Source organism: Mycetomoellerius zeteki, unplaced genomic scaffold (assembly GCF_001594055.1).
Source record: "Mycetomoellerius zeteki isolate Tzet28-1 unplaced genomic scaffold, Tzet1.0 scaffold592, whole genome shotgun sequence".
Lineage (NCBI taxonomy): Eukaryota > Metazoa > Arthropoda > Insecta > Hymenoptera > Formicidae > Mycetomoellerius > Mycetomoellerius zeteki.
This window is the reverse complement of record NW_017257602.1, coordinates 31,901-103,989: the sequence shown is the minus strand read 5'-3', so window position 1 is coordinate 103,989 and position 72,089 is coordinate 31,901. Positions and strand designations below refer to the sequence as shown.

At 35.0% G+C, this 72,089-nt stretch overlaps 6 protein-coding genes across 9 annotated transcripts in view; 3 read left to right on the top strand and 3 right to left on the bottom strand.

Annotated features, from left to right (window-relative positions):
- The window catches only part of LOC108728233 (transcription factor Sox-14), an 11,810-nt gene extending 8,594 nt beyond the window's left edge, over positions 1-3,216 (top strand). Inside the window, exon 2 of the mRNA XM_018456699.1 lies at positions 1,186-3,216. Coding sequence (XP_018312201.1) covers positions 1,186-1,987 — 802 coding nt within the window. The 3' untranslated portion in view covers positions 1,988-3,216. The remainder of the gene's footprint in view (positions 1-1,185) is intronic.
- Positions 3,217-23,782: 20,566 nt separating this feature from the next.
- On the bottom strand, positions 23,783-36,950 carry Pex1 (peroxisomal biogenesis factor 1). 2 transcript variants are annotated; one of them, XM_018456709.1, is made up of 17 exons: positions 36,756-36,950; positions 34,850-35,065; positions 34,655-34,769; positions 33,611-33,997; positions 32,401-32,986; positions 31,844-32,058; positions 31,258-31,414; positions 30,803-30,965; positions 30,130-30,289; positions 29,395-29,717; positions 28,933-28,997; positions 28,368-28,427; positions 27,851-28,037; positions 27,585-27,758; positions 24,612-24,724; positions 24,398-24,490; positions 23,783-24,320 (listed from the first exon to the last, which is right to left on the bottom strand). In XM_018456709.1, exons 1-16 carry the CDS (start codon positions 36,846-36,848, stop codon positions 24,418-24,420), a joined length of 3,087 nt encoding a protein of 1,028 aa, XP_018312211.1. In that variant the 5' UTR covers positions 36,849-36,950; the 3' UTR covers positions 23,783-24,320; positions 24,398-24,417. The 2 variants fall into 2 exon arrangements, with proteins under 2 accessions (XP_018312211.1, XP_018312210.1); XM_018456708.1 differs by lacking the exon at positions 23,783-24,320 and having other exon boundaries at positions 24,394-24,490.
- A 1,907-nt stretch (positions 36,951-38,857) lies between these two features.
- On the bottom strand, positions 38,858-39,558 carry LOC108728230 (putative nuclease HARBI1). Its single transcript, XM_018456693.1, has 2 exons — positions 39,226-39,558; positions 38,858-39,131 (listed from the first exon to the last, which is right to left on the bottom strand). Exons 1-2 carry the CDS (start codon positions 39,432-39,434, stop codon positions 38,858-38,860), a joined length of 483 nt encoding a protein of 160 aa, XP_018312195.1. The 5' UTR covers positions 39,435-39,558.
- Positions 39,559-40,449: 891 nt separating this feature from the next.
- On the top strand, positions 40,450-49,459 carry CycB3 (cyclin B3). The gene is made up of 7 exons (XM_018456710.1): positions 40,450-40,581; positions 44,428-44,682; positions 45,088-45,387; positions 45,887-46,342; positions 46,446-46,601; positions 47,488-47,768; positions 49,349-49,459. The coding sequence occupies exons 2-7, from the start codon at positions 44,467-44,469 to the stop codon at positions 49,398-49,400; spliced, it is 1,461 nt and encodes a 486-aa protein (XP_018312212.1). The 5' UTR covers positions 40,450-40,581; positions 44,428-44,466; the 3' UTR covers positions 49,401-49,459.
- Positions 49,460-57,352: 7,893 nt separating this feature from the next.
- Rubicon (run domain Beclin-1-interacting and cysteine-rich domain-containing protein rubicon) lies at positions 57,353-64,385 on the bottom strand. Of its 3 annotated transcripts, XM_018456697.1 has the most exons (10): positions 64,246-64,385; positions 63,912-64,010; positions 63,663-63,844; positions 62,165-62,316; positions 61,874-62,057; positions 59,075-60,660; positions 58,572-58,754; positions 58,309-58,491; positions 58,061-58,214; positions 57,353-57,750 (listed from the first exon to the last, which is right to left on the bottom strand). In XM_018456697.1, the coding sequence occupies exons 3-10, from the start codon at positions 63,840-63,842 to the stop codon at positions 57,550-57,552; spliced, it is 2,823 nt and encodes a 940-aa protein (XP_018312199.1). In that variant the 5' UTR covers positions 63,843-63,844; positions 63,912-64,010; positions 64,246-64,385; the 3' UTR covers positions 57,353-57,549. The 3 variants fall into 3 exon arrangements, with proteins under 3 accessions (XP_018312199.1, XP_018312198.1, XP_018312200.1); XM_018456696.1 differs by lacking the exons at positions 63,912-64,010; positions 64,246-64,385 and having other exon boundaries at positions 63,663-63,863; XM_018456698.1 differs by lacking the exons at positions 63,663-63,844; positions 63,912-64,010; positions 64,246-64,385 and adding an exon at positions 62,380-62,453.
- Positions 64,386-66,243: 1,858 nt separating this feature from the next.
- Positions 66,244-72,089, top strand: part of Mtpalpha (monolysocardiolipin acyltransferase Mtpalpha) — a 7,548-nt gene continuing 1,702 nt past the window's right edge. Inside the window, exons 1-8 of the mRNA XM_018456711.1 lie at positions 66,244-66,319; positions 69,643-69,752; positions 69,885-70,157; positions 70,271-70,521; positions 70,901-71,284; positions 71,363-71,533; positions 71,606-71,828; positions 72,046-72,089. The exon at positions 72,046-72,089 is cut by the window's right edge and continues 166 nt beyond it. Coding sequence (XP_018312213.1) covers positions 66,244-66,319; positions 69,643-69,752; positions 69,885-70,157; positions 70,271-70,521; positions 70,901-71,284; positions 71,363-71,533; positions 71,606-71,828; positions 72,046-72,089 — 1,532 coding nt within the window. The remainder of the gene's footprint in view (positions 66,320-69,642; positions 69,753-69,884; positions 70,158-70,270; positions 70,522-70,900; positions 71,285-71,362; positions 71,534-71,605; positions 71,829-72,045) is intronic.

The window sequence follows — 72,089 nt, the reverse complement described above, 5'->3', positions numbered from 1 at the left end:
CGCATAATAGAATTCATTACAATCTGCTCCGAAAAAAACCTTATCTTCATAAAAACATAACACTTGAAAGAGATTGTTTTAACTTTGGTTATGGAATTATTACTTTCAATAGTGTGAAAAAATGTGATGCCGAAAAAAACGTATTTAACATTTCATATTAAATTTTTTTATATAGATATCTAATAATTACTACGGTATTCTATTATTATACATATATTGTAAATTAATCTTTCGATTCGACAAAAAATTCCTTCAGCATCTCTGACGCACTCATTATTAATTAAATAATAATTGGCTCGTTCATAGAAAAATTTGTGGAGAATTAAAACAGAGTCAAGAAATGATATTCGCGTATAAAAATTAATACACTAATAAATTTTAAAAACTTTTAATATTTTCCACAATTGTACTTTTTATGCACTTTAATCATTCTTTAGTTGGATTATTTTCAATCTTTATTACTTCCTTAAATTTGAATTACGTATTGGTCTTGATTTTGTATTCGATTGCAATGATCATTTTTATAATTTTTAAAATTAATCCATTAAAAATGTCAGCAGCAAAATAAGTTGCGATTTAAATAATTTTTTAATCTGAAAATAAATTTTTAAGAAAATAGATTTATTGCATAGCGTTAACATTATATTGTGAACAAATTAATAAAATAGTTAGGCAATAAAACAATTTAACTAAATTTGAGATCTCTATATTTGAAAAAACGGAGCAGATATTTACTCGAGTTTTTCTTGCATACCTACTTGTTCGGAAAATACAACGCGCTCTTTATTTTTTACGCACTGATTTCTTTAATATCATATTAACTCTATTAATTTCTTTAATTTTTATGTAGACTTTTAAAAATACATATTTCAATCTTCAAATTTTTAAATTATATAAGAAAAATTTTATTTTTTAAGTGGATTACACAAGTCAAAATTTTCTATATTACAATTTTTGTTATGTAAAAAAGAAATGTTGCATCTTCCTAATTCAACATATTTAAATACACAGAGTAGTATGTGTCTGTTTTATTGCTTTATATTTACTATTAATTAATGGTTGATCGTCACTAGTATCATTAATACAATACTAACCACAATTACACAGACACCAAATACCAATACGCAAAAGAAATTGCAGTCGAATCTAGCAGTACAATGTTACAAATTACTAACCACATTTCAGAGCTCTTCACATGAAAGAGCATCCCGACTACAAGTATCGGCCGCGCCGGAAACCGAAGTCCCTGGTAAAGAAGGAGAACAAGTTCGGCTTCTCGATATCGCCACTGATATCGCCTGGCGACAGCCTGACCAATCTTCCACGCGGTCTTCTGCCACCATTGACGCCTCCGACGCATCATCCATTGATGTCACACGAGGACCTGAAGATTCCGCGCTTTTTTCCACCGTTTGCCTATCCGCTGTATCCCTTACAGCACAAGCTGAGCGACGACTTCAACGGCGGTAAGCTGGCCGCCGATTTGGCCTTACAGGCCCTCTACACCGGCAGTCCCTTTTATCCGAGCCATCAAACGATATCCTGGCCGACGAGTCTATCGGCAGCCGCATGTTTACAACCTAACTGCAGCTGCCCGAGTCCGCCGAAGGAGCCTAAAAGGCCGTTTCCTCCGTCCAAGATGGATGACCCGCCTTTCCCAAGCCCGGCAAGAGCCGACGACGATGCCGTCGTTGCGGAACGAGAAGAATCTCGGTATCGAAAACTCGAGTTGGACTTCTCCGCCAATCTGGAGAGTCATCATCATCATCATCATCACCATCAGGAGGACCGTTCTCAGGATCGCTTCTCTTCATCCTCATCCTCGTCACCTCCTACGGAACAGTTAGAGAGATCGTCGACGACGACAACGACAACCACGACAACATCGTCATCAAGCGGCAAAGTCGATAGCGCCTTCTCCGTTCAGAGTCTGACGTCGACTTCTAATGGCTCGAATTCAAGCTCACAACGTGGACACGTCATATGAAGGCCGCTCCCGGTTCTCCCGGATTTGAACTTCCGGGGGAGCCTGATGCCGGCCGCGTGGCCGACTGCCGATTGGTGGCGGGTCGCTCCGATGCTCTCCCCGATCCCCCAAACGACGGTCGTGAATCTGAGCACCGGTGTCGTCAAGGAAGATGCCGTCCACTTCCAAAACGAGCAACAGAGGAACTCGACAACCGTGTCCAGGCCGCCAAGGAATGGCGTGCATATCGCCAACATGCAGTGATCCAATCAATAATTGTTGCGCATTCTGTGGATGAATATTTTAGTATCTCGCAATCGAAAGTGAATCAGTGCTATCGCGTAGCTCTTGAATGAGCTCTGAAATGAACGTTGAACGCCAAGGGCTTTCTCCTTTTTAACGAGGACTCGTTTTGTAGTTTGATCTCTTTCGGGGTAACATAATCCAAAATAACGAGTGAAAAACGACGTGCGAGTGAAGCATCCGTCAGAAAAATATCGGAATCGAAGAGTAGGCCGTGTTGAAGAAATAGCTTCTCGACCGCAGTCGGAGCTGACGAACAGAAATAGAAATCGATAACTCGGCTATACGGCCCCGAAATCCTACAAAGGGCGGGCGCAAAGGGTCCTTTCGACCGGATCGTGCACGCGAAGCTGGATGCTAGAGGAGTCCAATTCTGATGAGATAACCAACCCTCTCACATGCCACATATTATGGGGTGGACGGGCGGGACGCGTTCGGGGGTGGACACGGTGGGGAAGGGAGGAAAAAAAAAGCTCTTCTGGCGGAGGCAAATCTCTTCTTTGGGACGCGGCCGTGCGAAATAAGCCTGAAACGTTCTGAATGCTAACGTAGAGACGCGTACGAACCCCGACGACGCGGTTTCGTTGTATCTCGCGGCGTCGCGCTGCGCTGCACCGGCTTTCGCGACGAAAGCGGCGAAAGCATCGATACGGCGAAATGGAAGACGCGTGGCTGGCTTTGCGAACACTAGTCGCGACGCGAATCCTTTTCTAATATTATGGGAAAACCAGAAAAAACATTCTCGAAAGTTGTCAGAGGTATATTACGTTCTGTCTCCCTTGATTTCGTCAATGTTGTCTGATAATCCGAATAACGAATAGGATTATGTTTTTAACTTTTCTCTAACTTCTGCGCAGAGCATCGTTATAATGTTGTAATTCACTTGTTTATAATATTTTGACATTTTAATTTATTAAGATTAAGAGGCTTATATCCTGATTGTTCAATGAGGAAATATAATTTAGAGAATGAATTGAATGAAAATTAGGACATTTTCACTATGAAAATATATTTACCGATGTACATAATTTTACATCTGAAAAAATAGAAAATAAATTGAAAAAATATTTATATCTTTCACAAAATATTCATGAATCTCTCCATTTTGGACCAATGTTCCAAAAGGCTTGATCTGAAATTCAACAAAATTCAAATGTTTTTTTCAAATGTATAGATACTATTTATCGAGGAAGGCCACGTTTTCCATTCTATTTCTTCCCAAAATTTTTTCACTGAACTATCTGATGGATAAGTCTCTTGATTCATAACACAAGACACGCGCGATATATTTTATACGATCTCGTTTTTGTTATATGTGTAACGATTATTGTTGACTTGTTAAGGCGAGTTGTAACATTATCGCTCGTTCGTCGAGAGTAATCCGCCGACTTCTCCCCCTTGTAGAAATTCCCACTAAGTATTTCTAACGACCGTAGCGAGCACTGATGCGAGTTCATTAGCGTGTACCCTAACGGGAGTAAGATGCAAGTAAACATAAAACTTATCTAACGCATAGAAAAACATATCCTCTTTCTCTCGTTTTCTCTTTCTCTCCTTCTCTCTCTCTCTCTCTCTCTCTCTCTCTGTCTCTTTCTCTCTTTTTCTCAATAATCACGCGACGCATTTTGCGGACGCATAGCGACGCTTCGATTAACTCGATTAATTCGGAACAAGAATAACGCGGATGCGCCACGTTAATCCCCGCCTCGACGATTACGATACTATTGTTAATTACTTCTGTAATATAATATATGCAACGCGTTTGTAAATAAATCTCGATCCGAATTAAGGAATATTGTCCCCATCCCTTGAACTTAATTCTTGCATTTTTCAAACATGATTATTTAGAAGCGTAAACAAGGAGGCTTTCTTTTCCTTTTGTTAGCAGAATTTTTACCGGTGTACATTTAAGTCAAGATAGATATTCGCAGTCATTTTTTCTGTATGCTCGCATTTTTATCAAAGATCAAATATTAGCGAGGACAGTCTAAAAGTCTACGTCTGAAGTTTCAGCTTATCGCGAGGCTAATATCGCGCGAGTGAATACGAGCGCACGTTTTGCACAACCCTCGTGGTTTTTTCCAAGGAAAGCCGCGAAATTAATCGGAGGGGGTGACGACGAGGAAAATCTCGAGGGCAATGTGAAGTTTCCTTCTCCCGTCGTCCCCTCCTTCCTACCGGGCCTACAGGGCGGCTCGTCGTGTTTTATTTCTGATAGCGACGCCTCCGTCGCTGCCACGAGGACATTATCGCCACCGCGAAGGACCCTTTCTTCCCCCATAAAGGCAATCATGCTTTCTCCGCGGTGAGATAACGGCGGGAATGGCGGCACGTTCCCTCTCTGTTCCACGACAATCAGTAGAATTCTTCGTCGCGTTTACGATCGATTTCACAAGCAACGAAGACACTGCTCAAAAGTCGATATGTACATATATATAAATCCTTAAAACAATTTAAAATAAAAATCACTCAGAGGAGATTTAACTTTGAATATGAACCAATAAATGAAGTAGTTCTTAATTTTTGCTCACTAAATACAAAAAATACCAACAAAAGTCTACACTACAATTAAAAGTAGCACTACAATTTTTTTTCTTATTGAAATGTTTATTTAAATGTCATTTTTAATAAAAATATCTGCTTTATTTTTCTTTAATCATTTTTACATGAATTTAAATTTTTCCTTTTCTTTCCTTTGAACTATGTGAGGAGATACATAACTTATAGATGCAACACACATGAGGAACCTAACTTTTATTCTGATTTCCAACTTGACAACTTGAAATATAGGCTATAAACTTTTTCTAAGGTTTATTGCAAGGGATCTACTATATGATTTCATTATGAAATAACTACACACATAATAGAATTTATTTGACATTTATACAAGATCTACGAGAAGAATTCGCTATATTTTAAAATTTTCAAAAAACAAATTTTTTTTTAACTACCAAAAATGACGTGTTACGACTTTTTGAACATCAGATATGAAAAAATCAACGAAAAAGCACAAAACTGTAGATTTTACTAATATTATCAAATTCTTGTTGACAAATATAATTTGTAATTATAATGTTCTTTTTTTACTGAAAATATTATGAAACGTTTTTCTGAACGTCTAGGATCTATCCAATCCTATACAAAATCCATTCTAGTCCTTTAGGATGGAATATCATTGGTGGAACGCGAGTTTCTATGCGCTTTCGCGAATAACGCCCGGATTGTTCGAAGATGACAACGACGATGGCGGAGGGCTGGTAAGTTTTACGGGGGTGGTGCACAAAGATGTGGAAAGAGGAACGTGCGGGTAGAAGAGCAGCAACGACTATCCTCTGACCAGGGAAGTCTACGCGCCACTCCATTAGTATGCGCGGAAGTGCGCCGCGCTCGATTGTGGCGGGTATTGTCATCGAAGAATGTCCTCGTTGCGCGGAGCTTCACGGCTCCGGACGGTTCCCTCGGTAAGGAGACGAAAGCGGGAATTCGAGTGAAATGTAATCACTCGTCGAGAGCGAGGATCGAGAGAACATCTCAACCACGCAGTTCATCCGATGCGGCGAGAAGGACGACTCTGACAACGCTACGTGTCGATAGGGGTATCTTAGGAGTAACATTGTCTTCTTGATTTCAGAGAATTTCAACTTCTGCGTCGTCATTCCATAGCTTGCAATTGAGTTTTACGTCAACGTTGCCGCGAGTATTTCTACGCCGGGGCACGCGAGAAACTTGTTTCATTTAGTTGGAATTAGCCCGGGGCACAATCCCAGTAATCTTCGCCAAAACACGAGCCAGGGGGTTGCACGCGAGTCAGATTTAAATGATCTTTCAGCCTCAGTACCTAAAATTTCCACGGAGATAAGGCGACGGTAAAATCTGTTTCGCCATTTTACCGAAATTAGCGGGGACACACAGGGATCCTCTTTGGGATTCCCGCGTCCGAAGGGGGTGGGACGGACGTTTTAATTGCGTCGCTCGTCCGCGCTCGGCGATATCAGCCGCGCTTTTATGCATGGCGTAGAGAGGAGGCGCGATCGTTTGATTGCGGAAAATGACGGGCGGCAGTGGGCGCGAGTGGAAGTTTTGAGTGGGCGTCGGTCCCGGCAGACAATGAGGCATTCAGGCGCGGCATTGTGCCGGCCGACAACTGCGTTACCCTAGACAAACCCGAAATCACCGGCGCTATCGCCGCTCCAGATCCGATTATGCGAATAATAAAAAGCGTGATGACAGAGTGAGAGAAAGAGAGAGAAGGAGAAGGGATGAAGAACGAGAGATATAGGGGTGGGCGCACTAAAGGTTAATAATAGCGGAGCCGCGTGGCTGACGCCTCCCTTATCGTCTTACAACAAACATCTCGTATCTTTATATTCTTTAGATTGCACAGTAAGATACGTGAGAACCTTCTCCGAAAATTTTTTGTAATTAATTTAAATAAAAAATTTCCTGGAATGTACTAAGAGGTCTAGCGATATATATATATTAAAAAACAAAAATGAAAATTTCTCGAATTTTTCAAAGTTATTATGAAATCCGTCAAATATATCGAACATTGTATTTCAGATAACAGGGAGAATAGAAGAGCCAATTTCACGAAATTGCTTACGGCAGCCTGCAGTTTTCTAATTTTTGAATTATGCATTTTTCAATATTTTATTATGAATATCTCAGCGATTAAACATCTTAAACTGTGAAGACTACGAGACTATGATAATGATAATAATAATAACTAATATTGAGTATATATTAGGTAGGATGGTACAATTTCGAACATGGTTCTGAATGAAATAAGATTTGAATTCAATTTTCGAGATCCAAGTTTGGTAACCTTTTCATTGTATGAAGGATTCAACTTTTATTTCGTTCAGAATTGTTCCATGTTCTAAATGATACTATATTACCTTACAATTTAGGATGACGAGATTGTTAAAATTGACGTAAAATTTAAATGCGCCGCAAATGACGAACAATATAACTGCTATGAGACTATAATATTAAAATTGCATAAATAAATATAACAAAAAAAAGAACGAAAATGTCTAACATTCGTGAAATGTGAGGTAAGATGTGAAGAAAAGTAGCAGATTGGAAAGTGATGAAGAGGAATGTCAAAGAGTAATTAATTGTAGTATCTAGAGAGTAGCAATGTATAAAGATGACATGGAATTTTTTGAAGTGATGTAAAGGAATGGAAACATTTTTTGGGAGTGCGAGTAAAGAAGAGACGAACAGAGGCGTCATCATGAAATATTGTTACCTATTTGCTTGGGTCTCGATTCGTGAGCGATTAGCATTTCTGGATTGATAGGTGCTTTATACCATCGGTGCAGGTTTATGCCATCGTCCCGTCGCGGGAACGGCCATGAACGTCGCTTAATTATGCATTAGGGGAAGGAGATCGTCAAGTCCGACGAAGTTGGCGAACTTGGTTAATTAGGAACGGTAGTCAGACGCTGCCTGCCATTGTCCAGCGCTGTTGACTTCCGGCCTTCACGCCCGTCTGTCTCACCTCTCTCCAGCCCCTCCCCCAGCGCTCCCTTTCCCTCTCCCTTGGTCTCTATCCCCGTTACAGAGGGGCTGAGGACTGATTGTTTCATTGTTTCCGACCCCACTGTCAAATGCCACCGACTTGAATGGGGTTATTGTTGTTTCAGGCCACGCCGCAGACAATTCTCGGGGTTTTCAGGGTGCGCGCCAAGGCCAACATCCGAAGCGCAACTTTCGCCACCGCCCTTTCCACCCTGCCTTCGATTGTCTACAAGTGATATTTTCATTAAAGACGATACATATAGTTATTTTTTCGTGGTTTTCTTAGGGGATTGAATGGCAGCTGGAGAATGTCCTACAATATCTGCCAGCAATGGGATTCACTTTGCTAATTTCTATCTCCCTTAAAACATATGAGTAATAATATAATTGAGTATCAGTCTGAGGATCAAATTTGATCAATGAATAATTTCAATTATCGGTTTAAGGAGCTATAAATATTTAATTAATTTGTAATTTATAAAACAAGATAATTTTTTTTAAGTGAAGTGTTTGGTATGATATGAATTTTTCAAGTTTAATTCCATGAAAGCTCTTCAATGATTCTTAAATTTAATGATTATTGGGCAACCACTCGCCATTGAATCTTAGAACGGGAAGTTTCCTAGTGAAAGTTCCCGGTCAGCGTTTTAAAATACGAGTCCATTGCACCACGAGGATAAACATACGAATGCATCGGGACGGCTGTTCGTCTTCGCCCGGCATTCCCGAGCGTCGTTTCGCCCCGTTCGTCGCACTCTTACCCCAAAAGGAGAGCGGGACCGGTAAAATACTGACCGGGGCAACATTTCACGGACGGATCGCGTCCGTGACCGGCGCGCGATATGATCGTCGCATTTCCCGTGGACGCTCATATATAAGGCGAACTTATGCCGAGCGTAAATTCCCGGGGCCACGGAGGCGCTATCTTATCGCAGTCACGGTTTGCAAGGCACCGATAGAGACCATGCCCAGACATTATGCGAGATTGAAAAACCTGAGAGGCTTCTTTCGACCGCACGTCGGACTTCCGGTCAACGGTCGAACGCGGCAACCGGCGAACGGCGCTCCTCGATCTTTCCAAGGGTTGTAAGATCGAATTCGCGGATAAGTCATCTCGCAGAGGAAAAGTCAGGGGAGATCGGTGAGATCGCTACTTATGCATAGAAGAATTTTTCCTCTTTGCGTTTCCCAGTTCTGTCGAGAAATGAAATTTTTATAAGTCAGATCGTGTACTGGCAGAAAGGTTTACACTTTTTGGAGTTTTGAATGGAAAAGAATTCAGAATTAGCTAATGTTTGAATATTTGGAAAATAAAACAATAAACAATTTTATACAATAAAATTACATAGATAATATTTGACTTAGTATACAAAAGTTCGTAGCACTTCGTTCCGTGTGACCATCACCGATGATCCATGTTGAACTTTCTTATATTCAGGCAATTTGATATTTTGGCTGTGTAAAAAGAAACATAATTATAAAATAATTTTTCATATCACATGTGGTATATAATTACAGTATATGATGCTATATTAGATCTTCTCCGTATAATAATAATTTATTTAACAAATATATTTATTTATTTAACAAACGTAAATAAAAGTACCATGGTCCACACTGCGTGATAGTTAAGTCATTTAAAATTAGGAACGTATTAGTGGAGATTTCCGATTACATTGATTCACACTGATTTTAATAGAGATTACTAAAGAAAAAAAAGAATTGGTTGCCAAGAATCGTACTTTCTAAATTCTTTGGAATAGAATCTCACTCTAAAGAGTGAAAATTGAGCCCATTTTCTTAAAAAGGAGTGTCTCAGACCGGTATTTACAGTCGATCCTTATTTTAAGATCATCTTAAGTAATACCTTAAGATATTAATACAGCCCTCTGATTGGTTCATGACATGTTAAAATTTAAAAGACAATCTTAAATATAAGATCCGATTGTGAATATCGGCCTCAGTCTTCAATCTTTAAGAATGAGATTTCACTCTTCTCAAAGTGAGATTTGCTCTAAACGTTTTAGAGAATACATATCAAATGTCAAGATTTATCTCGATCTACGAGACAATTCCTTCGACATCTCGCAAGTTAAAAATGGCTTATGATCGCAAGTAAAAGACAGGAGAGAGAGAGAGAGAGAGAGAGAGAGAAGAAAGAGAGCTGGGCAGAAGAAAGCGAAGAAGAGTGGTCCATTCGCGAGACACTTCATCATGATTTAACGCCATAAAAGTCGAATAAGGTCCGAGATGCCGCGTGATGCTCCAACACCTCCTCGCCGCGGATAGGAAACAAAATGTCATAAAATATCGAGAAAGCACGACGTCGCATTGCCGCCGACTCCTTTCTACCACGTTCCGGATGACCTGGGAACACCAGGCGGGTGACGGGGGTCGGCAGAAACGTCCCGGTAAATACAAATAAAAATGGAAAGCCGGCCGTAATGGCCGGTGGAAAGCATGACGCATACCTATAGCCACGGCTGTTTCAAATTGATATTTCGAAAGTGCCACCCCCATACACATCCCCTACCCTTCGTGTCGCAAGCACAAGCAGAAACACCCACACACGAACATTCTTTATCGCGATTGCCCGCCTTCTCGTGCTTTCGTCGAATGATACTACAATACCCGTTCCTTTTCCTCTTTGTTAGTATTTCCCAGATTCGAATACTTTTTCGTTCTTATTTTCTTTCCATTTTTTCTTATCCATTTTCTTCAACTTCCTCTTTTTCCTTTTTTACTTCTTCTTCTTATACCTTTCTTTTCATCCTATCTCATCACTTGCATTTTTCCTTTTCTTCTCTTCTTTTTCTCATAGTCTCTTTCGTTTTCTCTTCTACTTCCTTATTCTTTAAAATTTTACCACTAATACATATATTAGAGTGCTATATTAATATATTAATGAAGTGAATCTATTAATATATTAGAATAATATTACAATTCTGCAATTTTTTTACTTTATCTTTCTTTTCAATCACAACTTCTTTCTTTTTTATTTCATCATAACTTCTTTATTAATATTTTGTTTTCTCATTTTTCATCTTTTCTGCTTTCCTTCCTTCTTCTTCTTCTCTCTAACATATCTATCCAGATTTACGGCCTGGCCAGAGCCTAGTTTGGAAAATTGACTTTATTTCCTTTCGTCGATCTTCGCCACTTTTCCAAACTTATCATGCCACTTCGGAACCGGATGGGCAATTTCTTCACCGACCGAGAATGTTGAGCCACTGTTCTTTAAAATTTTACATTAGCCTCAATAACATTGTGTTATAAAGTATCTGTTTCTCAACATCTGAATGATAATTAGTATTTTTAGCTGCTGAAAAAAAAAATAAGATTTAAAAAGCTCTCATTTTTTTTTAGTGATAAAACTTTTTTAGCCTTATATTCACAAATTTTGAAAAATCAATCGCTTTATTTTTGAACAAACATTATTTTAAATAATTTATATTTTCTTTTACTTTACGACTTTACGATAAATACATAAGAATTGCCATTCAAGTGTTGAGAAACAGAAACTCTGCAGTAAATTAGTGTAATTATTTGTGACATTAAATATTGTAAATAAAAATTTTATTATTTTAATGTATCACTTAAAGTTGTACGTAAATGATAATGTTTTTTTTAAATGGTCTTCGTACATCATATTTATTTTATATCATCATCTATATTATAAAAAAATATTTAAATTTCTTGTAACTATATATTATAAATATCAATATTATATATTTACGCGCGCGCGTTATTATATAAAAAATTTGAAGCGAAATTTCTAAAAATTAAAAGATGATGGAATTGCTTTTTAAAGCACATTCTTTTTCAGTATAAAACCCTACAAGAAATACGCAACGCTCATATTACTTGTTGAGAAACGAATAGATGATTAAAATTTATTACACATGTATAACGATTCCGCGCGGTGACAAATAGAGAAAAAAATTCAAAAATTTCAAGATGCGTGTCGCCTTGCAAGCCACACCTCATCCGTCGTTTTATTTATAACGTAAAACACAATTATATGCACGTGTATGTGTGTTTCATATATTATATGGTGTATGGTCGCATTGATATCCGCGCGCGTGTAAATTATTTTTCACATAACAGCGAGCACCGCGATACAGGCTTAGAAATCCATGCGCCACCGGATATGCATCCAAATATAATGCACTTCTCCTCCCCTATCCTTCCTTCCCTTCCCCCTCTCTTTTTTCTCTACTCTCGCCATTTTCGAGCACGACAAAAGAAGGATTTGTCGCGAGGCGAAGCTCGACAAAACCTTACACCCACCCTCCCCGCCACCGGTGACGCCTCGTCGAGCTTTCAGAATGTTATAAACGCGTGCGTGAACATGCGATTCGTCAACGGTGTAACGCCGTTCCGCGAACGCCATTGTTGTCGCGGCGGATTTCGTGTTTCGTCGATTTTGTGTCATCGATCCGCCCGAATGTGCGAAAGAAAATTCAAGGGAGACGTATCTACAGTTAATGCCTTTACCCCTAGACTTTCCAATTATAGACATATAATTCATTTATTTCTATTCTGAAATTTATTAAAATAAAAATTGTCAATGTTCTTTACACGTCGACAGATAAATAGAACACAATATGGCGGTTTATTGTGCCGCTTAAAGCATAGTATCGCATTATGATCAGTCGAAAGTCGAGCGTTTCAGCGTCGTCTTCGTCACAACATCGTTGACGAGAAGCGTCGTCCTCTAAGCTGATTCGCGGCAATTAATCTGCCTGCAAACGAGAGCATTTTCATTTTCGCTGATGCCCGCCCTTCGCAGACCAGCAGAATAATAATCCATCTTAAATAACCCGCGGGCTGAAGAAGAGACGCTCGAGAGGCAGCGCCGCCTCGTCTAAACGCCAGGCGGACGCCTGAAGTAATCTCGACGAAGGATTCAATTACCGGGTGCGAGAGCGGGCGAGATTTAAAAACAGAAATTATGCTCGCCGTGACTCGTATTAGCGTGCGATCTTTCGCGTCCTTCCACGAAAAAGGGCTGTTCTCCAACTCTGGATCCTCTGCGAATCTTTCCCGAAATCGTTCCTGAAGAACGTCGTCAAGTACCTTCTTGAGAATCAAGCAAAATATTGTCTCTGTCAAAATATTTTGCAATTTCTATATTTATATTAGATAATATTTATTCTATACAGATATTTTATAGTCGCAATCTATTTTTAGGATCTCTTAGTTCGGGTTTTTATCTGTACGCAACCCCTTCTCAATCGGCAAATCTACTTGGTTCTTAATTGTCTAAGATTGTTAATTCATCATACCTTATCCAAGCCTGGATCGCACGCAATTAACGATTCACCGCCATCCAAACTGTGTCAGATAGTTTACAAAGTTAAAGCAAAGTGCTTCACTTGTATATATGTATGTGTAGGAAGGTAATAATGCACGTCATCTTGTGGAGTCTTCTGGGTGCGTTTATTAAATTCCCTATACATGTTTAATCTTATTAACAGTTTGCTGATTAATTTCGTTATTTAACATATCTATACATTTTGCGTTGCATTAAAAATATAATTAAATGCAATAATTATAAGATATATGTTTATCGGCTTGGTCCTATTATTAAAATACAAATTGTATTTTCATAACAGGCACTTGAACTTTGAGAACGATTTTTCTTCAACAGAAATATTTATTTGCACTCCGTCATTTTAACTCTATTACATTTAATTTTATCTTCGTATACTCCAACGAATTAATCTATTTCCCTGTTTTCTTCTTTTCTTATATCATACTATTCTTATTCCCGAGAAACAGGCAATCAAAAACCGACAGTTTTCTGACCTAATGGTCATATCCAATCATTTCAGGATACTCGCTGACAATTGGCCGCACGTTACACAATTATTTCTTCCACTCCCAGCGCGGAGATGTAAAAGGGATGCTTATCAACGTGGAGAAGGGCGCAATCGGGACGTGCAAAATGCACAGGGACAAAGTCCGGAGTGGTTTGAATACAAATAAAGCGGCGGGGTGGAAGTGTTTCTCCCGATATGGCTGCGGCGACGGTGGTGGTGGTGGTGGTGGTGGTGGTGGTGGTGGTGGTGGTGGTACGCGAAGTATAACCAGGGAGAAGTTGATATACCTTTGAAGAAGGGGACACGGGACCTTTGAAGGGCTTATCCGCACGTCTGCCTCCGAATAGCACTCGCGGATCCGAATCACATCGCTCGTGCCCGTGTCCTCTTAGACCAGTCGGACGTGCGGACTGGGCAGGCAAATCATTTCCCGTGCCGGGGAAAAAAGAGACGCGCTTAATCCGGATGGAAATCTCTTCTCCTCCTCCTCCCCTTCATATCCATCCTTTCGATGCTTTCTCGAACTAATAATTCGGTCGTTTTATCGGGCTCTGTCTTCACCGGAAGCGAAATTTTTAAGTCTCCTTGTTCATCAATTGTATATTAACGACAAATAATCTTATAAGAAGACTTTTAACCCTAAAATACGTAAATTTGATGCAAGTGGACCTTATTATTGACTGCTATGCTTTAGTGATCAACAGAATTGAATTTGATAGTGTGCTTACCTATTTGATTTGTCCTTTTAAGTTAATAATTAGATTATTTATGCTTATAAATTTTTCATTAAAAGTGAAATGTATGAAAATTTTGGATTACATTAATTAAGAGTAGCTTACTTTCTTGAACGTAGAATTTACGTATCAACAGCAATACTGTATAACTCAATCAGCGTTCTAGAATTAATTAATTAGATAACATCTCAATAAAGTTTTAAATCTATGATTTAAAGCGTGAATTTTGTCAGATTTTTATATCCTCAAAATTTTAGACAATTTTAGTAGAAGATGGTTTCGTGTTTCTGTTGCGATCACATCGAACTTAAGATAAGATAAGAATTCGATACTTTATACGGATGAATGGTTAATGCAAGCCAGAGAGTTAGAACTAGATCTATCAATAAAAATAATCTGTGTCGTACAAAGCTACACATTTAAACCTGATCTGAATTCTTAGATCGGATCCTCTAGATTCAAACTTGGAACTTCCAACGTTAAGTTCCGAGCTCCGGTATTGAACTCTCGCGCTCTCGAATTGTGACAGCGCGCTATCATCGAGATCGGGGTAGATCTCTAACAGAGACAGAGGCGGGGATTCCCGACCTCGGTTTGGGAATAGGATAGGACTGAAGCGTGAAGAGGCCGTTATTGTGGGCGCTGGCGCGCGTCATTTGATCTGGCACAGTAGGAGGAAGAGCCGCGGTTGTGTGTGCACCATTTCCCAACGGCGCGGTGGTGACGGCGAACGTCATCGTCCCTCTCTTCCTGACCTCACCTAGAGCGCCCCGACGTCACGCCGCGTCAACGGGAAGAGAGGGAGCGTCGAAGTTGCGCAACCCTCCACCGGCAGGCTGGAATTTACCCCGCAGGCCGGCCAACCTAATGGAAACAAGAAATTGCGGCAAACTGCGTTACCCACGCCTCGACGCCCTGGAAATATCGCACCAACGACGCCAGCTTAGGGGTGAGGGGGTTGTTCGCCGCCGACGGCGCGGGGCGCCTCGCCTTGCCTCTTCTCGCTTTCAAAGAGACGCCTCGGTGGATACCACGGCGGGTCACATCGAGGGTCGCCAAGGGTCGCCGAGGGTCGGCCTAAGTGACGCAAATTGTTTGTGCAGCAATTGCTTGCGCGTTATTCCCTTAGAACAATCTTCAAACTACAGGGTCTCGGAGAACATAAAGATACTAGCAATGAAAAATCTTCTATAAATGTTTGGAATTGTCGGCTAAACAATGAGAAACTAACTAAGAAACTCACTCTGGACTGCAGGGTTGCTAGATATATCGCCTTTTAGATGACAAAGGCCTTGCAAAGGCCTTTTTTTAATTGAAAATTCCTTCCTTTTCATGTTGGAAAGAAAAAAAGAAAAAATGAACTTTGAATGAAATTCAGCTAAAAAAACAGGCTTATTACAAGTTGCCTAAAATCTGCAAACCTCTGGAGTTTACACTAAACGTATGAAATTATCATTAAATGGAGTGTCGAATCATCGAGCTATCATGTAAAGAAATAGAGGGAAAGGGCAATAAGCTTTGTGGAAAGCCTAAAGATACCTAAACATAGAAACGGGTCAGCCCCGAAATAGAGCGTAGCAATCGCGAGTATTTATTTAACATCTCTGATAATTGAATTATCGTTCACTCGGCGCTGCTTTCTTTCCATTCCATTCGACGATTGTGGAGAAACGCGCGATGATATTTTCGAGAGACCGAACACTCCCGGTGCAATTTATCGCAGCGGCACTCGGGGGAACTCCACGTGTTTGCGAACGTCGTTTCGTTCGCTAACTAACAAGTTCGGCTTCTAGTCGGTGTCGATATATCCGAGAATGTAATCACGAACGTAATTGATACATTATTTTCTCTAGATACAATGAACGAACATAGACGAATGGCTGTCGTTCGAAGCTGTTCAAATTCACTTGTTACTAAGATAGACTATACTTTCTGTGTCAAAATTGAATGATTTTTAGATTAAAATTTTAACGCGTAAATAAATAATAAAGGGTTCTGTAAAGTGTAAATTACAGAGATTTTTTTTTTATAATAATATACACGGAAAGAGCGATTTTGCTGAAAGATCTAAAATTTTTCTGGATATGAGTTTGAAAATAATTTTGTTGGACCATCAAATATTATTCTAGGCTTTTATTCTTGAAAAATATCACATACAAATTATTAGGGAAATTATCCGGCTGATTTCTGTTCGTGCAAATTTCTTGCAAGTTCAATGTATAATTTATATACAATACTTATACATTTTATTTTTATCAAAGTAAAGTTTAAACATTTGTTTTAGAAACTTGAAAGTATATGAATTTTTAGAGATGTTTTAAACTATTTAAATAAGTGAAGAAACGGATTCAAGATATCCAGACTTCTATCGATGAAGTACTGTCTTGTATCATAAAGGATAATTATGTTGAAAACTAAAAAATGAAAACCAAAGCTGCAAACAATTTTAATGTTCTAGCAACCAGTTTAAGATTCCGATAAAATTATTTTGATGATCCAACAAAATTATTTTTAAATTTGTATTCAGTAAAATTTTAAATCATTCAGTAAAATCGTTTTTTTTATGTAAAATTCCTTATTTAACCCTTCATTACTCGCGTGGGCGTCCAGAATATTCCAACTTTATAAATTCGCTAAATATATGCTATTTATATACATTATATGTAGTGCAAATTGTTTCATAATTTATAAAAAAATTTTTCATTTATCTTTAAAGGATGTATAGAATATTATTAATTTTTATTTCATTATAAATCATCAAAAAAAAAAAACAATGAAAAGTGAGATGCAATGTTGGAATGTCCTAACATTTTTGCACATAAATAATTATATTAAAAGAACAATTAATATAGAGTTAACAGATTTCATTGTTATTGATGTTTAATAAGTGGATAATCCAATACGAATTAACTCGTAATTAGCAATTTATAAATGAACATCAACTAATTAGATTTTGAAGGAGAAACGAAACTTTCACCATGAGTTTTGATGGAGAATAACTATAACTATTACGTAGCATATTAAATTAAAATATGCTGATGTCAAAATTACGTCCAAGAACAAAAAATGTAAGTATAAACGTATACTAATTTAACATAATGATCTGTCAATCTACTAACCAATAGTGGGTTCTCTATCCAAATATTTTATCGACGATTGTCGTTATCATTAAGTGTACTTATCGATAACGATAACTTGCGTTACTGTGATCACGAATAATTCTGTATCGAACAGTATTATCGATGTTTTTTTTAAATCGAATTCTAAGTTCCGAAAGTTGTCATTATCTATTAACGAAATCTCCAGAATTCATCGTTAACATAATGACAATTTTCGGAACTTACCGATTCGATTTAATGAGAAATATTAATAACTGCTCGATACAGAATCATTCGTGTAGAGGGATTCTCCAAACGTCTTATCGATGATTGACGCTATCATTAACTAGCGACCAGTGGCAGGACAATCCTGGAAGAGCGCGGCTCTTATTGGCTGTCGCTAATTAACGATAGTGATAATTATCGATAAGGCGTTAAGCTTGATCTACAATAGAGTTGCAAGCCGTAAGAAATTAACCAATCATAGGCGATTATTATTGTCATGTTCAACTGTGATTATCAAGCCAATTTCTTACGACTTACACAACTTGCGACCTTATTGTAAAACAGGCACTAGAGAATCCCGCTGCTGACATCGTCATCAAGATGCCGATCGCCGGTCGTTCCGTCGAATGATAACCGCTTAGTTTAGCTACGTCGAAACAATCCGTTTAGGCCGACAATCTCGTTCACAATTACGAAGTTTGTCGCGCTTGGCGAAAACCCGCCGCGGGAGCGAAGCGGCCGGCGGGGAATCGGTGCCGGGGCAGAACAAGGAGGCAAAATCCATCTGGTGATTTCACAGGCAATTATGCCGCGTCGCCGTGGACGGGCGCGGATGGCTTACTCTTATTTAACGCCAATGTGGGCGCGCGGCACACGCCTCGCCGACCACCGTACCGGCGCCAATCGCTCGCTCGCCCGACCGCCATCCCATTTGCGCGAAATTGTCAATAATAGAATGGCACGAGAGATCGAAAACCCTCGCATTCAGCGGTTCCGTACTCCCCTCCTCTCTCTCTCTCTTTCTGCGATTTTTTTCTCATTTTCTTCCTCCTTTTTCGACCTAAAAACCGACCGCACGGAGGGTCTCTTCTTTTATTAATTTAACAGCTACAAGAAATATTCATGTATGTACAATCGCTCGTTTTCCAATTTCAAAACAACTTGTGTGTGGTAGAATTACAGAGTAAAGTAATTGTGTATGTAATCTTAAAAAGTTCTTTGATTTCAGAAGATATTCGGAACTATATATTTTTGAAATTATATCTAGATAGACAAATGTACATAAACTTTACAAAAATTAAGTTTATATTAAATCATTCAATACGTAATGAATGAGCTGATTGTGATTCGAAATATTGCAATTGTATTTAGTAAATAAGAAAACGAAATAGAAATACGAATAAAATTAAGAGAATACACGTAAGATATAAATTTATTTATTGAAAGATGGGACATATTTATAATATTTATTTTGTATTAAGTATAGAATAAATGAAATACGAATTTATGTCAAGATGTAATTATGAGAAACAAAAAATTTAATATTTTTTATCCTCATATTTACATCACATATCATACTTGAAATACGTACATTTATCCACGTATATTTTTGAAAACGGATATGCGATATCAAACCCCAATTCTGCAACTCTTACGACGGTGTCGATATCTTTGTCATTGCATAGATTTTAGACATAAAAAAGCTGTTTTGCGCGCATTAAACAAGATTCAGTACATCAAAAATCGACATCTGTTCACCTAAATTTTACAGTAAATTTATTTTACTTTATACGGTTTAAAATAAAAAAAATTTTACAAATCATTTATGCTTACTCTCTCTCTCTCTCTCTCTCTCTCTATGACATCACATAATGATTGCAAAAGTGTATTATTATATAATATATTGCATTTAATTACATATGATATAAATGCTTCACATAGTGACATCGTAAAAATATTACAAATCTGAAAATAACTTTTTATACATGTGTTGTTACAACACTATGACAAAATATTTAATCATTGCATGATATTAATTTTATAGTTATCTTAATGTAAATTTTTTTGCTTTTATAATGTCATAAGTGATCATAAAACATGTTCTAAATTTTTAATAAATTAATTTTCACATATCCTGATAGTCATATAAGTTTATCTAGGTAAGTTTGTTCGCGTAGCTTGAAATCTCCAAAAACGTTTGCTATCTAAAACGAGATAAATATATATTCAGGCATTGAAAAAGAGAAAAAGTGAAGATTTTGAGTGAAAAAATTAAAGATTTTGAGTGCGAGCGAGTAAACCTTATGTTTGCCTAATGATACGTCGAAGATATAAGATTTTTTTCATCATTTGGTAAAGTCATATAACTTACGCTCATTGTCAGTTTCACTAATGTAAGATTAACTTTAATCTCGGTTTAACTTGTTGTTTATTTTTTTCTGATCTAACTCTTTATAGAATTAAAAAAAAAGATAAACAGTAAATTGAACTTGAAATTAAATTTAATCTTACAGTGGAACGGGGCCTAAAAAAAGAAAAAGAATAAATTAAATCGATATTAAGATTAATTTGCAATTGTAGAAATGGAAGTTCCATTTTGTTAAGCTTAACTTTAATCTGTTAGACCCGGTTCACAAATATAAAATTAATTTTAATCTCGATTGAACTTACTCCTCATTTTTTCCAATTTTAATATTGGAAAAAGACGAGAGTAAGTTGAAACCGAGATTAAAATTAATCTTATACATTGATAGAACCGGGCCTTATTCTTAGAACTAGAAAATGAAAAGTAAATTTAAAAAAATAAATTGTGATTAAAAATAATTCACATTGGTAGAAATGGACATTATTTGCGATTGTTATTGGTCCGATCATCGTTCGTTAGGTGACCTAACGATTAGATATTTCTGTACAAATATATCTATCTTTTCTAAATCAATATAAATTATATAAAAATATCTAATCGTTAAGTTGTGAAACCAGTGATGATTGGATAATGTCCATTTCTATCAGTAGATTAATTTTAAAAGTTTAACTTACTTTTATCTTCTTTTAGTATTAACAGAATTAGAAAGATAAAAAGAATAAATTAAACTGAGATTAAAATTAATCTGCATTGATAAAAATGGGCCCAAGTGTTTTGTGTTAAAGTTTTATGGTTTAAGTTGTACAGTTTTACTAAACGATGAAAAGAAAGAAGTATGTCTGTTGAAAGACAGATAGAATTATAAATATGTCCTTCACCGCAAAGAATTTCTGTTTGTCATATTTTGAAAATTAACAATTAGGATTTGTCGCAACTTGCGACAACTCTTGGATTTAATATCAACGCGCTCAGATTATGAGATTACATCATGGCGGAATCGCGACGTGTTTCTTGTCAAGTTCTCGTAATTTCGCGTGCGCGAGTTGTCGCTGCCTGTCGTTATAACGCCACGAAATTGCGCCTGAGGTAATCGCGACAGCCCCGAAGACATGCTCCTCCTTTTGCCGTTTCGCAAGAAACTTCTTTGCGTAGCGTATTCCTTCGCGCAAAAGAATCCAAAGTGAACGCGGACAAACTCATTCTCCCCGCGATTATTCACGAAAGAATTGGCCTGGAAATCACGGTTGTATTGTAACAATTTCTTTCAAACAAATTTTCTTTCGCACGATAAGAATCTCATTTTCCTCACCAAACTGTTGAAGGATGTCAAATATTATCTCACTGATCAGATTTTCAGATGCTTCCTTAGACTTTAGACTTTAAATAGTTGTTATTCTGTTCGATTTAATTTATAAAATTCTCGAAATACCGCTACCATTTTTTGTTCCTGAAGTTTTAATTCCATTAAATAACTGCACTTTTCTGTCGCGAAATGTTATAAGATCTGTTCTTTTCAGCTGAACTTCTCGCACCATTCATTTTTTCTTTTTTCTCTAATGTAGAAAAAAAAGAGGAAAGATGGCTCTCATGAGGTAAGTTCAGCTGAAAAGAATAGACCTTATCTTATAACATTTGAACAGAAGATCGCAGTTATTCAAAGAATGTAAAACTTCAGGCACAAAAAACGGTAGCGGCATTTTGAGAATTTTATAAATTAAATAACAATTGTTTAAAGTCTAAAGTTTAAGAAAGCATCCGAAAGTCTGATCAGTGAGATAATATTTGGCATCCTTCAACAGTTTGCCATACAGCCATTTCTTCCTCTTCCTTCCTTTCCTCGTCCTTTTTCGAGGATGACAATTTGTTGCCAGTTGTGAAGTCGAGTTTTCCCGAATGTCGCCAGAGCGAATAGAATTAGCGCGGCGAGAAGCGGTAATCAGGAATAAAAATGCGTCAACCGGCGGCATTTACGCTAACTAATCTGCTTCGGCAAGCGGAGAGGTGCTAACGGAGTTAGCCAGTTTCATCGCCCAACAGCTCTCTATCTTCGTGTCGCTCGACCGTCGCTTGTTAGCCGGGTAATTGGCCATTTTTATGCTAAGCAGAGCCTCTTCCTCGTCGTCGTCGTCGTCGTCGTCGTCATCGTCATCGTCATCGTCGTCGTTGCGAGTATCCCCTTGCATCGCGCGCTTTTCTTCCGCCATTTCGCGGCTTAACCTTGCGAATTGCGCTATCCAGGGACTCCTTTCGACTATGTGTTCACCACAAAAGAGCACGTCCTTTGCCCGTGGATACAAAGATCATCGCGCGCGAATTTCCACGAGATCTAACAATAGACTTAGACTTATATAATAGACTATGCATTTTCATATGTGGTAGCTGAAGCTAATACACGAAAGACAGAGATATGTGTGGTCTATTGCTTCTTTCCGTCACATTGCACAATTGACCAAGGAAAACATCAAACCAATTATTGTCTTCTCATCAAGATTACTACCTGGAAAACCTGGGATTTTTAGGAAAATTTTTCTTTCTTTGTTATCCTTAAAAATCAATTTTCCTGGAATTTTATCGGGACTGAGGGAAATTTTTGAAATTTTACTTTTATAAATTTAAATTCTGTCTTTTTCTGAAAACATTATTTCTTTAATCTTTTTTTTTTAATAAAAGAAATGTGTGTCTTGTGTGCGAGTTTTTATTTTTAAAAATTTGAGTGAATAGACAATGGAAGATAATAACTTAGTAGAAAATAGAGTAGAGTATATACATATATATATATATATGTGTGTGAACGGCTCACTGATATGTTATATACAGGATGTTTTATTTGAAGGAATTATCTCTCAAACTATTTGTTATTCCAAAAAATGTTTCAAGCTTACTTTCGAGGGGGAGATCTTTTGATGTCGCCGACCTTTTCTAGGTGGACGTAGTTCCAAGATTTCAAGGTAACCTTTATATTTTTAAATGGAATGATATAGTTTTTTTTATAGAATATGACTTGTCTATAATAATTATGCATATAAAAATCTTAAGGTAGAGATATCAAAAATCAATAGTTTACAAAATATTTTATATTTTATTCTGGCACATCATATTGACATGAAATATTTATAAATATCTCGTAAACACTTAATTTTTTCATAATCATATCTTAATATTTTCAAGGACAGAATAATAAAATGAATCAATTAGTGTAAAGAAAGTACATAGTTGTTTTAAAAATGATATGTAGGCAAAATATTTTAAATAAGCAACTACTTTATTTCAAATGTATTAATCCTTTCAGACCTGACTTTATTAGAATACGTTAAAAATTTTTTTTAATTCAGTTCATTATTTAAATAAATAATTCATACGTATTTAAATAAATAATTTAAATAAATAATTCATGCGTTTTTTAATAAATAATTCATACTAAACAATTAATTTTTTTCAAAATTTTGACTATTTTTTTCAACATGTATATTATTATATACATCAGATCTTAGATGTCAACAGAATTAAATAATTTCAATGGATAGTGTCTTCAAATTTGATGTACATTACAATGTGCGCTGGATCTGAAGGGGTTAAACAATTTTCTAAATTTATTTATAATTTTGACTAAAAATACTTGGAAACTCTCAGGGAATTTTTTTTACCAAGATTGCAGTAAACACCCTGTCTAGCTGTCTCTTAATTACTAATGTTACCCTTACGTTTTCAATGAAAACGTGAAGTCTCTTATATACCGAAGTCTACGATCGTAACATATAAACTGAGTCTCGACGAAACATGCAGCATAACAATACGGTTACGTTCTATATTTTCACATTTACGCTAGCAAACTCATTATCTGTCGCTGCGCGATGCGCTCTTAGCCTCGGTCGAGGTCCACTTTTCCTCCTCGTAACCGAGCGTAAGCGCGAAGCGTAATCCGGATGCTCGCGCGACCCTCCCTCCGGCCACCCCGCGAAACTCTGCCACGACTCTCCTCGTGCTTGCCGACTTAGCGCCGGCAACTTTTCGTATTAATAATCGGTATAATAATTAGTATTTTCACGCGCGACTTAGCAGGAAGGACGCGCCGGCGTCGACGTCGGCGTCTCGGCGTCTCGCGAGGGGGGTTGGAAGGGAAAGGGGTGCTGGGAAGTTCGTCTAAGATCTTGATTTTAAGTTCGCCGGGGCGAAGGAGGCGCATATTTCACCGCGCTAATGTCCCGCCAGATAAACTACAATATTAGCTGCCTTCGCCCGTGATTTAATTTAACTTTGCCCCGGCGCGACATCCGCCTCCTCGAGCTCGCGCCCTCGCGAGCTGCCGCCGCGGTTCGCCATCGGGTTTACCTGGTAAAATCTCCGCCGCGAGTTACGTTCGGATGGGTGTGGATTTTCACTCGAGATCTCGATTCCTCGAGTCCGAAGAACACAGACAGCAAATCATCGATTTAATCATCGTTCCAACTATTATACGTATTTTATGACATCATGTCTCTGTTTGAATGATTAAGATATCTGAGCAAAGAAAAAAAAATGATTCGTGTTTCAGTACGAAAATATATTTTTTTCCTTCCTGAAAAACTTTGGCTTACAATTTAAGAAAAGATTCGGATCAAGCCAGTGTCGCTTTCTGGTTCTTCAACACATCCTCCGTGAAGTTGTCTCCCTTGGAAAACCGAGCGTAACTGTAATTATAGAATATAGTATAGTTTATAACAATTAAATATAGTAACGTGACTTCAATTTTTTAAGACAGATTAGTTAAATTTTTTATTACTCTAATTTTCTTCATGCACGGTCACTTACATCTTGATATATTTCAACTTTTCGGTAGTGGACAAGGATGGTCTCGTCAATTTGACAGACTCCACGAGATGTGTTTGCGTAACTTTGATGGCAGTCTCATTGACTTTGCCGTCCTGTCATCGATAAGCAAAATATAATATTAGAGAAAATATACAATAGCTTAATATATCTATATACCCATATATTAAGGTTGCCAGCGATTACAACGAAACCAACGCTTAATTAACAGTGCACTATGACTGTCAACTGACGGTCAAGGTTTTGTTAATCCAAAACTAGTCTGTTTTTTGTTCTTGCATTAGAGTGCACCGAAACTTTCTGTCTTGCTTTTACCAAATATTAAGCATATGCTTATTTCACTTTAAGTTCCAAAAGTGTACACTTATAGTTCAGCTGTAGAAAACAGACCTAATACTAGGCTAGTACCTGAACTATGGCAATCAGTACTTGCCCAGTACTGGGTCGATTGTAAAACTCTATATGAGTAAAATACATCTACGAAATACATCTTACATAAAAAAAATATATATATATCTAAAAATATATAAATAATATTTTTATTTCTACTTTAATTGCGTATACAAAACATGTGCTCTACATCTATCACCACTCGTTGTTCTAATCGCGTGAAAAAATATTGTCGAGTTGTCGCAAATACTGCAAAAGCTTAATGTTGCGCGTTAACAGCAGCGATTTGAATTAATTATTGGAGTTAAACACAACCTGCGCCACTTCGGAAGACACCCTCCCATGTTCCTATCCGCATAATCACTTATCACAGCAAGTCTCTCTCTCTCTCTCTCTCTCTCTCTCTCTCGCTCGCCCTCTATCTCTATATCTTTCTCTCGGGATGCGTCATGCTCTCCGGAAACTCACTCGCTAATTAGACGCACAGTTTGGATACTCGCGTTCTTCCGGGAGGTAAGTGCCGCCCTGTAACTTCGTTTTCTCCGATGCGTATTAATTAATAGCTTCCCGTGAGCCGCGCCACTCGTTCCTCGTATACCTCGAAGACGCTCCCTACCTTTTAACGCAGGCCCGATTAATTTGGATTAATTCAATCAGGTGCACACGCACGCACCAATGAATGACCGCTGAATTTACGGATATCTCCGTAGATCATATGCAATCGTGCGCTCTTAATATTTTCATGTTTTTTTAATAAAAGTTAGAAAATGAGGATAATAAAAATCAAGAAATGACCTTCCAATTCATGTCAAAATGACAATCGATTCAATTGACCTTTAACTGCTTTACAAACTATGCAATATCAATTATAAATTAACAACTTCCAAAATTATTTTACATATAAACCACATAACAAATAAATAATTATTATACATTAATTTTCAGCAGAAAAATTGCTAAAATTGGATTAATAAAGTAAACAAATAAAATTATATAAGCGGATTAACAAATAAACAATTAAACAAGCATTTGCGAGGGTTGATGATAGACGCGTCGAATACGTCTGAGAGATTAACGAGCGCCATAACTAGTGGAATGGCTGTCTGGCTTTCGATCTTGCAGGACTGCTGCGGGGCCCTAAACCGTGTATCATTATAACGCATAAGATAATAACCCCCTCGACGTTCAGCGAGGCGTGGGGAGACCGGGGGATGAAGCGAAGCGCCGAAGGGGGTGGCCCGGTCGCCCGGCGCTCTCGGCACCGTGTGCTAATAAACCTGGTCTACGTTTCCTCGGTTATATCGCGGCACCTTCAGCCCCCTCCACCAACCCCCTTCGATCTCCCCCGTATCACCAGCCCGCGCCCGGGCGCGCCCCCGTGTGTACGCACACCGTAGGGTGCACACCTAACGATATTATCGTCATTACGCACTATCTTACTTCGGAAGCTACCCTACAAATGATTCTCGGGAGTGATTCGCTCAAGAAGCGCTTTTCATTACGGCGTTGCACAGACACTACCACGACAATGACAACAACAAGAAAACGGTTCGACCATTACCGAGGTGATCTGCTGTTCCGCAAAAGAGTCCGAATCAATGTATCGATTTGAAAGATCGCGAATTGACAACTGAAATTATCTAGCTAAATCGTATATTTCCGAATATCTTTCTCGAACTTATCATTGAAAGTTGATTAGATATATATATACGCAGGATTTTTATCTGTTTGTTTACATTTTTTGTGTTTATAAACATTATTTTACGTTTCTTATATTTAGAAGTTATTTCTGCAATATGTACAAACAATAAAATGATAGATACCGAATTTCTAAACAATCTAAACCAATGATCAAACAAACGAGACTCATTGATTAAATCAATTAACGAATAGCACACAAATAATGTACAAATTAATATTAATCCCCTTTAGTTACGGTTGGGTTGATCGCGAAGCTGTACAGTGGCATGTAGTAATCAGAAGATTATTATACAAATGAAAGATTTCTCCAAGAACTAAATAAGTCCATTTTTTTAATCTGTCAATTTAATCTGCCAAATCGTTTATTAGCGTCACGTCGTGAATAATAATTTTATTTCAATAAAATCAAACAGAAAACAGGAAAAAATATAATAAGAGTTGAACATTTGCAAAGGATTTGTTTTTATTTCAAGCCATTTGTAAAATTTTGTAAATCAAAAATGAAAAAATTATTGCTTTATACTTCATAATATATATTTCCTTCTTCATTTTTATTAATATTAATATGAAAAAAAGTAAATGTAAAACATGAGATAACAAGAACTAAAAACAAGTTCAGAAGTCTTTTATTTCTTCTTTTATATAGGCTCTCAAAATATTAATAAAAGCCTAAATATTAATCAAACTCAAAATATTAATAAAACTTTATTCTCATATCTATATATTATGTGTTATCTATATATTTGGAGAAAAATTACCATATTTATACAATGGTTTGAAGATGAGAAGTGTTTTTGTTTCTTGAAAAGGTAACTTTTTAGACTTATTTATTTCTGTGAAAAAAAAAGTATCAAGTACACTCACCGTAGCAGTCGCCAAAGCATCCTCAAACGCTGACAATTTCGCCGAAGTAATCGCCGCATTGATGTCAGCCCCAGTAAATCCGTCAGAGAGCTGGGCTAATATTTTCAGATCCAGCACGGCTGTATCTATATTTTGAGCATTGCATAGAACTGTAAAAATCTCTTCTCTTTCCAACTGTGAAATAAAAAGTAAGTATTAACTATTAATGATAATAATTAATATGAAGTCGCGCGCTAAGTTGAGAAGGTTGTAAAAAATATGTTTACCTCGTTCGGTAAAGGGCAATGCAAATACTTATCGAGACGTCCTGGTCTCAGAAGAGCCGGATCCAATAAGTCGGGCCTTGAAGATGCTGCCACGACCGCTACCCCTTCGCGATCTTCGACCCCGTCAAGTTGCGTCAGTAGTTGGTTCACTACTCGATCTGTGACTCCCGTACTGTCATGTCCGCGCCTAATTAAAATAAAATGCACACGTTTGTCAAGATTTAAAAAAAATTAGTGCATATTTTTTACACATTGAAAATAAAAGAAAGATAAATTAAAACGAAATATAAATTCCGATAATTATCTAGATATATATTTGTATATATGTATCTATATTTGTGACAACTATGAATATATTAGTTTATTTAGTTATTTATTTACCAAACATCATATAGAAATAATATTGAGAATGTAATAGAATACTTATGTTACATTTATATCATTATTATCATTAGGATACTAACAAATAAAAAATGGGATAGGTAAATTTTGTACAATCATTTGTCTCATGACTCACCTGGGTGCAAGACTGTCGAATTCATCAAAGAATAAAACGCATGGCTTGGCGCGACGGGCTCTATAATATAATATATTATATAATATATAAATAATTAAATGAGATTGGGCCGATAATTAAACAACACAACTAATTGTAAATAAAAAATGCCTTATTTAGGCTAGATCTTGCACACTTAATAATATTTCTATAATTATGAATTTATATAATATGATAACAAATTTAGACTGATGAGAATAAATCTAATTAAATTAAGAATTACTATATTAAAACAAAGCGGATCTTAGTGCTTAAATATTTCTTGTGTGAATTTATATACATAACTGGTTCTGTAAACTACGTGCCAATTTAATTTTCAGTCTTAATACGCAATCCTGAACTAAAATTAAGATAGTAATATCACAAATTAAATTCACAAGCATTTAATGATATCGATGCTAATAAGCATCTTATGACATTATAATTTCTTTCGAATAATATAATAAGCGAATAATATAATTTTTTTTAAACCCGTCCACACAAATTCAACATTGAAAGAACAGTAAAATGTTGTGAGGAATTATACCTTTCGAATACATTTCTGACAGACTCCTCACTGACGCCTATGTATTTCGACAATAATTCTGGACCCTAAAATAAAGCTTAATATTATTTAATAAATAACGGAAGAATCATCGCATATGTATCATCGTCATTAATTATTAAATTCAGTTAAATTATTATTTTAATTAAGTGTGAACTGAAACATAAAATAAACGTCGTAAATAAAACATTATTAAGAATTACCGATAAGTTTCATTTATATACGCCTAATTAAAAATTGCCAAGCTGGGTTTTCTAAAAAATTAACTTCGCTGTCTTCATTATATATATATATATATATATAACTATAACTATAAAATTATTCTCCACTTTAATTATCTCCATTATTATTTAATCTCCACTTAATTCTACCAGCAGATCTAAAGAAAAATAAGAAAAATTGAAGTTCATTTTGCATCCGATTAAAAATAAGTCTTAGTTCTACCTTGATGCTGATCAAATTCACACCACACTCGCTGGCGATCGCTTTGGCCAGCATAGTTTTCCCAGTGCCGGGCATCCCGTACAACAGGACACCGCTCTGGAGCTTTATTGGAGCATTCTTGAAGATCTCTGGGTACTTGAGCGGCCACTGCAAAATTTCCGTAAGAGAGGTCTTTGTACTCGCCAGTCCGCCGATGTTGGACCAAGAATGACCGCTACTTTTGTACAACTGTACGCCCTGTAAGGACATCGGCGTGAAATCCTCCAATGCGATGTTAACGTCCTCCTCCGTCACGATAATCGGCGTTTTCAATCTTTCTGCCGCTTTAAGTAGATAGAAATGAGTAAATAGCATACAATATTAAGTTAAAAAATATGTAGCACATTGAGAATACAGTGATCTCCATAAAAACAATCAAGTTAAGAAAAAATCTCTCTGAACTTGAGATAAAAAAGATAGTGAAATAGTTTGTGATCATCTTACAATAAAAATCATCACTGTTAAGTATATTGCCACTTGCTTTTACAAATAATTTTTTTCTACAAATAATTCGTACAAATAATTTCTTACATATAATTATTTGCTCTTATTTGATCTTTCTTCCTTTTATTATTGCTTAGCATACTAGAGCTAGAAAATTTAAATCTAATTTTTTTTCTCTTTCAGTCAATTTTTTAATTTAAAATTACTGCGGTATTCATTGATATTTTTATAATCACTCGTGTATCTCGTTACCATGGCGCTTCAATGCGACGAACCGCGCCTTCTCCGCCAGATCGACGATATCCTGGAGCATCCAGCCCTCAGTCTTGTTTCCATAGTAATTCCAATTCATGTCTCCGGGCACGCACAACTTGTCCTCGAGCGTTAATCGCAAAATATCGATTCTATCCACCTGGTTAGCCACGACATGAGTTAGTGTTACGCAGAAATCAACGAGAGAACTGACATGGGATAGGGAGAGTTTAATTAAGAAGGTGCGGAAATACGAAGACACGTTAATCGAGAAATGCAAATCGACAAATAAGATATTAATGGCACAAAGAAAAGAGAAGTTAGAAAATATAAATATAACTGATGCATTATATATTTTTCTCTCCGTTCCTCTTTTCAAACAAACTCCTAAATTGGATCGATCGAGTTTCGTATAAAGACGACACGAACTAAAAATCAAATTTTGCAATATTTAAATTAAACACAATATACAAATATATAACATAATCATAATGTATCGTCTCAAAATAATCTCAGGAATCTATCCTCAAGTGTTGTTACGATCTTTACCGCATCCTGCATACATTTTTAAATTTTCTACTAATTTACGTAAAAACGTATTATAAAAAGTCGATTTTCCTTAAATTTCGCTCATATTATTTTTCGCAATAATTCGAAATAATTTCGATCGTACCTTCTCGAGATTCGGAATTTGCAAGACAGTCCTAAAAAACTGCGCTCCTCTAGTTGGCCGTAATCTCGAACCGATTTTGCTCACATCGGCACAAGTGGCGACGATTGAGATGTAATGAAATTCTTGATATTGCGTGACGGTATTGATCAGCATATCGGTAATTCTAAAATCAGTTTAAGTTCAGTTAACTAAGGGTTCTTATCGATCAAGACGATGGTTGAGCACTTCACATTAGAAAATTAATTGGAAAGTGCTTTTTTGTATTAGTTTTTCAAAAACCAATTTTTGAAAAATAATATCTATATCTATACCTGTGAATAGTATGAATAATAATCACGAGCATCAATTTGCAAACCAAACAATTTGGTTATCAGAAATGTGAATTTTGCCTCGCTATTCAATTAAATTAACAATTATCATTCGGCTTAAATTAACCAATAAATGCAATTGCGTACCTGGAAGCGTTCGTCGCGTCTATCGTATTTTCCTCGTCATTTAATGACGCATTGGTAATGCTCTCCAAATCGTCCAGGAACAGTATGGACGGTTGATAATACACGCATTCATTCATAACGGACGTAATGATCTTCTGCATTGTTTCTACCTTTTTGCCTAATTAATAATTGCTGTGTTTGATAAATACCGTAAGATATGAGTAATATGGTAGAAATTTGGAAGACAAATTGCCTTCTTAATCTCTTAATTTTCCATAATCTCTTTAAAAGAATTTTATTTTGATTATAATATAAATGTAAATTTAATTCAAATGTAAATTTAGAAATATATAACAACTCTTTAGTAAATTGTGCTAAAGCGAACTTCAAAGTTTATAAATGAAACAATACAGTAAATGTTTTTTCTAAATTATAATAAATTGAAATACAATTACCATGAATTTTTTTAATGGATTTGTTATAATTAAAAAAAATAAGCGTTTGCGTTTAAAGATCCTTCGAAGATTTGGTATAAGTCCGATAGAGATTATATAAAATTCATTACGATATAGCAGCTAATTGAGCGGGAAAAATATAGAGATATTACCTTTTAGCGACCTGCATTCGATCACATGCGTGTGTACGAAACATGGTGCCTCACAATAACATTCAATTAGCTTTTTGTAAATGGTCGTTTTGCCGGAACCCATGGCGCCGCAAATCAGAATGTTTTCCCGATCGTACCGGAAGTCCACTGCTCTTCGCAAACCCAAGCTGAGATCAAGGGCGATTTCGCAATCTTTAAGGATATCCTCTATACACCTGTAATTTTTTTATCATCGGTATTTGACACGATATATAAGTCTGACTCATAATCAGATTTATTAAGTACTTGCGAGTGATGATTCAAGGCCACAATTATATTATTAACAGTAATTAGTTAATTACTGCTTGGTCATAAATATAAAGCATTCTCACAATTGAGGTAAACGTTCTAACGAAAAAGAAATTAAACAGTTTTATTGAAAAATAATATTTATTTTTTATATTTTGTTCTCCATTTGCTCTTATTTTGCTCCACCTTTTCAAAAAAAATGCAATAAATTTAGAGTACTTTATATTTATGACTTATGACTATATAAATATCATAATACGTCTCACTACCTTGTGGAAATTTTCTCCATTCTTGAATTTTGCTCAGGACAGTTCTGAGGAATTTTCCCGTCGCTCGGATCCGACGAAACAAGAACGACCAAGTCTTTCACATCCTTTCCATCTATCGTCGCGTAATTGCAATCCGCGGGTGACATTCGTACGACGCACCGTTCGCCATCCTCGAGTAAAATCGTCGCACCCGAATTAAGCAACAATGGCTCGTGTCTCGAATGGAATTTCACGTAATTTGCGAAAACTTCCGGCGTTACCGATTGATTGAAAGGAAAAACGTTCACCGACGATGGCCTCGGCGGTGACTCATCCCCCTCGATCATCTGCACGATCACTCTGCTTCCGACTTTCAATCCTAAAGTGATCTTCAAACTCGCTGACACGTACATGCAAGAGTGGATCGAATTCAGATCGAAATACTCTCTGTCTAGCGACGCAGAGCACTTGTCCAAAATGTCTTCGAGAACGTAAATCCTCGCGACCAGTTCTTGCGGAGGCTTGAGAGAAGGATCATCATCCTTTAGGAAATTCGTACTGGTGACGTTAACATACTGCCGATCTTCCGGCACTTTTCTGACTTTACCTGCGAATGAATGGTTTTAAGCCCTACTTGTAGAGAAAAAATTATTTTGCTGAAGTTTATAAAAACTGCGCCAGAGATGCAGATCTGAAAATATAGTCTTAGTTAACAAAAATAGGACACAATCAGAGTTGAGCAAAACTGTAATTCAATTAACAATTACAGTTTACAATGTAATTTTTAATTCAATTAGTAATTAATAATTACTAATTAAATTAAGAATCACATTGTAAATTGTAATTGTTAATTGAATTACAGTTTTGCCCAACTCTGGACACAGTAAACTTTTGTCACAGATTTCGATTATTACTTTATACTTATTTACAATGTATACTTGTTATTTTGTCTTTATTTATGTTTTAAATCTTATACTTGATCAAGGCTGTTGGCCACCGTTCAATTATATTGAACTATGAAAATAATTATGTAAAACTCTCGATCATAATAATAATACAAAAAATTTGGACATTCTAGCAATCAACTTGAGCATCCAACATAATTATTTTCAGATCTGTACCTAATTTTTATACGTAAGTACTTCAACAAAATTATTCTTTCTGTATACAATAAAGAATTAATTTTCGCGAATTTTAAACAAAATAAAATTCTTTTATGTCATAAATTTACACATTATTATTCCGCTCGGTCTTATGTTTTTCGGCACACAGCTCCTCGGAATCAGAACGTGACAGGGACCTCGCAGGATCATGTCATGGGCATTCAATTGATCGGAGGACCGGAAATCCGGCAGAGGATACACACGGAACACGCGAGGCGCGCTTCTACTGCGAAAGCTCTGCAGTAACGCATAATTTGCGGCGTTGTCCCTCGAATCGCGATGATCTTTTCTTTTGGCGAAGTAAGGCAAGATCTTGGCCAAAGGATTTCCTATCTTCGTGTTAGCCTTCTTTTTAACGACCTCATCCTTTATCGTTGCGCTTGCGATTGCATCAAGCACGTGCACTTCTGTGAACTCCTCGAGCAGCCCATACGCGAATTTCGGCTCTGAATCCTCTGCAAGGATCACGTACAGAATATCTTTTTAATATCCTTTGCATTAAAATATTAAAAATACATTTAGATATGTTTTTATATTCTCTCAACTTTGAAGAACTTAATGAAATCATTTAATATTATTAATATTATATATTAAAATGTATTCTTACATATTTCGATACATGCTGTTAAAATTATATATCCTGATATATGTTAATATTTTAATAACGCCAAATGACTTCATCAATTACTTTGACTACTTCACTGAGAAAAATGGTCTGGTTGGATTAAACAGTAATTCTGGTGGAAAATGGACGAGTCAAAATTTTCTGGTTAAATCTACTAAAATTCTAGTCTAAATAATTAGAATTCTAATTGATATAATTATTCCGGTAAAAACAAGAATTCTAGTAAATTTTCCCAGAAATATTATATCAACAAGAATTCCAGCTATCTCAACTAGAATTCTAATTAATTAACCAGGAAATTCTGATTTATCCATTTTCAACCAGAAATTGTTCCTTTGCATAATTCAACAACTTTCTAAAAATGATAATATCAAAACGGATAAGATAAAAATAGATCAATCATTCAACATTTACGTAAGCGAGAATAATTAGCACTATTTCTATAATGTTATATACTCAAATATATTACGAAGAACAAGCGACTTGCCCGCAATGAAAGTCACGAAGGAAAACTTTGAGATCCACGCCACGAGCGGCTGTCCTTTCGCGACGATTCTCACTTGGTTTAGGAGACTCGATTGTACTCTTTCCATTTGTAATTCCTGTTACCGAATACGAACAATCGATTAATTCATTCATCATTAGCATAATATAATAAATCGATCTGTAAGAATTATCGTACCAAAAGCTCGCGATCGCTTGTCGTGTGAGGTGCAATCTGAACGCTGCTTAACGAGGCAACGCTTTTCACAGAAGACACGAATACTTCGTCTCCCTCTTGGATGTTCAAACTTCTCGCGAATGTTGCCCCGATACATAATGTTTCATCATTATTAACGCGAGCGATGCAAGAAAGATAGTATTTTTTTCCGTTGTGTGATATTTCGATCGCATTTTCCTGTAATCATTTTGCTGTATAATCCTAATAGCACATTTTGTTCGAGGGATGTTCTGGCGAACGTTCTTAAGACATAGAAATATCTTCTGAATGTTCTTGGAACATCCCTTGGAGATCTGTGCTATTAGGGAATATTATCAAGAAATACAAAGAATTTCGTATATTATTATATTGTTAATTATTATGAATTATTATTAAATTAATTTATTATTAATTTTATTATTATTTCATAATTTCTTATATAATCAGAAGCGTTATGATCTATGCGTTTCGCGGGTTATCTCCGTTCAGACCCATTATTAGAGTACTAACGATTCGTGAACATTTTCGTTCACTCCATCAGGGTGAGAAGCAGATTGAGGATGCTATTTCATTTGTGCGTTTTTGTCGTACAACAAATATGTACAGGACAGAGAGGCCCTCGAATCTCTCTATTCTATAGCCAATCAACAGGCTTAAAAAATTTTTAAGTTAAAAGAAACAGTAGTCTGATACTTCTTATATAATAAAATTCCTATATTTATTGATATTATCCTACAAATATCCTGAGCCATCCTGGACATATTCAGGATGATCCTGAGGACGACTTGATATCCGAGTTCGAAATGTAATAATTTTGAACTTTCAGCTCCGAAATGGGTGAAAATAGTTCGAACATACATTCAGTCCGAACTATTTAACGTTCGAACTTAAGATTCGAACTGTCCGAACTGTCAAATCGTCTGATGTTTCCGAGCTAGATGACTAGTAATGTCATCTGTGTAAACAATTTATAGATCATCAAAGCTTATATTTTTTTTTCATTACACGCGACTGCAATAAAGTTTCTATATCTCGCTTATATATTTTTATCAATATTAGAATCAAATGTACCAATTATTAAAATTAAATATTACAATTATAAAACTTATATTTAATTACTTCTTTCTGTATTAATTGTATTATCCAAATTATAATAATTTACATATTTTGTATTACTTGTATCGTCATAAAAAAGACTCGTGTAAATTTAACATAATAATAAATAATATGTAAAAATTCTATGTAAACGTAATCTTGAAATACATTATTCTGATAAAAACTATTTTATTGAAGATTGCGCTTTTATCGACTGTCGAGTTTATTATATCGTCCTCAGATGGTGCTTGCTGTATTGAAATTTCTCGCTAAAGGCCATTAGGTGCAATCAAATTAGATCATTCAAAACAAAAGGAGCTAAAACTTCTTTATCCTCATCTTTGGATGAAGAATGTGACGGCACCCATATGGTTCCTGCACACTGGACGCGAAAACGCTTGCCGCGCGGCAAAATGTGACGCGGTAGCCAATAAATGGCATTTTAGGCTGCAGTCCACTTGACTACAAACGCTTCGAAGCATTCTTTGATTAGTCAATTCTAGGGCTCTAATTTTATTCCGTTTTTCGAAGATACGTGTAAACGTGTTTTCGTTTAAACGTATAATAGCGAGCCCTAGTCAATTCGTAAAATTCTTTGTTCTGATTGGTCGCTCAAACGCTTGACGCTAGAAACGAAGCGTTTTGTAACGTCAAGTAGACCGCAGCCAGAGTCGACCGAGTAAAGTTTTGGAACGCATCCCGGATGATGTTTCCGAACGCAACCATGGTTGGTAGAAGTTGAGTATTGATGACAGAGAATAGAGATCGTTGATTACGTAAAATGAGAGCTAACCTTAGTTTCCAAACGGTGCAGCCAGGTAGTCGACAGATGTGCGAAGCAATTGTTCGCCGCAATGTACTTCACGACGAAATACTCGTGTTGCATCTCGACGTAAACGACACAGCCCGCACAGCCATGAACGAATGAAACGTACAGTCTAATGACGTGCTTCTCTGTAAAGGAAATCAAATAAACTTTGCACCAGGTAGCTGCTGTACTCTCTATACAGCGACTGAGGATGGGAGTTGTCCTTTTTTTTTATCGAACCGATAATTTACATTTTATTTGTTGAATATATTAATTCAACAAATCACAGAATAAAGCATTCATATAGTGATGTTTATTCAAATTAGTTGAATTAAGATTACAAAATATTTTGTTGATAAACAAATATTTTGAAAAATAAACTCGATTTACATAAAAAATTTTATAATAAAGCTGTAACATAGTAAAACTTCATGTTTCAGTAAAAAAAAAAATAGATGCTGTCTAAAAAGAATATTATCATCGTAAGAAAATATCAATAGTAGGTAAAAGAAAAATCTTAAGAAACTTTTTTTGTATAAAATAAATATGTATTTATCTTTTAATGAGCTATTATATTTCATTGAAATGAAGAGTTTAGTTAAGAGACTTAAGGACCATCTACCACAAACAGTAGCAACAGTGATAAGGCTGTAAGGCCGATATTCATAGAACTTATATTCAAGACCGCTAAGGCCGGAATCAGACTATGCATTGAGATTGAAAAATTCAAATTTGACTAATCGAAATGAAAGGAGCTAAAATTTCTTTGTCCTTATTGGTCAAATTTCAATCTTCAATCTTCAACCTCAATCTTCAATGCGTAGTCTGATTCCGGCCTTAGTACAGTTTTAAGAAGTCACGAACCAATCGGAGGGGCGTATTAACGTCTTATGCCCGTGTCACACTACGCATTGGAGATTGAGGATTGCGAGAATTAAGGATTGTCAGAATTCGACCAATCAGGTAATTTTAAGTTTAATCCGTTTCGTTCTAATTGGCTGAATTCTAATCCTCAATTTGCAATCCTCATGCTGGATTCACACCGCATCGATGAATTTTACTTCGTATTATCGGAATCCTGTTTTCTGATTGGATGCAGAGTGTCGTACGACAAAAATCGGATGCAGTGTGAACAGTGATGCCAGACTTGGCCCGCACTCATGCATGCGCGTTGTTTACAGCTGAGCGCGCAGTGCTGTAGCCATTAGGTTAGATTAATGTAACGATGTCGTACCGTGTGGACCGCGAAATCTGCGCGCCAAACCGGACAACAGGAGATACAAGGAATCCCAAGAGGCAAATATAAATGAGGTGAGATATTTTAGTTCAGAAAATGAATCGCAATGGACAAAAGGCCTGCAAAAAAGGTATGTATCCGAAAATTTAGAAAATCTTGATTAGACGAAGAAATGTGTTTTACTTGTAAAATTATTTCACCGTCTATCCTCATCATAATTTATCCACACACAATTATATATTACTGCATGCTAAGAGGTATGTCTAATTTCTATATATTTCTAATTCTATTTCTCTTTGGGGCGACTAAGGGCCAATTTCACCAACCACGGTTAGATTAACCGACGGTTAAAGTTAGCAGGGTGACCAACAGACACATATTTTCTCGTAACCTCTTGGCTCTAACCTGAAATTTGTGGGAAGCAATAAACAGTGTATTATACATGTGAAAAAAAGTTTAAAAGGTAATATAAATATATATAATATGTTTCTTTATATAATATAAAATGACATTATAAATTTTATTTTTTTTTACAGATTAAAACATGCAAAGGCAAAAGAATTTTTCTGACGCAGATAAAGAATCTTTATTAGATTTAATATTTTTACAACGTAATGTCATTGAAAACAAAGAAACTGATCGTTCAACACTTGTAAAAAAGGATGAAGTATGGGTTGATATTACCAACAAATATAATGCAAACACAACAATTAAAAGATCAGAAAAAGCTTTACGTTACTGTTGGGATAATCTGAAAAAAGCAGCAAGAAAATATTGTGCAACTTTGAAGCGTGAAAGTTATAAGACAGGTATTAATTTATTATTAGGAATATATAAATTTAAAAAATCTTTATAAAATCTTTATATCCATACAGCCAATAATACGAATAAATTTGGCAGTTTGGTAAAATTCCTTCTCATTTCGACGAATTTCTTCAGGTAATATTGGAAGTTTTATAAACTCATTTCTTAATGCAGCAATAGCATTGGATATACGGTGAACAATTCTCTGAGCACTTGATATACTAATTCCACAGAAATCTCCAATAGTTTGCAAAAAGGATCCTGTTGCATAGAATCGTAATGCAACTAACAATTGTGTAATAGGTGGAATAGCATCATTACTGTAAAAATAACAGTATTTAACAGTAATTAACGTTATTTATATAATCTTACTATTATATATATATATATATACACACATATATTTGTACATACCAATCAGTTTTTGGTCGTATTTCATCTTCTATTTTTTCAAATAATATCATAAAATGATTTTTTGATATTCTAAACCTTGACCTGAAATCTACATCGTCAAACAATTCTAAATAATTTATACGTGGTTTGATTTTACGTGGTCTTCGACGTTTTTCTAAATTGTAACCAGCAAATTCGTCAAAAAATATGTAATTTATAATATCATTCATTTTGTATTCTCACTCACTGATGAAATTTCAGATAGACAAAGCTCCGTAAAATTGACAATATATAAGAGGTTACGAGAGAATATGAATGTCTGTTGGCCACCCTGCTAACTTTAACCGTCGGTTAATCTAACCGTGGTTGGTGAAATTGGCCCTTTATAGTGACCGTTAACTTATGCCGGTGCCGGTAAAGTTCAACCATAGGATTTCAATGCTTTCGTTCATACTAATACGGCAAGTTAATAGAGGTATCTCAATTGATAAAATAACCAATGTGTATTTTATCAAATAGCACAATAAAATTATTGAATATCGTATATTTCGCGGTTTAATTCGTTTCTATATTTTTATTAAATGTACGTTTTTACGTCGATTTTTGTACAACGGCTTTAAAGTGCACTGAGTGCGCATTAGTTCTGCCAATGAAAAACGCTATTATTAATCCAAGGTAGAGTAGGTTAGGCCGAAATCAGACTACGCATTGAAGATTGATGCGTCGCCTACAATACACGAAGTAAGAAGTAAGAGTAAGAAATTGACCAATCACAGTCGAACGTGAGAAGAATAATCGACTGTGATTGGTTAATTTCTTACTTTTACTTCTTACTCCGTGTATTGTAGACGACGCTTGAGATTGAAGATTAATGCGGGGTCTACAATAGAAGTTTTCCAACGTACCAATCACAGTTGATTATTCTTCTCATATTCGACTGTGATTGGTCAATTTTCTACGACTTAAGACCCTACGACTGCTACGACTTCTATTGTAGACCCCGCATAAAGATTGAAATTTGACCAATAAGGACAAAGAAATTTTAGCTTCTTTCGTTTCGATTGGTCAAATTTGAATTTTTCAATTTTCAATCTCCATCTTCAATGCGTAGTCTGACTTTATATCCACTCTAACCCAAGGCGCTGTATGTCGACCAATCGTTGCGCCGCAATTGGCTGTAACTGTGAATTTGAACCAACATCAAGTTGATCAGCAACGAAGTAACCTCAGTCACCGCGAGTTGTGACTTGTGAAACGCGCGAACGAAAACGGCGACGTTGTTACACCTATAAGGCGCGTGGCATGCAAAGGCCTTATAAACAAGCGACCTTTCGTCGTTCACCCACAAATATTCCGAGGATTCCGAGAGTTACGTAGGTACGCACAATTCGCACGTCAAGCGACACGCAGGAAACCCGGCGAGAGGCACCTATCTAATCACTCATCGCGACTCCACCATATTTGCTCCTATATTATATTTCCAATAAATATTTTGCTCGCGTCCTTCGTGCCTTCGCGTAGGCCAGCCTTCATCGTCGCGATTGTTTTCAATCGTACCCCGAGATCGTCAAAGGTAACGGAATAACGATCTCGAACGAAGACTGAGTGGAGGTCGTTCGTTCTACTTCCCGCGTTTTCTATCCCAACGTACCGTCTCGCGAACTGAAAATCTGTAAAATCGACGGATTTATCACAGAGAGTCACGTAAATTTCTATATCAGTAGAGGACGGGATAATTCCATTTCATTTTGGCGACAAGTTCGACGTTTTTCATTACGATATACTGGGAATATGAGGAACGCGTATTAACACGTGCGACCGATATTCTGACATTCTGTGTGTGTCGTTCATCATGCGTTACTCTGTCCTGTGAATCAAAAGTCTGTCTTGAATCTACTTTGGAAAAGATGTAGAACGTCCCATAACATTGTTGCATTTCTCCCGATATATCTAATCCGGGAATAATCTTAATTTTATTTGCATAAACGGACCTATTACGTATTTTTTTCACCCACTATTAAAATCTACTATTATTATTTAAATATTATATATTATTGATTGCCTTATAATTTGTGAGTATTTGAGATCATTGTATTGTAGCTTTACACAATATTTTCTTAAAAGTTTAAAAAAGTTTTAAAAACGAGTTTTATCTTTCTTGATCGGTAGAAAAACTGCTTCCATAATTTAAGTTTTTCACTGTCGAGGTATAAGAATCGCCAGATGATTACTCACATATTAATAACGATTTTCTAATTATTTTAAAAATTAAATCATACTAGTTTATACTAACAGAAAAATATTTGATATTTCTGGCTATAATTACATGGTAAAATAATTATAATTGGGAGCTCCATTTTTTATGATTATTAGTAATGACATAACGTCAATAATAGAGGAGAAAGTAGTATTATGGCCAGTGTATATATTGTGGCCTCCCTTAATATCTCTGCTATTATATAGCGAATCCTAATGATTTCTTATGGATTTATTTATTCAGTAGCTCGCCGTTACATCGTGACAATAATATACCAATATTCAATGGCCAACACATTTTTACTTTCAAGTATTTCGAATCGTTTCTGAGATACATTTTAGCATTTAATTACACTTACCTCCTCATTTTTCTTAAACTTGAAGCGTGTGATCACAAGAATATATGTATTTTTGAGTGTGTTATATGCTGTTTAACATCTTATTTGTATATATTTTGAATTATGCAAATTTAAACAATAGCATGGCATTTTGCTAATGTGGTCCTCTATGGATATTGATTACTTACGACCTCTTTTTTAAGGTTTGCATATCAGAATAATTATTTGATAATCGATTCTAGCTCTACTGTTAATCTATAGTTAACATTACGTATACTATTCTTAGTACTGAGATTTTTAGTACTGAGCAACTTATATGCAGAAGTTACGTGAATGTATGTACATTCATTTGCATACATTTTAAAATGTTTTACTTTTTTGTTAATTTTGTAACCAAATACTTTTTTTTTTAAACAAAACTAATATTTTAAGGTTATTTTTATGGAAGGCCACATTACTACTAGTTTTTTTCTTCGAATCATTATGCAATGTTGCCACATTTTTATTAATAGTGTCCCGAGTAATAAATATTTCATAACTTTGAGTTATTTGTTCAGTATTTAATATGTAAATACATATTAAATACTAAAAAAACATTCATATTAAATTTAGATAAATAGCAAAAACTACTTGGACTTAATCATCTGTGTTGAAATAGATGCCCTAAAAGCTATAAGTACATCAAATTATTTAACACATTGTCTATCTAACAAATCTTGTATACGTAAATGTTAAATTAAAGTATTGGCACAGTACTGTTGCAACTATAAAACAGCCTATAGTTTTTTTCCAGCAATAGTTTTTTTATTTAGTAGTATTTCTACAAAAATGTTTATTTTATACTTTATATTTAATAATACAAATTCATTAAATTGACATAAATAAATGTAATCAAAAGATGTAAACAAAGAAAGATAAAAATGTTTTCTGAGAGCATTTTATCTATAAACACAAAAATATTAACATATTTTATTATAACAGTAAAGGAAGATTACAAAAAGGAAACTAATATTTAGTTAATAATCTTTTATGTTTACTTTATGTTTATAGTTACTTTTTTCAATCCGTTTGATAAAATTGAATAAAATTGAAAGAACTAAGCTGTCAAATTTTATAGTATTTTATTCGTCTTCTAATAGTACTTTTTCAATTAAGTTTTTCTTTAAATTATGCGTTTCTTCAATCGATTTTTGAATTTACTCCATAAATGTTCAATCGGATTTAAATCTGACGATGTTTTTAAAATATGCATAGAAATATTGTATATCCATTCACAAACATATACCATATGTTTAGAATCATTATCTTGTTGAAATTAATAATCACTTCCTAGATTCAATCTTTTGATACTTTTTTTCTAATTTTCCTTTAAAATATTTGATTATACATTCTTATCCATTACTCTTTCAATAAACACACCTTATACTAAAGATGGCTTATAAAATTATAATAATATTCAAGATGATAGGTTCAAATACTGTAAAATCTAGCTATTTTCCGTTGATAAAAAAATTATGACGTGATGGAACAATTTGGATATCGTTAAAATACGTATAAAAATATCATGATCTAATTTCCGATTTAAACATTAGTTTTGTATACCTGTGTTATTATAAGTCTGAGAATTCTTTCATCAAGCAATGCCGAAACTGTTGCGCAACTCTGCCTTGTGATCCAGAAGTGTGGGTTAAATGTTTAAAAAAATGTTTGCTGAAGAAGGCTTGAAATGCATCTGAAACGTTCGATTTTATCATGTAATTTAAGAATATGTATGAACCACAGAATATGTATGAACTTTAACGCACGAAATATTGCATCATCTCACTAGTCAATATCATATTGTAAATTGTATTTTTAATATTGAGTACTGTACTTTTTCATTCTATTACATATGTTTTACGTTTTTCATTACGTGCATTATAGATTTTCAATACTGAAACGCAGCCTAAAGACCCTATTCTGTTTTTAATGTATAATGATCTATCGAACGACTGATGTTAGTGAATAACATTTCCTTTTCGATAAATAACTTATTCATTAACAAAATGGTAACAAAGTTATCGTAAACATCTTTTTAGTTGTTAAGTTTACAATAACTATCGTTATTTTATTATTAAATAAGGAAAGTTGTTTACTAACAATTGTTCAATAATAACATAAACTCTATCTGCAATGAGTTCTTTTGGCATAAGCGAAATTTCGCTTTAAAATTTTTCCAAAGTAGAGAAAGACGGATTAAATAAAGGTTTTAATATTTAAATTAGAAATTATTTAGTAATAGACACATTAAAAGATAGCTCTAACTTTTTCCACTTTTTTTGGTTGCCTAAAGTAATAAAAAAGCTTGTACTTTGAAACAAAAAGACTTAGATTGTAGATGGAAAGAGTAAAAATATGCAGACATCAGTTAAAAATGATACACTGAAAGAAAAGGTTGGCTGCTGCAGCACATTAGATGGTAAAATATGGCATAGCATTTTTAATTGGCTGCAGCAGCCAATTTTTGGTTGCGTTTTATAAGCAATCACGTCGTGCCCGCTTTTATGTGTTATTCGGCCGGACCCTGTATATTACGAATTAAACTATAATTTATGAACTAATTATATGTATTTTTGTGAATAATAATTAGGTAAGGAACAGAAGTACCAAAGTTTATCATATCCGAAAAATGGCACCTCCAAAAGTATTACTTGGACAAAATAGACAAAACAGCACTACAACCTTGAGGAAAGGAATAATAACCAGGAGTCAAAATTCTTTATTGAGCAATGTATTAAAATCATCCAATACTGGCAGAGAAACTCGCACCAAGCGAAAATCAGATGTATTTTCACCACCTAAAGAAAAAACAAACAAGAGATACGCTTTTACAAATATCACCAATGTGTGTATTCTGCAATTATTCTATCAGTTATTATAACAAAATATAAATTTATACTTTAATTCAGAGATCGGATTTAAATACAACTTTTGGCACTGTTTTCGTGATTACTAACTCTTTCTTGTTGCTCGTATAACAAGTTGTCGAACAGAAGACACGATTCTATCTATGCGTAATATTCTTGAAACAGAATCTCACGCATCAGTTATGCAATTCCAATGGCTTCTTGTGAAAACACAAGTGGCAGGAAGAAAATGCAAGTGGCATTAACACGAAAATCGGACCAAAAACGATCTAATTCCGATCACCGTTTTAATTTATTTAAATCATAACGTTTTAATGTTTAATTCATTTTTATTTTATTTTATCATCTATGTATTTATTTCTTTTATATTATGACTCTGATAGGCTATTACTACGTCGATACATCCAACAAAAAAGATAGCTACTCAGTCCAAAGTTGGAAATAACGTTGCTTTAGAGAAACCTGCAGATGTTATTATATCAAAAGTTGTACCGGCGAAAGGAAAACCGGCGCCTCGTATTAAGTCTATTCTCAAAAAGGATGATAAAACAGAAACTATTAACAAAGTTGTAAATATTAGACGAAGTGCAGATTTAGAAAAATCTGAGGATAATTCGTTATACGTCAGTGCTTTGGAAGACGTTAATGATAGCATAAAAAAGACTCGCAGGAGTAGCAATAAGGTATATATATAAACTTTTTGTAATATATTATTATGTATAATATCTTAGAATTAACGTTTTTCTCTAATTTCATTTATTTGCGAAAACTTAAGAAAAACTCATAAAGTAAAACTCAAATTAAAATAATTTTATTTTAGAAATTATATACAATTTGTTTGTTAAATTTTATATAATTTTTAAAATAAAATTATTTTTAAAAAAGAGTAAGAAATAATTTCTTAAACTAAGGATTATACTATATATTTTTAACGTTTTACTATTTATATTTCATATATTTTTACTATTTTTACTACACAGAAACACCTCTCGAAAAATCCGCCGTTCGGAACCGGCATTAAAACTGTAGGTCCCATATGCTCGTGGCAATTGAATAACAGCGTGCGCACCACAAGCATATGAAAGAGGTGTAACACAGGCCAGAAGCCTAACATAAGAAGAGGAAGAAGAAGATGACTTTATACTGTTTATGCAGTACTAACAGATTAAATATACATTATAGGTTGACGAAAAAACAAATGACAAACCAACAGCGATAGCAGAAGAAAATGAACCCACATCTCCTACGAATGAGAATAAAGTTTCAGCGACTACTTTATTGATTGCCGTACCTATAAGAGAATTACCCGAAAATGTTCAGTGGGACTTTGATGTTGAAAATTGGCTAGATCCATACCAGGTATCACACTATGCAATGGATATTTTCGAATATCTGAAGAAACGAGAACATCTGTTCCTCATCGGCGATTACATGGACCGGCAAGTATGTCTTTCCCATTGGATGAGAGCGCTACTAGTCGACTGGATGGTTGAGGTTCAGGAATCATTTGAATTGAACCATGAGACCCTATATCTGGCCGTAAAACTTGTCGATTTATATCTGACAAAAATGACAGTCGGAAAAGAGACTTTACAACTGCTCGGCGCTGCAAGTCTTTTCATAGCGAGCAAATTTGATGTAAATTTTATAATTATATATCTACAAAATTGTTGATTAACAAAATTGTACTTCTGTCACGAACAATAAGCTTATGATAAAAACTTCATAACTTTGGCTTCAGGAAAGAATACCACCAATGGTGGAAGATTTCTTGTATATATGTGATGGCGCTTACACACAGAGAGAGTTGATCAAAATGGAAATGAATGTTTTAAAAGTAGTCAATTTTGATCTGGGAATACCTCTTTCTTACAGATTTCTTCGGCGTTACGCCAGGGTAAGCAATAACAAAGCTACCGATTTATATATAGAAATATTTTGTCTTAGAATTTAAATGAATATATTAAGCGATATAATACTTCCGTTAATGAAATAATTTTCTTTTAAAGAAAAAGGTTGATTTTATTATATTCAAAATTAGATTTAAAACCAATATATTTTCGAATCAATAGGAATTAATGCGTAACTTATATTATTATACTTATATTATTATTGACTTATATTGTTAGTTATAATAACAATCATTCAACAAATGGAAGCTCCATGTTCAATTCCTCCAAGTCAGAGTAGCAAAAGTGCATCTAATATTTTTCTTTCATAATATGTAAAAAATTTTGAACATTTTACTAGAAGTTCTGGGATACGAGCGAACACATTTGACGTCTACAGGGTGTCCGACGTAATTTTTTATTGAGTACTTTTTGAGTTATAAGGCTCGAAAGTTACAGTACAGCAAATTTAATATTGTAATGTGTAGCCGATTGAAGACTGACTAACTCTTTTATCCGAAATTATTTTTGTCAGATCATCGGAAATGCCGGAAAAATCATGATCACAGTTACGTCAGACACCTTGTATATGTATTTGTAGAGGAAGTTGAGAAAAATAAAATAATATATTATAATAGTTTTAACTCTTAAAAACAAGAAGAGGAACTTTGATAGAGGGTGAATCAGATATCATAAATAATATCATGTATGATATATATGATACGTATGATATACATATATGATATATATGATATCAACGTATGATATATATGATATATATGATATATAATATATGATATATGTGATATCAACTAATTGACATTTAAAAAAATTTCACTAATTAACTTAATAGAATCTATCATTACTAACTCAATCATTACTATCTGAAAATAGTGTGCCAAGGTCTCTATGCCCACGTTAACTCTGGCTCGGTATATATTGGAACACTCGCTGATGGATTATACGATGGTCAGGTTTAGCGATAGCAAAATGGCAGCGGCAGCGTTGTTACTAGCATTGCTAATGAAAGATTTAGGAGGATGGAATCCAACATTAGAATACTATAGCGGTTATGAACTGAACGACATAAGAGATATTTGCAATCTTTTGAATCAAAGTTTACATAGAAAGCATAAAGAAACATTAAAAACTGTCCGCAGCAAATACAGCCACAAGTAAGTATTTAATAGTATTTATTTTATATATTATTTATATTTAATTTATTTCTTTTATGTATTTCCTTATATATAATATATATATATATATATTTATTTATTTATACAGAGTGATTCACTTAAATTGAAAATTTTGAATATTTTACTTATTTTTAATGAGACAAAAAAAATATTTCAAATGAAAGTGGAATGGTTTCGAGAGGAACGTATTTTGGTTACGTTTTTAAAGATGAAGATACCAAACAAAAATATGAAGATTACTTCCTTTTTTAGATGATATTATATGATTTTTTTTACAAAATTTGATGTTTTTAACTATTCTGCACATAAAACATTAAAGTAGAGATATCAAATAACCAATACCAAACCAAGTTTACGCTTTACAAGACATTTTATACTTTATACATGCACAATGATGAAATATTAAATATCTCGTATACTATTAATTTTTTAATACTTGTACCATAATATAATATTATATGCAGAATAATTAGAGAGATCATATTATCTAAAAATTATACAGAATATCCCATAATTCATCTGACAGAGCTCGTGGACAGGTAGAGCGGACTAAACTGAGAGACGGAAAGTCCTCTACCATTTTACAATTTTCGCAATAGTTAATGAAATATTAATCTTTAAAGAATACTGAATACGCGCGTCCGCGCCCGGTCTACTGCTGTGGAATGTACGACACGATCGGATCGCTTGGCGTGCGGGAAGTGGGGATAACCAGAACACGCCTACCAGGCCATCCCCGCGCGATCCGATTGGTGGGCCATACATTCCACAGTAGTAGCCCGGGCGCAAACGCACAAAATAGTACAGGACTTTTAATCTCAGTTTGGTCCGCTCTACCTGTCCACGAGCTTTATCAGATGAATTATGGGATACCCTGTATAATTCCATTTAAGAAAGTGGAAATAATCTTCATATCTTTCTAGCGTTTCCACCTAGAAAAAAACGTGACCAAAATACGTCGCCCTCGAAAGCGTTCCATTTTCATTTGAAACATTTTTTTATATCATATCAAAAATAAGTGAAACATTCAAGGTTTTCAATTTAAGTGGATCACTTTGCTTTCTTGCGTGCGTGCGTGCGTGCATGCATAGGGTGTCCGATAACTCTCGTGACAACACTCGTATGCAGATAGAATAGACTAAAGTAAGTCAAAAGATCCTGTACCATTTTGCAATTTTCGCAATAGTTAACAATTAATTACTAAATATCGCCGAATGAATGCGAATCCATTCTATTATCAAATACACACCCAGATTATGATCGCTAGGCGCGGGGAATTGTTTACTACAAGCGACAATTAGTTATATACAAGTGGCAAAGGAAAACAATTCCCCGCTTTAAACGATTGTATTTCATGCGCGCTTGCATTAAACGCGCTTATTCAGCGTTCTTTAGAAATTAATATTTCGTTAACTATTACGAAAATTGTAATATACTAGAGGACTTTTCCAGTTTGTCTGCATATAAGCATTGTCCAAATATTCTGGGACATCTTGTATACATATAAAACATATTTTTCGTAAGTTATTAATGTTCACTCTATTTTATTTGCATTCTAGGATTTTCTTCGAAGTTGCGAAGCTGCCCCTAAAAGAGACTTTAGACATATGAATAGAAAAAGTACAAGAGTGAGGGTGCGTTCCCATGGGATACGGAATTGCGTGACGTTTATGATTCATGGCTTCATTCCTCCGATTTCGCTCCGCTAAGTGTCTTCCTATATCTCGTTGAGCGGAATTTGCAAAATGCGCAATTAGCGCTGACAAATCGCAAGAGCCTTCTCGTAGATCATTTTCATTAGATCTACCGGAATAGCATTTGTCATTGGCTCACATTGATTGCGTATTTACAAGTTTCGCTTAATGGGACATAAAGAAACAAACTCCTGCGGATCGGAAATCGTACATACAGAGACACTTGCGTTTTGTGTATCCATTTTAATTTTGATTTACATTTTCGTCCTTCTGTATTTACGACATTCATTTTTTGACCGTATTGACGTCCGTATTTATTTATAGGCAGAAGCCATTAATTTAATAAGAAGATACAGAGACACCGCGAATAGCTACGCGCTTTTAAACTGTTCGACTCGTGATCCATGACTCGATCCCATATGCGTCTCATATTTATGGCTCTTTTTAACGGTTCTTAATCTACTTGCCTTCGATTAAGTATACGTTCTTGTAGAAGACAGGTTTTCTTCGTTTAAACCAGGTTAGCGTCGTTAGCGAAATCACACGCACGAATTTGTTAAAAACTAAAACTGCGGAAAAGAAAACGACGGAATCGGCAGAATGAAACCATTATCAATCACGAACGTTCCGCAGTTCCGTATCCCATGGGACCGCACTCTAAGGAAACCGAATTAGTTAATAAAATAGAAAGTACTCCAAATTCAGTATAAATACAGACAAACAAATTAACATGGAATTAGAAATTAAGACTAGTCGTAACATATGTTGGATAGCTTAAATGTTTGTTAAGTATTGTAATATTAGCACGCGAATAGCGACGCTACCCTCTAAATTGTATAATGCATGAAACGAAGGCGGAAACGTAAAAAATCTCGAATGTACGTCAAAAAGTTTTATCGTGAAACCTCACCGAGTTTTTTACGGGTACACTTGATAGCGTATTGACTCATCTTTATTATTATTATTTATATATATGTATATGACGCAGTAATCTCTATATCACTTTACAGTTTTTACTATTTGTATAAGTCATTTTACTAATTCTTTTTCTTTTTTTATTAAATATTTATTTTAGCGCCACGCTTTTATATCTTGCGAAATGAATTCTCAACCCGAAATGTGATATCGGGTTCTTTTTTCAATATGCGAGAATAGACTGAAAAGTAATGCTCGTATGGTTGAATTGACTCATGAACGAAAAGATGTATATTTTCAAAATTCAAAGAAAAGAAAAGAATAAAATTTATCCATCTTTTTTTACACGCTCGTCTTGTAATCCAATAAATTGTTCCTAATAGATTAAAAGTTTTTTTTTTATACACGACACTATTGTTTACTTAGCTTTATCATCTGTGGAAAAATGACGCTTTATAAGTCAAGAGAAGAAATACAAATCGCACGACATCAGATCTGTCGACTTGAGAAGTGAATCTTTTACTTCTGTTACAACAACTTTCCAAAATTCGTACGTAATTTTAGAGTAATTGAGTTTACATTTACCAAAATTTTTATGTTCAAAAAACCACTACTCTTCGAGTAACGGCATTGATGCCCTAAACACCAGACCTATTTAATACTTTGCGAACTAAATGCTTCGATTTCTCCAGCGTTTCGTTAAGCAAGACAAAGAGAACAGAGAAAATAGATTTCAAAGCTCTGCTCAGTGATTTAGTTGCTCTAGCGTCTATTTTTTGTTTTCTCAATATCTTACTTAGCGAAAGTATGGAGAGGGGGAATCGTAGTTCTGGCAAATAAAATGTTAGACAGGCCTGCTCCAAAATCTTTATAAATTTCTCTCTCTCAGATCGTATATATTAATTCTAATTAGCATATAATTTATATATATATGTATATATTTTTTAACTCCGGTTGTTTGAAAAAAAATCATTGATTAGAGTAAAATTTTTGTGCACATTAAAAATAACTGAAAAAATACTGTCCTTCATCTCGTTTCTTAGGATAGTTGACCGTATGCGTTGCTTTTCAGCCTGTCTCCTTGTTTAATTAATTTTCACTTTTCGATGCCTTTCACGATAATATTTTAAAATCATATTGTTGATTGATAATGTGATTATGCGCAAGCGAATGACCATGTGATAATTCTCACTGAAGATATCGTCATATAAAGAGTGTGGCGCGTTGTTATGTATCATTGTTGTATTTACAGTTAGACTTCCAAATTTCTTTCTCGTCAGGATCAAGCTAGCTTTTCTCGTCTTTTCGCTCCAGTCTCCATATATTTCAATATTGACAATGTAATCATTAAAGTATGATTGGAAGCTGAAGTACAACAGGAAGAACGTAGAAAAACTAACTCGTATCCGATAGGGAAATGCAGTGGAAACCTGACTGTACGTGGACTGAATGGAGCTTATGTTGTTGGATGAGAAACTCTGATTTCTATTACAATCATAAATGAGAAAACGAAATATTTATCGCAGATAGTCGGATGATATGAAGATTCAATTGAGGATAGAGTATCCTACGCCTGATCTTAGAGAATATCTAGCGATCTAATGGTACTAGGTGTATTTATACATTATGGCAATTTATTTCAGATTTAAACTCCTGTTTTGTATACTACAATACCTTGATCAAAAAATTCCCGGAATTATCACCATATATTTGGTACATACATACATTTGGTAGTATTTAGCGAAGTAAGATCTCTTCTATTAAAACTCATAATTATTAAATTTTTATGGCAAATATCAGCCGTTTCTATTGCCAAATATGATTTGTACAAGATGTATCTAAAGAGCACCAGAGTATCGATTATATAATTTTTTCCTTAAGCCAGAATTGTGAAAAATGAAAAAAAATTCATTTCCGCCATAAGGGAAAGAATTAATCAATACTCATTTAAGCTTATCATTAATTTATTATGAAAATACACCTACAGTTCGCTAGTTTAAGGATCAAAAAAAAGAGAAAAAATTTATTTATATATTCTCGTGTGCCAAAATATAAGTGTAATAAATTCGGAAAAGAATCGCAGTTCCGATGTTTCGAAATTTATATAATAGCATTGGGTGACATTCTCTTTTCCGAACGACAAAACCTTCAAGTTTTCAATAGAAATCGAAAAAATCTGTGATATCAACATTCGCTCATAATGTCGCAAAACCGAAACGAGTGCGGTGGGTCGTGCATTTTTCTCTTTCCAAATGCAGGGTGGCCACGAAATCCTCTAATGCAAAGTTGAATGGCCGGTGTAAAGAATGAAATAAGTCCGTAATTTGAACGCTTTATTTTGAATATTTTGCGTCTAAAATGAACCTATCGCATTCTTACGTTCGACGGGGAGATGCTTATTTGACATTCTTACAATATAATCTATTTGTATAATTAATATTATTTACCCAGATAGCAAAATGTCTGCAGTCTTCTAGCAGAATATCAGCAGATTCGAGCAGAAAATGGCGGTAGTCTGCCATCAACTATCAGCATTAGGTTTGTGTTCTGTTAACTTCGCCTATCGACATAATATCGAGGCAACTTGTTGGCAGAAACTGAGCAGATCCTGCCGACATTATCTGATTCTGTTATGTTTTTTTTCTAGCAGTCTATCAACAGTATTATGTACACCTAATTCTGTAACAATTCTGTTGCTATTTTGTTGGCATAGTATGTAGTAGACATTTAAAAAATCTGCTTTCTACAGACTTGGTTATCTGGGTATATTTTGAATGTGAAGAAATACAAAACCATTAAAAAATAATATAAAAATCTTTTAGTATATATATAAAAAATAAAATACTTAGAAAACTAAGAATATATATATGATTAATTACCTGGTAGATATACGTTTTCGATTACTTTCATAACCAAGTTCTGCGTGTGACATCCTTTGTATTTCTTGATAAAAATATCAAATATTTGTAGTAAATATTGATATGTATATTTGACAATAATGGCTAATTATACAAAATGAAACAGGAATTTTATGGCTACCCAGTATAAAACACAGTAGTAATTACTCAGTATTTATACGATTACTCTTAAGCAAAAATATAACGTAATGCGCAACTTCAAAATTAACTTTCGTTAGATTTCCTAGTTACCTCAAAAAAAAGCGAATATATAAATAAAAATTACATACTGTACATATATAATCAATCACAGATTTTCATCTGTATATATATTGTGTCCATGATTAATTAGAACAAAATTAAAATAAATTATGTAACAAATATAGATATATATATATATAAAAGATACATGCGCGATCATAATTTTGGTCTAAATTAAGCTAGTGTGTATATAATATATTTTTTTACTATCAATAAATTAATGTTTATTATGCTAAAATAAAATGTGTGTATGTGTACTATAAATGAGATGTAATTTAATAAAATCATAAGAATATACTTATTAGTTCATTATGCATTATTTTACCAGAACAAATATTAACCAAGAGAATGGAATTTTATCTTTCATTATCAACTCGTTCTTATAATTCTTAGTTCTTATAGTTAGTCAAATAAGATGATTATCGAAACCATCTTTTAGAGATCGATATTTGCAATCAATCTCTGTTCTAAAAGTAAATTGTAACTTTTCTGTAAATTATTATTTGAATTTTATAACTTTATTTATATGTTTTACATGCTTTCTTTATAAATGTTTTGTTAATAATTATTATATCAAGAATTATAATAGAGCTATGTCGCAATAGAGAATGTAATAGAAACGTCAAAATTTCTTTCTGAAAATTATTTACTGTTATACATTGCATGCTTTTCAAAGCTTTCTATAAATAAACAAATATACATACTTTAAATTCAGTAAAAATCAGGTACGCACTTACTACTACTATTTAGTTTTTACATAAAAACTTTATTATTTGTATTAACCAGTAATATGCAACTTTAAAATTACTATTGACTTAAGAAGCTTATTGCCATTTACAAACTAATTGCAAGAAAATAATACTTTCTGTTTATCTTCTTGAGGCTTCCACGGGTGCTTTCTGTATGAAGATTATCCGTTTCGCGGGTTTTCTCCGTGTCCATATCCATTCTTGGAATGCCAACGTTTCGTGAACCTTGCAGTCCACTTCATCAGGGCGAGGATCAGCCTGATGCTCAGTAACTCCTATCCTCGTCTTGAAGAAGTGAACTGCAAGGTTCACGAAACGTTGGCATTCCAAGAATGGATATGGACTCGGAGAAAACCCGCGAAACGGATAACCTTCGTACTTTATATTCGCTATGCTCCCGAATAAATATTATTGAAATCTCTCTATTTAAATCTATCAAAAAGAATAACTACATGAGTGTATAAATTAAGTTCCGGAAAGTTCGTATGAGTTTCAACAAATGTCTTTATAAAGCGTTGCATAAGTTGTTAAGGGGATTGAAAGTAGATGACATTTATATATCGTATAAAAAAATATTTTAACATATCATTTAGTAAATATTTCACCGAGATTATATCCTTAGACATTAGCACCAACTAGATATTGACTAATTCATCCTTTAAAATGGATGGTGTCATTTTAGAAATTTGATTGAGAATCAGTTGAGTTTGTGCGTTACTGGCAATAAGTTGTGAAGACAGAGGATGAAAGATACACTGAGAGAAAATTATATCGTATTTGTGACAATAATTGCATGGTAAAATAATTATGATTAGAAGCATCATTTTTATAGTTATTTGTTAGTAACAATAATTACATATACAATTACATATACAGTTACAACATTTTATAGTATAATTTACTGTATACAAATATGATTTATGTGTAAGATAACCGTGCAATTAGTTGAATGAGTATATATTATGGTCGTTATGATCGAGGGGGTACTCGCCTACGAAATTAATTTTCGATTTCTTATATTCAACGTGATTTCAGTGATTTCATATGTTTGCCAAGACGCGCGAGCGTAACGACAATGTTTTTTTGCTTGATTTCCGATGATTTCTTGATTTCAATGATGAATGCTTGACTGCCTCGTTCTCTAATTTCTTCGTTGATTTCGTAGATGAGTAACCCCTCGATCATAATTCAGTGTTCAAGTTACTATAATTCATATGGTCAAAACAATTATAAATTTATGGTTGTTCCAAAAAATGACTATATAAATTATAGTTAAATTATGATTATTCCAATCATTTTTTCTCTCAGTGTACATTTTCGATATGTGCATTTTTTTACTACTGCAAACAACGGAAAAAACTTACACAATGTATGGAGATTATGCTATTGCTTTATCAATTTTTCAGAAGTGATTTGAAGCGAGTAATTTTTACTTTAAAGACGCGAAGCGCAAAAGTAAAGACTCGAAGATCTTGAACTGCTCCCGATAATGGTTTGAAATTACCGATATATTATAGCCAATTGAACAATTTAAACCGAAACATCCAACACAAGCAACTGACGAACAAAACGGGTGTTATGTTTTATCAAAACAACACTAAATCTTTGATTGCCTAAAGAAAATTGCACGTGTTTGCAGTAAAAACCCCATGTAAATGACTTCTTTGCTTCCAAACCAACCAAGACGGAATTCTACAGTTACCTGAAACATAAGTTAAAGTAGTGCAAAATGAAATATTTTCTTGAATAAAGTTTTCATTTAATAAAATTATTTCTAAAATTGTTTCATTAGAACTAAAAACTCATACGAATTTCTCAGACAATCCAATAGACTATTTGAACAAAAAATTTATTATATATATTTCTCTCTCTCTTTTATTATTTAATTATTATATTACTTTTTAAAAAGTTTACTTTCTCTGTAATAGTTTATTGTAAAGTGTATCGTCTCAATTTGCTTGGCAAATTATGTTTATATTTTTCAATAAATCATCCGATTTGTGTGTCTTTTAAGATTTTTCATAAATTGACGTCTCTGAATAATATATTCAGGGATGTCTAAAAACGTCTGTAGACGTTTGCATTATGCAGATTATTCCAAAGAAAATCGAAATCCAACACATATATATCACAACGCTTCAGTCTTCGCTATAATGTACGTCTCGTTCACACATTCAATATTCTTTTCTCGAGACTGAGGCACAAGTAGTATTTTTAGTCGCATGAGTAGAGAATAGAGAACAAAAGGAAATCTGAACTTTTACTATGGACCCCTATATCTAATATGCGGTTTTACCATGATATAAAGATTATAAAGACAAGGGAATCGATATACTCGTCCAGTAGTAGACCACTACGCATGTATCAAACATACGTCACATTTGGTTAGCCTCGGCTAGAGAACCTCTCGGCTAGAGAATCTCTAGCTATATCCGGAGCGGTTCGTGTCAATGAAATATGGTCGTCGACACACGTGCAGCACATGCCGAATAAATTCTGCAGTGCAAAGTCGAGTAATTTCACATTCAAATTGTACAGTTAAAGGATGTGGAAATTATCATCATAAGACTAAAAATGAGTCTGATTGAAAGGAGTCAGAAAATTTTTCGAATTAAAAGGCATGCTTGAAAGCATATGTTCGAATTTCGCACTTAAAGTGCGTTCGGGGAGACGCTATTAGTGCTATTCGTGCTATTAGTCTATCTTTATTTTATGTCTAATAAACAACGAAGATAGGATGACAGAAGTAGCGCTAATAGCGCCTCCCCAAACGCACCAATGATGTATGCTTGATACAGGCTCTAGGGGCATGGCCATGCGCAGGAGCATACCCTTGTCTTTATACCATGGTTTTTATTTAATTTAATTTATAATTTAACGTCCACCTTTAACTAGTTTTGCAACCTACATCGAATAGATCAGAAGTCATAATTATATTCGAATGAATTGACTTTCACATTAATATCTAAGAAATTGTCTAAATACTGCACTCGAGGTATTCAAGAAATTTTAATTAATGTTTAATTAATGTCTTGAGTATGTTGTTATTGGTAATTTTATAAATTAATAATATTCCAAATAACATCAAAAGTCCAAAAAATACCTATAAAACTTAAATCTCTCTTAGGATGTTTTACTGTTCGAAATAAGTCTTATAAGATATCTTCTGGACTCGAATGACTTATTGTGCTTAATATACATATTCTATTCCGAATAGCGCGACTAAGTACGCCCTCGTCATTCGTCAAGGCTTCTCATCCCTTGAAATTCGTCTAGCGTGCAATCTCTCGCATCGAGGACACTCGAGCTTGTCAGAACCATGTTTGCAATCGATGTGGAAGCATGCGCCACATTTTTCACATCGTATTACTTTTGACAGATCCCACGGAAATATCACGTCCTTAGAACAACATAACTCGCAGACAAATCCTCTAGCTTGGCACAACTGAAAGAAAATACATAGTTAGTATAATTCTGCGTTAACGATTAAAACATTCGATATCTAAAGATGAACAATTGATGCAAAATAAACAGTTTCAAAATCTTTAAAAAAAATTCCCAATATCTTATTCGACTTATTGAATGTAACGCGCGTATTCTGTTAAAAATCTTAAGTAAAATTTAAACTTAAAAAAATCCAATAAGCTTTTTCGATATTTATCTAATTATTTGGAGAATTAAATCTTGAGTCAAATTGAAGATTAAAATAAAAATAAATTTTTGGGTTATTCAATTGATTAAATATATCGCGATACCTCGCAATCTACAATATGTGCGCAACAAATTTGAACGAGCTCCTGCAGCCTGACGAACAGCACACCGAGCTTGACGTTTATTAAATCTTGAATCGAGTACACATGCGGATCGTTTATGATGTAATTTGGTTCCTTCTTCAGCACATCTTGAAGGCTATAACATCATAAAAACAGATTATCAAATTATCATGTCTATTATTATCATAACATTGCAAATCATAATATTGCAAAAAAAGATTGAGATTTACCTAGTCGCGAATCGGCACGCGAATAAGAAATCCTTCAAAAAGAATAACTTTGTGCGCAAAAGTCTCGTTTTGTCTAATTGCTTTATTCGTCTATATAGTAATGGATTTAAGTCGTTCACTTGGAACAACGGGTCCGACATCATTTGATCCAGTAATCGATATGAGAAATTTGATACAGGATATCTGCCAAGCATCAAGAGACATTAAAGAAACATTGAAATACTTTATTTACCTTTGATAAACTATTTTTAAAGAAATCCTACCGGTTAAAATCCCATTTCGATAGAATTTTCCCTGGTATAAATGCCACCTGGTTTGTATGACACCCCGTACAAAAGTATCGACCCAAATACTCGCAGTACCTAAATCGATTGGCATATTTCACAGCGACCTTCATACCACAACCCGCACACCTATAATTCTGCTTGGCTATTAGCATCCGTCTTCTAAAAAAAAAAATAATCGAAGCACTGACTAAACAGAAAAATTGTTAAGTGAAGAGGAGAAAAAGAATATAAATGTTTACAGAAAAGAAAGACGAGTAAATATCTGTATAAGCAATGGAATCCAATGTAGATTACATTATTATTGTTTATAAAATGCTTTAAAGATATTATATGCAGAAATATTGATATTTATAGTGATGCAACAATATTTTCATTGTTAGTGATGGGATATCTAAGAATAAGAATAAACAGGCATTAAAGCGTGACAATAAAAAAAATATATATAAATTACTGTATCATTCTTTTCTCTTTGCACTTACACCGGTGGTGGATGAGGCGTAAAAATGATCTGCGGGCGCGGTGGAGCCCATTCGATTGTCCCTCTCAGCGGGATAGTCCGCGCATCTTCAATCTCAATCTCGTCAGGACTGACCGGCCAGCTCTTCGGCATCGGCAATAAGCGTTGTGGTGCATCCTTCTCCGAAACCAACCATTGCAGCTCACTCGCCCTTGGCAGCTGTTTCTCACTGAAGCGACTAATAAGAGATAAAGCTACCCCCTCAGCGGACACGCTATTCTCGCTCACATTAGAATCCGTAAATCTTGCCGCACGCGATTCTGCGTCCGAGAACAACAACGCGGTCGACGCGGACGTACCGCCGTTCTTCAACCTCTGCTCGTCGTCCAATTCGGAATCCTCCGTGGACACACTATCCGAGGAGTTACACGAAGACGTGGACAACGGGCTGACGCTCTGATCGGTGGTCGTGGTCGTGTCGGTCCTGCCGTCACTCAACAGGTCACCGCGACTCCAACGTCTGCCTCGGCATTTTTCTTCCTGGCGTTGTCGACGTCGCAACCGGATTCGTTGTTTCAGCCGGTTGATCTCCTCGTCGCTCTCATCGTCGACTACGTCATCCAGCAAACGCCGCTGCAATCGGTTGCACTTGACTTGTTCGATGGCGGCAATCATCGCCTCGCAAACGCTGAAATGCGCGTTTTCGCGGTCCAATTCAGCATCGTGAGCGCGCGAAAATCGTGCCGAAGACAGGAAACTAGTTAAACTCTGACCTTCAGCCGGACGTGGAAAGTAACCGGTTGCCATTGGCTGCACGCTACTGCCACCGTCCTCCATGAAACTTTTCCGCGGTGTACGAATGTCTTTCTGACCTTCTACTTCCAAGCTCCAGGAGCCCGTAAACTCGGGTGCCGAACCTACCAAGAAGGACGTCTTTTTACGTGTCGTTAATTGGTGCAGCATCTTCGTCTCTGCCGATTCTGTGATTGTGATTGGCCGTGACTCCTCAACCATGTCCTTGACCTTTTCATGTACGCTTGAAGAAATCTCCGACTTTTCGGAAGCCTTTTTACTTCGACTATGTTTAGCCTTCGTTCGATTCCTCATTTTCCTGATAGGAGTTTTCGGTTTCGCTAGCTTGTCTATGTTGGAATCAACGGGCTGTTTCGAATCCGAGTAATTGACATTGATGATCTCCGCCAATTCAATGGTACGAGTTCGGTTATTGCTATTGTTGCTGTTGCTATTTTCTTGAATTGTCGGCGAATTTGGGGCTGAACTTTCCATAATTGCGCTACTATGGTTCTTGGCCAAAGCGGGCAAACTGTTCCACGTTTTCAGAGGTGCATCATCGACTTTGGAATCCCTTTGTGCGTCATTGTCAGTGATAACTTGTACGGATTTTGAAATTTGATTTTCAGCACTGTCCGTGTTGCACAACACAGACTGTGTCGAAACATTTAGTTTGTCCAATTGACATCTGCTGAGAACACTCATGCTCTTATCTCGCGCGAAAATATGATTGACGCCAGAAAAATTTACCGGGTACGAGGACGAGCGACGATGTCGTCTGGGGCTCATTTTAGGAGATATCCATGTTGGTAAAAACTGCAAATAAAATATAAAAATGAAAAAAAATGATCTAATTGAAATCCATAATGTATAGTATCGTCATATATTATATTTAAATAAAGTGAATTTTTTAATTCCAAAATCTTGAAAATTTTTATTTTAAAATTCGAATACACATGTGAGTGAAAAATGCCATATTCAGTTAAGGGGGGAAATTCATGTAGAAGGTTGAAAAAAACAAATATTTTTTCATAAAAATCAATAGTATAACATAGAGAACAAAATGTCAAAGCCATAGAACTGAATTCGAAAATCTAAGGAGATTCTCACGCTACTTCCTAGTCAAAAGACAGTTTATTCATAATAATATGTAAAACGATTAAAATAATGAAATGAAAAGATAACTAACAATATCTTATGCCATTATACATAATTATCGTTAATTTTATATATTACTAAATATTTTCAAATGACAAAATAAAAGTTGTAAATGTTTTTGAAATAAACAATTATTTTTTTAGTACTATTTGTCTTAAAACACATCTTTTTTTGGAACGTCACTATTTTTTTCGTTTTTGTCTTTTTTAACTTAAAAATAGGTTCATGTTGAGCGTATATTCATTAACTAACGTTTCCATTTTGAATTTTTGATTTCAGATAAGAACAGCAGTCCCTACACTCTAACGGTGCTAAGTACTTTTTTTTAATGGTTGGACATATCTTCTCATAATGTTAATATTTAAAAAACACAATATAACCTAATTAGGCTAATAAGAGTCAACGCGAGCGGAGTTATTTGCGACATACTGAAATCTGTAACACAATGTCATTTTGCTATTATATACTTTATATTTATTATGACTTAAGGCTATGTATCTGACCTTTGTCAAAATTAATTTTTTCACTTATTCGACACTCCGAACTTATGGAATGAGTTTAAATTAGATTTGTTTTAATTATATAATGATTTGCTGTGAATACTAACATATAATCCAAGGTTTCAAAATGAGATTTTGCGATCGAATAGGTGAGTTTAGGTTTAAGTTAACTGTCGATAATATAACATTTTTCACTCATTTAATCTCGTCAGTCCATTTTTACTTAATATTGTTTAAATTCAAATTTCTAAAAATTTTCATTTTAATGCAAAGAGATTAATCATATGAAAATTAGTATAAAATAGCTATACTGCATTTACACAAAATGTGCATTGCACAAAATGAGGAAATAACTTTAAGACGCTACTTACTAAGCAAGGATCGATTTCTGCGAGTAATACAGGTTGATTTCTCTCAACTGCTCGTAGATACAAAAGCGTTGCCTCTGCCAAATTCTCTTGACAAAGGAATGCCCATGGTTCCAAACAAGAAAGCAAATGTTCCTTATCTGATAGAAGCCACGATAATTTATGTGATAAGGAATGACCCTCTAAACTGCAAATTAGTATTTAATTTTTTTGTTTATTGACTCACTCAAAAATATAGCATTTCATATATATTATATATATAATTTATTATATATTTAATAAAGAAAAAATTACCTTTTGTATAGCCACAACATATCCTTCTTGGACGATATCCTAGCTGGTAAATTGCATAAATAATCCTCGTTTTCTGACAATATTGGTGAGGTCGCCAAAGATGGTTGAAGCCAATTGAGTCCTTGAATGAATATCCAGCAATCCGGCTCACCCTTATAAAATTTATTTACAATATAAGATTTGTATGGATTCATATGAAAAATTTTTTCACATACAGTAGAATTCTGCTTATCCGAATATGTCGAGGAACAAAGCATTCCAAAAACGGTATGGTTCGGATAATAGAGTTCCCTCCTTTATCAGTTGCTTGCTATTATAGTTGTGATAATACCCAGATGTTGCTCACATTATATTATATGATGCTACCAGAATTGTAGCAACTAATTCCGTGTTTGTTAGCAAATCGATGCATTCATGATAACAACATTAGGCCTTTTTTTTTATCAAATAACTCTCTGAACTGGTGCACACGATGCTATAGGTCTGTTTTTTTTAGCTAAAGCTTTTGCACGTTGGAGAGAAAAAGAGAAAAGATGAATCGTGCAATAAGTTCGGGTAAAAAGAACAGGCTTAATGAGTGAAATAAACTATAGGTCTGTTTTTTATTCTTGCACTAGACTGTGAGTGCGTTCCGAGTTACGCATGAAGCGCATGATATATCGTTTTATCCTTCTTTATTATTTGGTGAATAACAATGACAAATGATGCATCATGCGCTTCATGCTTAACTCGGAACTCACTCTGTACTAGAACTCTTTCTCGCTTTCGCCAAGTGCTAAACATATATCTATCTCATTTTAAGTTTCAAAAGTATATACTAGTTCAGCTACAAAAAATAGACCTTATATTTGTTTCACTTCAACTTATTACGTCAGTGTGCGTCAGTTCAAAGAATTCATTGATAAAGAACAGACCTTTTAAGTAGTAATCCAGATAACATGCATGTTACATAAGATATTTAAAAGATGTATTTTAGACATCTTTTAGACATAAGACGTCTAAAAGATATCGTCTTTTAGATATCTTATGCAACATAAATGTTATCTGAGAACTTGCCGGGAACTTTGAAAACGAAATTTATCATCAGAATTTATGCTCATGGACGACACTAGTCTGAAATCGTTAAGTTTTTCATCTGTGTCTTTCACTATGTTTAAAAGTATTCTGTTATTAATATTATAAGATACTATTATTCATAATACATTTAACTATAAAAATATGAATAACAGAATACTTTTAAACATAGTGAAAGACAGGTTAAAAATTTTTAATGATTTCAAACTAGTGTCGTACCTGGAACTGAGTGTCGCACGCTACTATAAAATAGCAATGAAGTAAGGAGTAGGAACGGTAATAGGTGTGAATATCAACACATTTCGATTTCAAGCCAAAAAACACCGATCTTGGACAGTTTTAGATTGTTGTTTTAGATCATAACAATTAGAGATTCTAAGATATCTTCAATAAAGAAACTTTGGAAGCGACAAACTCAACTAACATTAGGATCAAATATGCGACAGCCGTGCTTGAATATCCGTTCCACTACACTGTGCAGTCGATTCAGACCACCATAAACATTCCACACATTGGACATCCCATCAATCAGCAGACCCTCTACGGTAGATCGAAGACTGTGTAGGAGCTGCCATTGCTCCTTGTTGTGAGTATTCTCGGACATGCCTGCCAGCGGCAAAACCATCAGTGCTTTTCATTTATAAATACAATCTGTCTTAAATTCTCTGCTTACCTTATAATCAATTATGACAACAAAAAGACAAGGACAGACTCTACCACAAAGGTGACACAGCCTTCGATGTAATATGATCCTTGCTCATGTTTATTTTATCTGTCAAAGACACAAGATTTTTTGTAAGTAAATTAATCATCATTTTTGTGCAAGTATAAATATAAATGGAACAGAATTATTAGGCGGACTCAAGTAGACATTCAATCACGCCTAAATGAGAAACGAAAGTTACCGTCACAGTAACTTCTACCAGAGTTCACCGTCGTTTACTAATAACCGCGTTGGAGCTCGCACGCTCCAATACTAAGATTACTCACTTTTACGCGATAATTACCTGCCGTAATCGACAACACGCGTGATAAACCTGCAATGGGCGGGTAACTCTCGCTGTACTTGATGGATATCGCGAGCTGCGATGAGCTATCATGTGGTTCGGAATCGCTGTTTAATTCAGTGTTACCAGATCTGAGCCGCGCAATGCTGGATTCACACTGCATCCGATTTTCGTTGTACAACGCTCTGTAACTAATCAGAAAACAGGATTCCGATGGCTGCGTTCAGCAGACTCAACAGTTTTGCAACAGTTTTATGATTGTCTGCTGAGATAGGACCATTCTTCTAGATCTAAAAGTATGATCCAATTAGCGCGAAGGAAATTTCCAACAGTTGCAAAACAAACGTTCTGCTGAACGCAGCCGATGAATTTTGCTTCGTATTATCGGAATCTTGTTTTCTGATTGGATGCAGAGCGTCGAAGCCTTAAATTTATCTTCAGATGCTCTACGAATTATTTCATTGGCTACTGAGCATCTAAAGATAAATTTAAGGAAGCTTAAGGTCTGACTATAAATACGGGCGTAAGTCCGGATCTACAATAGGTGTTTTAAGCCTTAAGCCGTAAGAAATTGACCAATTACAGTCGAATTCGAGGAGAATAATCGACTATGATTCGTCCATTTCTTATGGCTTAAAGCTTAAAACTCTATTGTAGATCCGAAGTTATCCCAGATTTACAATAGAGTTTTATGCTCGTATTCATAGTCAGGCTTGTACTTAAAGGCCATCACACGTACAAAAATTTTAGTCGGAATCGTAAGGCCGTAAGCAAATCGGCCAATCACAATCGAGCGTTTTAAAACGCGAGATCGTAATTTTGATTGTGATTGGTCGATTTGCTTGCGACCTTACGATTACGTCTAAAATTTTTGTACGTGTGATGGCCTTAAGGCTTCCTTAAATTTATCTTTAGATACTCAGCCAATGAAATAATTCGTGGAGCATCTAAAAATAAATTTAAGGAAGCCTTAAATATAAGGCCCGACTATGAATACGGGTCTTAGGGTGAAATCACGGTGCGGAAAAAGACTGCGGAATAGAAAATGAGTCATTGAAGCAACCAATCAGCGTTATTCCGATTAGCGCTGAATAGCGTTGATTGGTTGCTTCAATGACGCATTCTCTATTCCGCAGTCTTTTTCCGCACCGTGTGATTTCACCCTTAGGCCCGTATTGAGATCTGACATTTTTGGTGGCGCCGTCTATTGCCGAAAAATAGAAATATTCTATGCTTGCATTTAGCTTGTATTTATTATAAACTTGTACATACTGTAAAATAACAAAAACAATATTATGGAGGCTGCAATTTTTCTCGCGCGTGATAAAAAAAAATTTTTGATTACTGTGCAGTGAGAGACTGTAACAGTAAAGCAAGTAAAAATTTAGCTTCGTTTCCACAGATTTCCAAAACTGAATGAACGCGTCGTTAACATAACAAATTCATTCGGCAAATTGGAACAAGTGGATAAACTAAGAGCATGGAAAATTGCTTTAAAAGTAAATAAAATTTCGTCTAATACAAAAGTGTGCTCACTACATTTTAAGAAATCCCCTCTCTCTCAGAGTATACGGCTATATGCATGCGCGAAACGAGAGAGAAAGGTAGGACTTTTATGAGTCCTTTAGTAGATAGGATTACCCCCCACTCTGACTATGCGACCTCTAAACTACATCTCTATGATATTAGCTCCGCCTCCATGTCAGATCCCATACCACTGCTATTACCATTGCGCATGCGTCAAACTGAGCGCTCAGTGAGCTCTTGTATCTGTTTGGTCTATATTTTTAGTTCTAACGGAATGTGCCAATCAGATGCAAGAGCTCACTGAGCGCTCAGTGAGCAGTTGTACTGAATGCACCCCCTAGCAGTCCGACGAGATACGATACGACCATACGATACGACGGAGTGTCGTCGCACGCGGTGTCGCGCGTGACTCAAGGATTTTCGTTCCTCTCGATGAGAGTGAGTGCCCGTTCGACCTGATCGATCAAAATTATGGCGAGCTGCAGGCTGTTCGGCGCCTTCGCGCGCTGTTCCCGCGCGAACGCGAGTTCCGCTTTCAAATGCACAGGTGATTACGTGTTCACTCTAAAATCGAAACTGTCGAAAGAAGGAGTTTAAATCAACGCAATCTCGGACAAGTTAATTTATTTAAACCACGAGATAATTGCGTTTTTCTGAATCGACGTCCACATCAAAATCATCGTTTAGGAGTCTCGCGTGAAACGCGAGAGAGTACCAAAAGTAGAAAGATTGAACAACCTCAGGCAACAATTCGGAGTAAAAAAAAAAAGGACGTTCGAGATTGCGAACGGCAATGGCGAACGATTTATATCGGCTCCAAGACGCGAATCATTCGTTAGGGAGCATCGTGAAGTTACGAAAGAGAATCAGTAATTGATTGAATCCTGACACTGGATGTAAATAAATGTGTCAGACCGGTACAAGATATCGATAGGTGCGCCGGTGTGAGTTCGATCTTTGCTCTCACAATCGGAGATAGCTAGCGACAAGGCCGATTAACGCTAATTTCGGGTCGACGACTGGCACCGGCAACCGAAATTATGTTATTTTGAGGAATACTTAGCTATATTTGCCTTAAGACACGGAGACGGATACACAAGCATATATTACGTGATCTCATGCTGCACTTTCGTACTTTGGACTTTCAGTCCAAAGTACGAAAGTTTGAACTTGATTAAATTCGAATGAATTGTTCGAAACGATGTCCTAGAACTCAATTGTTCAAGCGAATAGTTGAAAAAGGATTCCAGCATAAATTACGTTTATTGTAGAAATAACTGGCTTTTGTTTTCTTTTACATAATTTATATTATATATATCGCCCATCTTCGCGTCTGTTATATTTCGTCTGAATTACAATTTGAATTAATATTTCAATAATGTTCTGAAAGAATCAATCGCTAAATGGTTAATTACGTTGCAGGACAATCAAGTTGACAATTAAATGTATAAAGAGGAACTTACATATGTACTTACACCTGGGAAAAAATGTTTTATATATAATTAACATAATTATATATAAACTTATATATAAAATTGGTAATTATTCAGTTTAACCCACCTCAAAAATCAATGAAATTAGGCTTATTCAACACGTTTTTGCATGAAACGAAAGAATCTGGCAAAAAAAAGCGTAGCTCACGAACCGAGATATTAAACGTTGGCGACTACTGAGATTAGAAAATCTGTCACAGCTCAACCAGTGTCACGGATATGTAGGCACCAGGTGTCTTATGCCCATATTCATAGTCAGACCTTATATTTAAGGCTTCCTTAAATTTATCTTCAGATACTCCACGAATTATTTCATTGGTCACTGAGCATTTAAAGATAAATTTAAGGAAACCTTAAGTACAAGGTCTGACTATAAATACTATTTATATGTTTTATTTATATAACTGTGAGCTGACAGATTTTCTAACCTCAATAGTCAACTTTAACGCTTAATATCTCGGTTTATGGGGCAGAGCGACGCTTTTTTTGCCAGATTCTTTCGTTTCATACAAAAACGCGTCGAATAAACCTAGTTTCAGTGATTTTTGAGATGGATGGGGATTAAACTGAATTTCATTACCTATTATATATAAAATATTTTTTCCCGGGCACAACACTCTATTACTTCATTCAAGTTATAAAGATATAAATTGACTTTTTTGTTTATCCGGTAAACGAGAATGGATTGAAATGGATTGAAATGGATTCAGATTTTCAGAAATATGGATTCACGAATGTTAAAATGAATGCTTTTCAATTCTGAATGCATTTTTATTCATTTACAGGAATTGCATGGAGCATATCTTTATGCCTTTCAATCTGAAAATAATATCAGCTTTTTCTGTGCGTTGTGAATACCGTTCAATTCAAAATTTTGAATAGGAAACGCCGTTTTTCCCAGATTCAACCCAATTGAATCTGATTGAATTCAATTAAATCCAAAAAAAGTCTTCGCTATTTAAAATACCCATTCGGATAGAAAAAATTTCAATCCATTTTAATCTATTCTCATTTACTGGGTAGAAAAAAATCTTATCGATAATTTAATATTTAGTCTGTATGTAATATTGAGGACATGACAGTATTAAATTAAGGTTGAAACATATGATTTTATCTCTATTGACATTGTTTGTATTTAAAAAACTCCCAGCTCGACTTGAATAGCCCTTGTTTACTTATTATTTAAATTTATATTTATTAGAGTCTTATATAATTGTTTTAATTGTTAATGTTCTTTTTGTAATGAATATATAAATTTTTAATATTCTGTCTACATTTACAGAGCATCCGATTCAAATATTCCAAACTGAAGAACACTTGTATTTTACAAGAACATCTGTAGAATATTTTGTGCTATTTGTTCTGATAAGCAAATTATGAAAATATACACAATAAGACATTATAAATTAATAACAATTTTTTAATAATTGTACTAAGAGGATTCATCATCAATACAGTTTTGTCAGAATAAAATTTCTAAATAATATTTGTCAAAACATAGACAAATCTAATTTGAGGTGTAAACATTTTATAATTCATTTTCTTTCAAGAATATAATTGATATATGAGATGTTGGCAGCATTTTAAAGAAACAAATAAAGACACGTTATTCGATTATTTTCAAATGCTCGACGAACATTTATGAAAGATCGATTCACATGCGTTCTAAAAACCGTTTGACTACAATTTTAAATTTAACCATGCTGAATGTATAAGATTTCATGTTGGAATATTTTACATTATAATATATGAATAATTACACGTTTCTAATATTATGCAATTAAAATATTTTTCTCAATTATTGGACAATCTCTTTCTAAATTTAATGTAGCAAATATGCCGCTAAGATGATTCGCCATATCGCTATTGTTTTGCTGAAATACTATGTCGAAATTAATTGCGCACACTTTTCAATATTTAAAAAAAGTTCTTTTAAAAAATAAGACAATGAGATTACTTTTATATCAACCACATTGAGCGATGTTAACATTACAAATAAATGGACCACACACATCTAAAAAGAGAGAATACAGGAACAACCGATATGTATCTACATACCTTCACTTGATACTATTGTAATTTGATCGAAGACTCTGACAACTTATGTAATATTTTTTACTTTGAGAATGACCTGATCGACGTCGAAACATTTGTACAAATATTAAATGTTCTTTTAATTTTAATTGGCTCGTAGCTCTTCGTTTTATTTATTGATTTATCACACAGAAATTATTATACTTTAAGTTATTATTTTAAAATTAAAGAAAGTTTATTAGATGAAATTCTACTCTTTTATTATAATAAAAAATTATCTTATATCTTATTTTATTACTTCATATTATATTTAATTACTTATTTCTTATATTTTTATGTGTAGGTTTGCAACAATCAACAAGAACACTAGCAACTGAAGCAAATAAGAAATATTTTAAATACAAAACCGTTGGCGATGTAGCAGTCATCGCCATAGATTCACCAAATGCTAAGGTAGTATATAATAATTTGCAGTAGTATACAATTTTAATGCATTAAATATGATAATGAAATTACTTTAAAATTGAAAAAAAAACCCAAAGTATATGCTTACACAGATCTCTATTTTATTTATTGTTGATATAGGTAAATACCTTAAACAAAGAACTAATGACAGAGATAGAAGAATTACTGAATGAAATTCAATCAAATGCTCTCGTAAATTCAGCGGTATTAATTAGTGCAAAACCAGATAATTTCATAGTTGGTGCAGACATTACTATGTTACAAGCTATTCCGGATGCAGAAGCCGGTTATCAAGTAGCGAAAGAGGGTCACAGAATTCTGGATCTAATAGCGAATAGTAAAAAGCCAATTGTCGCTGCTATTCACGGTCCATGTCTCGGTGGAGGATTAGAGGTAACATGTCTTTAAAAAGAAATTAAAAAGAAATTAAAGGTGTTTAGCTAAAATTGGAAAATAAAGAAAACCGAGACGATAAAATTATTAATAATATTGATTATTTTATACAGGTTGCATTAGCGTGCCATTATAGACTAGCCGTTAACAACAAGCAAACTAAATTAGGATTGCCGGAAGTAAAGCTCGGACTCCTTCCTGGCGGCGGTGGCACTCAGCGCTTACCTCAACTAATTTCCCTTCCTACTGCTTTGGATATAGTACTCACCGGTAAAAATCTTCAACCCGACAAAGCGAAGAAACTTGGTCTAATAGATATCGTTGTAAACCGCCTTGGACCGGGAATCCGATCGCCCGAAGAAAAGTAAATATATACTTATATACCACCATAATACCTGTGTGGCGATAACTTTGAATTAGTTAGGCCGGAAAAATGAATGACGGATCGTGATCGATTCGAAGTATGATCGACCGCGGGGTTTCGTCCTGGTCCTCACTACTGGACTCATCAGTAAGGCAATGTAGTGGGACTTGCCTTAGACGCCCGAGAAAGTATTAGATCGGGATCTTATTTAAACGGAATTCGTGTAACTGGGGTGCTTACGAGAATCCGCGCGAGACCCGTGAGACCTCTGGTGGCGAGTCGCCACACCTGTTTCTCTAAAAGAAAAGTTTTAATGATGTTGTGCATAAAAATTATATAAATTATATTGCGCACTTAAAAATCAAATTTCATTTTTCAGTACGTTAAAATACCTAGAAGAAACTGCAGTGAAAACTGCGCAGGATCTCGCAAACGGAAGATTGAAGATTGAACGCGGTCCGAAATCTCTTATAGATAAGCTAACGCAACAGATTTTATCCATCAACTTCGTCAAGGATCAGGTGTTCAAGAAAGCGAAGGCGCAAGTGATGAAAATGACGTATGGTTTGTATCCAGCTCCGCTTAAAATTCTAGACGTAGTAAGAGTCGGTCTGGACAAGGGTCCTGTTGCCGGATTTGATGCTGAGGCCAAAGGATTCGGTCAGCTATCGGTTACTCCGGAGTGCAAAGGTCTCACCAGTTTGTTCTTTGGCCAAACAGCATGCAAGAAAAATCGTTTTGGCCCACCTAAGAGTGCAGTCAAGTATGTCTTTTAGTAACTTCAAACACAACTAATTAAAATAATCGTCGATATTAATCTATTGCTATTCAATTTGCGCAGAAAAATTGCTGTAATTGGGGCTGGTTTAATGGGCGCGGGCATCGTCCAAGTCAGTATCGACAAAGGCTTCAATGTCGTTATGAAGGATACCAACGATGCTGGACTATATCGCGGCATAAATCAGATTCAAAAGGGCCTGGATAACGCTGTGAAGCGTAAACGGATCTCTAAGTTTGCATCTCTTTTATAAAAAAGAAACTACACATTAAAAAAGATTTTTTTTAACGGAAATTTTCTACACAGTATGGTAAAGGACAAATATTTGTCCCATCTCGACACGACATTAAATTACAACTCCTTCAAGGATACAGACGTAGTGATCGAGGCCGTCTTCGAGGATATCGCCATCAAGCACAGAGTCCTGAAGGAAATCGAAGCAGTGGTACCGAATCATTGCGTCATCGCGACCAACACGTCCGCTATTCCTATCACAAAAATTGCTGCTGGTAGCAGCCGTCCTGACAAGGTAAAGTTCATGTTAATTAATGTGTAATTCTAAGCTATAATATAGCATTTAATAAATATTATTTTTGTGTAAAATATTTAATTTTTGAAATTAAATTATAATTAAGAAGAATATATGCGATTAATTAAATGCCATTTAATTTTGTATAATAATTTATTATAATAGTAACATTTATAAATATATACATGGATGATGAGCTACAAGGAATATATTACAGGTGATCGGAATGCACTACTTCTCTCCCGTCGACAAAATGGAGCT

What these genes read in the sequence shown, in the direction of transcription:
- CycB3 (XM_018456710.1), top strand. Translation starts at nt 44,467, where the DNA reads ATGGCACCTCCAAAAGTATTACTTGGACAAAATAGACAAAACAGCACT. An exon ending in CTTTTACAAATATCACCAAT is followed by an intron (nt 44,683 to 45,087) that starts GTGTGTATTCTG and finishes TGACTCTGATAG; the next exon opens with GCTATTACTACGTCGATACA. An exon ending in TCATAGCGAGCAAATTTGAT is followed by an intron (nt 46,343 to 46,445) that starts GTAAATTTTATA and finishes CTTTGGCTTCAG; the next exon opens with GAAAGAATACCACCAATGGT.
- Pex1 (XM_018456709.1), bottom strand. Translation starts at nt 36,848, where the DNA reads ATGCAACACGAGTATTTCGTCGTGAAGTACATTGCGGCGAACAATTGC. An exon ending in CAAGCGATCGCGAGCTTTTG is followed by an intron (nt 34,770 to 34,849) that starts GTACGATAATTC and finishes ATTCGGTAACAG; the next exon opens with GAATTACAAATGGAAAGAGT. An exon ending in TGAATTTGATCAGCATCAAG is followed by an intron (nt 28,998 to 29,394) that starts GTAGAACTAAGA and finishes GCTTTATTTTAG; the next exon opens with GGTCCAGAATTATTGTCGAA.
- Rubicon (XM_018456696.1), bottom strand. Translation starts at nt 63,863, where the DNA reads ATGGTTTTGCCGCTGGCAGGCATGTCCGAGAATACTCACAACAAGGAG. An exon ending in ACGCCTCATCCACCACCGGT is followed by an intron (nt 58,755 to 59,074) that starts GTAAGTGCAAAG and finishes TTTTTTTTTTAG; the next exon opens with AAGACGGATGCTAATAGCCA. An exon ending in CACATATTGTAGATTGCGAG is followed by an intron (nt 57,751 to 58,060) that starts GTATCGCGATAT and finishes ATTTTCTTTCAG; the next exon opens with TTGTGCCAAGCTAGAGGATT.
- LOC108728230 (XM_018456693.1), bottom strand. Translation starts at nt 39,434, where the DNA reads ATGAATGATATTATAAATTACATATTTTTTGACGAATTTGCTGGTTAC. An exon ending in ATACGACCAAAAACTGATTG is followed by an intron (nt 39,132 to 39,225) that starts GTATGTACAAAT and finishes TTATTTTTACAG; the next exon opens with TAATGATGCTATTCCACCTA.